This window comes from Entelurus aequoreus, linkage group LG07 (genome assembly GCF_033978785.1).
Source record: "Entelurus aequoreus isolate RoL-2023_Sb linkage group LG07, RoL_Eaeq_v1.1, whole genome shotgun sequence".
Lineage (NCBI taxonomy): Eukaryota > Metazoa > Chordata > Actinopteri > Syngnathiformes > Syngnathidae > Entelurus > Entelurus aequoreus.
In genome coordinates this window covers 17378103-17450191 of record NC_084737.1, presented here as the reverse complement: position 1 = coordinate 17450191, position 72089 = coordinate 17378103, and the positions used below count along the sequence as shown (strand labels likewise).

Sequence of the window (72089 nt, the reverse complement as noted above, 5' to 3'; positions counted from 1 at the left end):
TCAATCAACCAGTCCTCTACCAAGTCCACGTTATTCAACAAATCCTCTACCAAGTCCGCATGGGTCAACAAAACCCCTACCAACCACATTATTCAACAAGACCTCTACCAAGTCCACATTAATCAACAAATACTCTACCAAGTCCACATAAAACAACAAGTCATCTTCCAAGTTCACATTATTCAACAAGTCTCCTACCAATTCCGCATTATTCAACAAATCCTCTACCAAGTCCACATTATTCAACAAATCCTCTACCAAATACCCATTATACAACAAGTCCTTTACCAAGTTTCATAAAACAGCAAGTCCTCTACCAAGTCTACATAAAAAACTAACTCCTCTACCAAGTCCACATGAAACAACAAGTCCTCTACTAAGTCAACATAAAACAACAAGTCATCTACCAAGTTCACATTATTCAACAAGTCTTCTACCAATTCTGCATTATTCAACAAGTCTTCTACCAATTCTGCATTATTCAACAAATCCTCTACCAAGTCCACATTATTCAACAAATCCTCTACCAAATACCCATTATACAACAAGTCCTTTACCAAGTCTCATAAAACAGCAAGTCCTCTACCAAATCCACATAAAACAACAAATACGCTACCAAGTCCACATAAAACCACAAATACGCTACCAAGTCCACATAAAACAACAAGTCCTCTACCAAGTCTACATAAAACAACAAGTCTTCTACCAAGTCCACATAATAAACAAACTCCTCTACAAAGTCCACATAAAACAACAAGTCATCAACCAAGTCCACATTATTCAACAAGTCTTCTACCAATTCCGCATTATTCAACAAATCCTCTACCAAGTCCACATTATTCAACAAATCCTCTACCAAATACCCATTATACAACAAGTCATTTACCAAGTCTCATAAAACAGCAAGTCCTCTACCAAGTCCACATAAAAAACAAACTCCTCTACCGAGTCCACATAACACAAGTCCTCTACAAAGTCCACATAAAACAACAAGTCCTCTACCAATTCCGCATAAAACAACAAACTCCCCTACCAAGTCTACATAAAACAACAAGTCCTCTACTAAGTCAACATAAAACAACAAGTCCTCTACCAAGTCTACATAAAACAACAAGTCCTCTACCAAGTCTACATAAAACAACAAGTCCTCTACCAAGTCCACATAAAACAAGCCCTCTACAAAGTCCACATAAAACAACAAGTCCTCTACCAATTCCGCATAAAACAACAAATTCCCCTACCAAGTCTACATAAAACAACAATCCTCTACTAAGTCAACATAAAACAACAAGTCCTCTACCAAGTCTACATAAAACAACAAGTCCTCTACCAAGTCCACATAAAACAAGCCTTCTACAAAGTCCACATAAAACAACAAGTCCTCTACCAATTCCGCATAAAACAACAAACTCCCCTACCAAGTCCACATAAAACAACAAGTCCTCTACCAAGTCCACATAAAACAACAAGTCCTCTACCAATTCCCCATAAAACAACAAACTCCCCTACCAAGTCCACATAAAACAACAAGTCCTCTACCAAGTTCACATAAAACAACAAGTCCTCTACCAAGTCTACATAAAACAACAAGTCATCTACCAAGTCTACAGTCTTTGCTGCACTTTCTCCATTAGCAAGAGTTGTTGCATGTTGCATCATCACGAGTCATCGAAAGGACAGTCAGGGTCACCTGAAGGACACGACAGGAAGTTGAGTTTGTGCTTCCTGTCCAAACAGGTTCATATTCAAAGACATCAATGCAGGTAAACTCTCAGAAATGTTGCAAGGTCAGCTACTAACTTCTACTACTAACTACTACTACTAACTAATGGTAATAATATTACTATTGCTACTAACTATTACTACTACTACTTTTGATACGTGCTAAAAAAAAGTTCTGAGTGAGTTCTGAGTGAGTAATGGCTGGTGTTGGAATTTTTCAAATCAGTCGAGAAATGTTGAAGTAGTAACATTTTTATTTCAGAAATTCCTGAATTCCTGGAATTTCGGGGAAAAGCGGGAATTTTTCCAGTTTAATTTTTTTTAAATATTTTTGTGTGTCCTGTTTAAGAGGAATGATTTGATGGTAGAACGGTTGATGTAGGTTGAAAAAAAATTTTTAACTTGGAAAAATTATATTTTGAATATCCAGGATGAGTGGAATATGTTGAAGGTGGAATTATTTGAATTGGTCGGAAAATGTGGAAATGGTGAAAGTTTGAAAAATGGCCAATTCATTTTGAATGGGAAAAATGTCCCAGAAAACCTGGGATTCTGGGAAATCTGGGAATTTTGGGAATTTGTCAAGGGAAATCCCGCAATTCTCAAATAGGCTTAACAGTTTGAATTTGGAACGGTTTGAATCGGTTGAAAAAATGGGGAATTGTGGAAGTTTGGAAAATTAATAATTCATTTTGAATGGAGAAAATGTCCCTAAAACTGGGAATTCTAGGAAACCAGGATTTTTTTTAGAATTTTTGAAGTAGAGCACATAATTCCTGAGCAGGCTAAATATTTTGAAGTTAGAACGGTTTGAATCGGATATAAAATGTGGGAGTTGTGGAACTTTGACAAATGTCCCATTCTTTTCAATGGGAATTTTGTGGAATTTTGGGAATTTCAGGAAAATTGAGGATTTTTTTGAAAATGCTAAACATGTGAATGTTCTGGGTGAGTTCTGAGTGAGTAACGGTTGGTGTTGGAATTTTTCAAATCAGTCGAGAAATGTTGAAGTAGTTACATTTTTATTTCAGAAATTCCTGAATTCCTGGAATTTCGGGGAAAAGCGGGAATTTTTCCAGTTTAAAAAAAAAGCCTTTTTTTTGTGTGTCCTGTTTAAGAGGACTTATTTGACAGTAGAACGGTTGATGTAGGTTGAAAAATGCAGAAGGAATATTCGACAGAAAAAAGGGTGAATGGTTTGAATTGGTTGAAAAATGTGGAAATGGTGAAAGTTGGAAAAATGGCCAATTCATTTTGAATGGGAAAAATGTCACAGAAAACCTGGAATTCTGGAAAATCTGGGAATTTTGGGAATGTGTCAAGGGAAAGCCCGCGTTTTATCAAATAGGCTTAACAGTTTGAAGTTGGAACAGTTTGAATCGGATGAAAAAAAGGGGGAATTGTGGAAGTTTGGAAAATTAATAATTCATTTTGAATGGAGAAAATGTCCCTAAAACTGGGAATTCTAGGAAACCAGGATTTTTTTTAGAATTTTTGAAATAGAGCACATAATTCCTGAGCAGGCTAAATATTTTGAAGTTAGAACGGTTTGAATCGGATATAAAATGTGGGAGTTGTGGAACTTTGACAAATGTCCCATTCTTTTCAATGGGAATTTTGTGGAATTTTGGGAATTTCAGGAAAATTGTAGATTTTTTTGAAAATGCTAAACATGTGAATGTTCTGGGTAAGTTCTGAGTGAGTAACGGTTGGTGTTGGAATTTTTCAAATCAGTCGAGAAATGTTGAAGTAGTTACATTTTTATTTCAGAAATTCCTGAATTCCTGGAATTTCGGGGAAAAGCGGGAATTTTTCCATTAAAAAAAAAAAAAGCCTTTTTTTTGTGTCCTGTTTAAGAGGAATTATTTGACAGTAGAACGGTTGATGTAGGTTGAAAAATGCAGAAGGAGTAGTCGGCAGAAAAAAGGGTGAAAAAAGGGTTCTAAAAAACGGGAATTCCTGGAATTTTTTTTAAATAACCAGGATGAGTGGAATATGTTGAAGGTGGAATGGTTTGAATTGGTTGAAAAATGTGGAAATGGTAAAAGTTGGAAAAATGGCCAATTCATTTTGAATGGGAAAAATGTCACAGAAAACCTGGAATTCTGGGAAATCTGGGAATTTTGGGAATGTGTCAAGGGAAAGCCCGTGATTCTCAAATAGGCTTAACAGTTTGAAGTTGGAACGGTTTGAATCGGTTGAAAAAAGGGGGAATTGTGGAAGTTTGGAAAATGGATAATTAATTTTGAATGGAGAAAATGTCCCAAAAACTGGGAATTCTAGGAAACCAGGAATTTTCTTTGGGAATTATTGAAGTAGAGCACATAATTCCTGCACAGGTAAAATATTTTGAAGTTAGAACGGTTTGAATCGGATATAAAATGTGGGAGTTTTAGAACTTTGACAAATGTCCCATTCTGTTCAATAAGAATTTTGTGGAATTTCGGGAATTTAAGGAAAATTGGGGATTTTTTGGAAAATGCTAAACATGTAAATGTTCTGGGTGAGTTCTGAGTGAGTAACGGTTGGTGTTGGAATTTTTCAAATCAGTCGAGAAATGTTGAAGTAGTAACATTTTTATTTCAGAAATTCCAGAATTCCTGGAATTTCGGGGAAAAGCGGGAATTGTTCCAGTTTAAAAAAAACGTCTTTTTTTTGTCCTGTTTAAAAGGAATTATTTGACGGTAGAACGGTTGATGTAGGTTGAAAAATGCAGAAGGAGTAGTCGGCAGAAAAAAGGGTGAAAAAAGGGTTCTAAAAAACGGGAATTCCTGGAATTTTTTAAAAATATCCAGGATGAGTGGAATATTTTGAAGGTGGAATGGTTTGAATTGGTCGAAAAATGTGGAAATGGTGAAAGTTGGAAAAATGGCCAATTCATTTTGAATGGGAAAAATGTCACAGAAAACCTGGAATTCTGGGAAATCTGGGAATTTTGGGAATGTGTCAAGGGAAAGCCCGCGTTTTATCAAATAGGCTTAACAGTTTGAAGTTGGAACAGTTTGAATCGGATGAAAAAAAGGGGGAATTGTGGAAGTTTGGAAAATTAATAATTCATTTTGAATGGAGAAAATGTCCCTAAAACTGGGAATTCTAGGAAACCAGGATTTTTTTTTACAATTATTGAAGTAGAGCACATAATTCCTGCACAGGTAAAATATTTTGACGTTAGAACGGTTTGAATCGGATATAAAATGTGGGAGTTGTAGAACTTTGACAAATGTCCCATTCTGTTCAATAAGAATTTTGTGGAATTTCGGGAATTTCAGGAAGATTGGGGATTTTTTGGAAAATGCTAAACATGTAAATGTTCTGAGTGAGTTCTGAGTGAGTAACGGTTGGTGTTGGAATTTTTCAAATCAGTCGAGAAATGTTGAAGTAGTAACATTTTTATTTCAGAAATTACAGAATTCCTGGAATTTCGGGGAAAAGCAGGAATTTTTCCAGTTTAAAAAAAACGTCTTTTTTTTTTGTCCTGTTTAAAAGGAATTATTTGACGGTAGAACGGTTGATGTAGGTTGAAAAATGCAGAAGGAGTAGTCGGCAGAAAAAAGGGTGAAAAAAGGGTTCTAAAAAACGGGAATTCCTGGAATTTTTTTAAAATATCCAGGATGAGTGGAATATTTTGAAGGTGGAATGGTTTGAATTGGTCGAAAAATGTGGAAATGGTAAAAGTTGGAAAAATGGCCAATTCATTTTGAATGGGAAAAATGTCACAGAAAACCTGGAATTCTGGGAAATCTGGGAATTTTGGGAATGTGTCAAGGGAAAGCCCGCGTTTTATCAAATAGGCTTAACAGTTTGAAGTTGGAACAGTTTGAATCGGAGGAAAAAAAGGGGGAATTGTGGAAGTTTGGAAAATTAATAATTCATTTTGAATGGAGAAAATGTCCCTAAAACTGGGAATTCTAGGAAACCAGGATTTTTTTTAGAATTTTTGAAGTAGAGCACATAATTCCTGAGCAGGCTAAATATTTTGAAGTTAGAACGGTTTGAATCGGATATAAAATGTGGGAGTTGTGGAACTTTGACAAATGTCCCATTCTTTTCAATGGGAATTTTGTGGAATTTTGGGAATTTCAGGAAAATTGTAGATTTTTTTGAAAATGCTAAACATGTAAATGTTCTGGGTGAGTTCTGAGTGAGTAACGGTTGGTGTTGGAATTTTTCAAATCAGTCGAGAAATGTTGAAGTAGTTACATTTTTATTTCAGAAATTCCTGAATTCCTGGAATTTCGGGGAAAAGCGGGAATTTTTCCATTTAAAAAAAAAAGCCTTTTTTTTGGTGTCCTGTTTAAGAGGAATTATTTGACAGTAGAACGGTTGATGTAGGTTGAAAAATGCAGAAGGAGTATTCGACAGAAAAAAGGGTGAAAAAAGGGTTCTAAAAAACGGGAATTCCTGGAATTTTTTTTAAATAACCAGGATGAGTTGAATATGTTGAAGGTGGAATGGTTTGAATTGGTTGAAAAATGTGGAAATGGTAAAAGTTGGAAAAATGGCCAATTCATTTTGAATGGGAAAAATGTCACAGAAAACCTGGAATTCTGGGAAATCTGGGAATTTTGGGAATGTGTCAAGGGAAAGCCCGTGATTTTCAAATAGGCTTAACAGTTTGAAGTTGGAACGGTTTGAATCGGTTGAAAAAAGGGGGAATTGTGGAAGTTTGGAAAATGGATAATTCATTTTGAATGGAGAAAATGTCCCAAAAACTGGGAATTCTAGGATACCAGGAATTTTTTTTGGGAATTATTGAAGTAGAGCACATAATTCCTGCGCAGGTAAAATATTTTGAAGTTAGAACGGTTTGAATCGGATATAAAATGTGGGAGTTGTAGAACTTTGACAAATGTCCCATTCTGTTCAATAAGAATTTTGTGGAATTTCGGAAATTTCAGGAAAATTGGGGATTTTGTGGAAAATGCTAAACATGTGAATGTTCTGAGTGAGTTCTGAGTGAGTAACGGTTGGTGTTGGAATTTTTCAAATCAGTCGAGAAATGTTGAAGTAGTTACATTTTTATTTCAGAAATTCCTGAATTCCTGGAATTTCGGGGAAAAGCGGGAATTTTTCCAGTTTAAAAAAAACGTCTTTTTTTTTTGTCCTGTTTAAAAGGAATTATTTGACGGTAGAACGGTTGATGTAGGTTGAAAAATGCAGAAGGAGTAGTCGACAGAAAAAAGGGTGAAAAAAGGGTTCTAAAAAAACAGGAATTCCTGGAATTTTTTTTAAATATCCAGGATGAGTGGAATATGTTGAAGGTGGAATGGTTTGAACTGTTCGAAAAATGTGGAAATGGTGAAAGTTGGAAAAATGGCCAATTCATTTTGAATGGGAAAAATGTCACAGAAAACCTGGGATTCTGGAAAATCTGGGAATTTTGGGAATGTGTCAAGGGAAAGCCCGCGTTTTATCAAATAGGCTTAACAGTTTGAAGTTGGAACAGTTTGAATCGGATGAAAAAAAGGGGGAATTGTGGAAGTTTGGAAAATTAATAATTCATTTTGAATGGAGAAAATGTCCCTAAAACTGGGAATTCTAGGAAACCAGGATTTTTTTTAGAATTTTTGAAGTAGAGCACATAATTCCTGAGCAGGCTAAATATTTTGAAGTTAGAACGGTTTGAATCGGATATAAAATGTGGGAGTTGTGGAACTTTGACAAATGTCCCTTTCTTTTCAATGGGAATTTTGTGGAATTTGGGGAATTTAAGGAAAATTGTAGATTTTTTTGAAAATGCTAAACATGTGAATGTTCTGGGTAAGTTCTGAGTGAGTAACGGTTGGTGTTGGAATTTTTCAAATCAGTCGAGAAATGTTGAAGTAGTAACATTTTTATTTCAGAAATTCCAGAATTCCTGGAATTTCGGGGAAAAGCGGGAATTTTTCCAGTTTAAAAAAAACGTCTTTTTTTGTGTCCTGTTTAACAGGAATTATTTGACGGTAGAACGGTTGATGTAGGTTGAAAAATGCAGAAGGAGTAGTCGGCAGAAAAAAGGGTGAAAAAAGGGTTCTAAAAAACGGGAATTCCTGGAATTTTTTTTAAATATCCAGGATCAGTGGAATATTTTGAAGGTGGAATGGTTTGAATTGGTCGAAAAATGTGGAAATGGTGAAAGTTGGAAAAATGGCCAATTCATTTTGAATGGGAAAAATGTCACAGAAAACCTGGAATTCTGGAAAATCTGGGAATTTTGGGAATGTGTCAAGGGTAAGCCCGCGTTTTATCAAATAGGCTTAACAGTTTGAAGTTGGAACGGTTTGAATCAGTTGAAAAAAGGGGGAATTGTGGAAGTTTGGAAAATTAATCATTCATTTTGAATGGAGAAAATGTCCCTAAAACTGGGAATTCTAGGAAACCAGGAATTTTTTTTTGGAATTATTGAAGTAGAGCACATAATTCCTGAGCAGGCTAAATATTTTGAAGTTAGAACGGTTTGAATCGGATATAAAATGTGGGAGTTGTGGAACTTTGACAAATGTCCCATTCTTTTCAATAAGAATTTTGTGGAATTTCGGGAATTTCAGGAAAATTGGGGATTTTTTGGAAAATGCTAAACATGTAAATGTTCTGAGTGAGTTCTGAGTGAGTAACGGTTGGTGTTGGAATTTTTCAAATCAGTCGAGAAATGTTGAAGTAGTTACATTTTTATTTCAGAAATTCCTGAATTCCTGGAATTTCGGGGAAAAGCGGGAATTTTTCCAGTTGAAAAAAAAAGCCTTTTTTTTTGGTCCTGTTTAAGAGGAATTATTTGACAGTAGAACGGTTGATGTAGGTTGAAAAATGCAGAAGGAATATTCGACAGAAAAAAGGGTGAATGGTTTGAATTGGTTGAAAAATGTGGAAATGGTGAAAGTTGGAAAAATGGCCAATTCATTTTGAATGGGAAAAATGTCACAGAAAACCTGGAATTCTGGAAAATCTGGGAATTTTGGGAATGTGTCAAGGGGAAAGCCCGCGATTCTCAAATAGGCTTAACAGTTTGAATTTGGAACGGTTTGAATCGGGAGAAAATTGTGCACGGTAGAGTAGCTGTGTAGTAGTAAATAATGGTGTAAAAATACCATGAGTTGATGTAAATGTATGCTTTATTGAGTGTGGCCCTCACAGGGACCCCTCCCGGCCCTCAATGAGAAGCAGTGTGACACCTATGTGGTAACCGTAGCAACCCACGCGGACATGACGCGATCAATAAAATCAAGACATTTCATGTCTTCCATCAGAAATAACACGGCGCTCCAGAATCCAGAACGAGGAACAGGTGAAGTTCCACCATGGATCGGTCACATGACCCACTTGTCTCTGATCACTAAGCGTCTGCTGCTGGTCTCTGATGGACTATAAACGCACGGAGGGAAGAAGAAGGCGAGACTTCTTGATGAAAGGAATGCTCTGCCACTCTCAGCTGGCCTCAGGGGCCAAAAGGTGTTTTTGAGGCACAGGAAAGTGGTCTGGGCTTTTGTATCGTCAACTTTGATTGTGATTCGGGGTTTTGATCTTGTGATTGATGACTGGAGATGAGAGAAGTTGTGTTTTTATTCCTCTCTTTAAAGCGTTTATACGCGGTAAAATACTTAGTTTGTACCTGTTGCCACATGTTTCGCTGTATTTCCACATTCCTCCTGAGAATGTGGATTCAAAGCAGTGATATTATATTCTATTATTATAGATATTTACAAAACAATGTTTGCCTGCAGGACCTCAGCAGATACAGTATCTCCCTACTCAGTAGAACTTGACTTCTGCACTTGTATTCCCCCGCAGCACACAAACATGTCCACAGGTCAAGTGTTGTGTTATTGTTTGTATCAATCCACACAATCACTACACTAACTTCTAGAAATAATAAGTCCCTATTTAACTTGGTACGGTGGTAAATTCTACTATTACTACTACTAATACTAACTACGGTTAGTAATACTACTATTACTAACTACTATTACTACTACTACTAATATTAACTACTGTTAATACTACTCCTACTACTAACTACTACTACATTACTACTATTACTACTACTACTGCTACTACTACTACTACTACTACTACATTACTACTATTACTACTACTACCACTACTACTATTACTACTACTACTAATAATAATAATAATAATATTAACTACTGTTAATACTACTCCTATTACTAACTACTATTACTACTACTACTATTACTACTACTAATAGTAACTACTGTTAATACTACTACTACTACTAACTACTATTAATACTACTACTACTACTACTACTACTACTATTACTACTACTACTACCACTACTACTACTACTACTACTACTACTACTACCACTACTACTACTACTAGTACTAACTACTATTACTACTACTACATCCTATTACTACTACTACTACTACTACTACTACCACCTACTACTACTACTACTACTACTATTACTACTACAACTACTACTACCACTACTACTATAACCACTACTACTACTAACTACTATTACTACTACTAATAACTACTATTAATACTACTACTACCACTATTACTACTACTACTATTACTAACTACTATTATTATTATTACTACTACTACTACTACTACTAACTACTACTACTAACTACTATTAATACTACTACAACATCCTACTACTACTACTACTACTAACTACTATTATTACTACTACTAACTACCATTACTACTACTACTACTACTTCTACTAATTACCATTAGTAATACAACAACAACTACTACTACTACTACTAACTACTACTACTGCTACTACTACATCCTATTATTACTACTACTACTACTACTACTAACTACTATTACTAACTACTATTACTACCACTACAACATCCTACTACTACTACTACTACTAACTACTATTACTACTACTACTAACTACCATTACTACTACTACTTTGACCAATTACCATTAGTATTACAACAACTACTACTACTAACTACTACTACTGCTACTACTACATCCTATTATTACTACTACTACTACTACACTACTACTATTACTACTACTAACAACTATTACTACTACTACTAACTACTATTACTACTACTACTACTACTACTACTACTATTACTACTTCTACTACTAATTACCATTAGTATTATAACTACTACTACTACTTCCACTACTAATTACCATTAGTATTATAACTACTACTACTACTACTACTTCTAACTACAAAGCAGTGAAGTTGGCACATTGTATAAATGGTAAATAAAAAGAGAATACAATGATTTGCAAATCCTTTTTTAACGTATATTCAATTGAATAGACTGCAAAGACAAGATATTTAACGTTCCAACTGGAAAACTTTCTTGGCAAATATAAACTCATTTGGAATTTGATGTCTGCAACATGTTTAAAAAAAGATGGCACAAGTGGCAAAAAAGACTGAGAAAGTTGAGGAATGCAAATCTAACACTTATTTGGAACATCCCACAGGTGAACAGGCAAATTGGGAACAGGTGGGTGCCATGATTGGGTATAAAAGCAGATTCCATGAAATGGTCAGTCATTCACAAACAAGGATGGGGCGAGGGTCACCACTTTGTCAACAAATGTGTGAGCAAATTGTTGAACAGTTTAGGAAAAACCTTTCTCAACCAGCTATTGCAAGGAATTGAGGTATTTCACCATCTACGCTCAGTAATATCATCAAAGGGTTCATAGAATCTGGAGAAATCACTACACATAAGCAGCAATGCCTTTGACCTCGGATCCCTCAGGCGGTACTGCATCAAAAAGCGACATCAGTGTGTAAAGGATATCACCACATGGGCTCAGGAACACTTCAGAAAACCCCTGTCAGTAACTACAGGTTGTCGCTCCATCTGTAAGTGCAAGTTAAAACTCTCCTATGCAAGGCGAAAACCGTTTATCAACAACACCCGGAAACGCCGTCGGCTTCGTTGGGCCTGAGCTCATCTAAGATGGACTGATACAGAGTGGAAAAGTGTTCTGTGGTCTGGTGAGTCCACATTTCAAATTGTTTTTGGAAACTGTGGACGTCGTGTCCTCCGGACCAAAGAGGAAAAGAACCATCCGGATTGTTCTAGGAGGTTTGATCAGAAAAAGTGACTGATGCCACCGTTCTATTTCAACATCTTGTGTGATGGTGCTTATCACACATGTTTGCAGCCGATCCCTGTTTTAAAAGAGTGTTTGCAGCTGGTCCCTCGTTTAAAAGAGTGTTTGCAGCTGATCCCTGTTTTAAAAGAGTGTTTGCAGCTGATCCCTCATTTAAAAGAGTGTTTGCAGCTGATCCCTGGTTTAAAAGAGTGTTTGCAGCTGATCCCTATTTTGAAAGCGTGTTTGCAGCTGATCCCTGCTTTAAGAAAGTGTTTGCAGCGTATCCCTGCTTTAAAACAGTGTTTGCAGCTGATCCCTGTTTTAAAAGAGTGTTTGCCGCTGATCCCTGTTTTAAAAGAGTGTATGCAGCTGATCCCTGTTTAGAAATGTGTTTGCAGCTGATCTTTGCTTTAAAAGAGTATTTGCAGCTGATCCCTGTTTTTAAAAAAGTGTTTGCAGCTGATCCCTGTTTTAAAAGAAAGTTTGCAGCTGATCCTTGTTTCAAAAAAGTGTTTGCAGCTGGTCCCTGGTTTAAAAGAGTATGTTTGTAGCTGATCCTTCTTTTTTTAAAAGTGTTTGCAGCTGATCCCTGGTTTAAAAGAGTAGTTGCCGCTGATCCCTGGTTTAAAAGAGTGTGTGCAGCTGATCCCTGTTTTAAAAGAGTGTTTGCAGCTGATCCCTGTTTTAAAAGAGAGTTTGCAGCTGATCCTTGTTTCAAAAAAGTGTTTGCAGCTGATCCCTGGTTTAAAGGAGTGTTTTTGTAGCTGATCCCTGGTTTAAAAGAGTGTTTGCAGCTGATCCCTGTTTTAAAAGACTGTTTACAGCTTATCCCTGTTTTAAAAGAGTGTTTGCAGCTTATCCCTGGTTTAAAACAGTGTGTGCAGCTGATCCCTGTTTTGCAAGACTGTTTGCAGCTGATCCCTGGTTTTAAAAAGTGTTTACCGCTGATCCCTGGTTTAAAAGAGTGTTTGCAGCTGATCCCTGGTTTAAAGAAGTGTTTGCAGCTGATCCCTGGTTTAAAAGAGTGTTTGCAGCTGATCCCTGTTTTAAAAGAGAGTTTGCAGCTGATCCTTGTTTCAAAAAAGTGTTTGCAGCTGGTCCCTGGTTTAAAAAAGTATGTTTGTAGCTGATCCTTGTTTTTAAAAAAAGTGTTTGCAGCTGATCCCTGGTTTAAAAGAGTAGTTGCCGCTGATCCCTGGTTTAAAAGAATGTGTGCAGCTGATCCCTGTTTTAAAAGAGTGTTTGCAGCTGATCCCTGTTTTAAAAGAGAGTTTGCAGCTGATCCTTGTTTCAAAAAAGTGTTTGCAGCTGATCCCTGGTTTAAAAGAGTGTTTTTGTAGCTGATCCCTGGTTTAAAAGAGTGTTTGCAGCTGATCCCTGTTTTAAAAGAGTGTTTACAGCTTATCCCTGTTTTAAAAGAGTGTTTGCAGCTTATCCCTGGTTTAAAAGAGTGTGTGCAGCTGATCCCTGTTTTGAAAGACTGTTTGCAGCTGATCCCTGGTTTTAAAAAGTGTTTACCGCTGATCCCTGGTTTAAAAGAGTGTTTGCAGCTGATCCCTGTTTTAAAAAAGGGTTTGCAGCTGGTCCCTGGTTTAAAAGAGTGTTTTCAGCTGATCCCTGGTTTAAAAGAGTGTTTGCAGCTGATCCCTGTTTTAAAAGAGAGTTTTCAGCTGATCATTGTTTCAAAAAAGTGTTTGCAGCTGGTCCCTGGTTTAAAAGAGTATGTTTGTAGCTGATCCTTGTTTTTTAAAAAGTGTTTGCAGCTGATCCCTGGTTTAAAAGATTGTGTGCAGCTGATTCCTGTTTTAAAAGAGTGTTTGCAGCTGATCCCTGTTTTAAAAGAGTGTTTGCAGCTGATCCCTGTTTTAAAAGAGAGTTTGCAGCTGAACCTTGTTTCAAAAAAGTGTTTGCAACTGATCCCTGGTTTAAAAGAGTGTTTTTGTAGCTGATCCCTGGTTTAAAAGAGTGTTTGCAGCTGATCCCTGTTTTAAAAGAGTGTTTGCAGCTTATCCCTGGTTTAAAAGAGTGTGTGCAGCTGATCCCTGTTTTGAAAGACTGTTTGCAGCTGATCCCTGGTTTTAAAAAGTGTTTACCGCTGATCCCTGGTTTAAAAGAGTGTTTGCAGCTGATCCCTGGTTTAAAGAAGTGTTTGCAGCTGATCCCTGGTTCAAAAGAACATTTGCAGCTGAACCCTGGTTCAAAAGTTTGTTTGCAGCTGATCCCTGTTATAAAAAAGGGTTTGCAGCTGGTCCCTGGTTTGAAAGAGTGTTTTCAGCTGATCCCAGTTTGAAAAGAGTGTTTGCAGCTGATCCCTGTTTTAAAAGAGTGTTTGCAGCTGATCCCTGTTTTTAAAAAGTGTTTGAAGCTGATCCCTGGTTTAAAAGAGTGTTTGCCGCTGATCCCTGGTCTAAAAGGAAGGGAGATGTAAAATGTGACAATATTTAGCAAATGAAATTGCAAGATGCGACAGGTTTGCTTCCATGACTGTCTGCATTCCAGGTGTCTACCTGTTGGTCTCTTCATCTCAGCACCCTGCGGCAACACCCGCTCTCTCCTCCTTCCAACTGTGGAAAGTGTTGGAGTGTTTGTGTCTTCAGTCCTCCACAGATGTTCCATGGACACAAAGTCTGTAGGAAACACTCGTGTGTGTGTCCTGGACACAGGTGGGCGGAGTCTATACTCTCCTCAAGACCAGTATTGTTACTGCATGACTCAAGTCCAAGTAAAGTAGGCGTACAAAGAAGTACTTTTAGTATGGAAGTATTCAGTGGAAAAAACTACTCAAGTACTGAGTAACTGAGTACATTATGATGTATTTAGTAGATATTTGTAATGGTACTTACACTACAACTGTAGTGTGTGTGTGTGTGTGTGTGTGTGTGTGTGTGTGTGTGTGTGTGTGTGTGTGTGTGTGTGTGTGTGTGTGTGTGTGTGTGTGTGTGTGTGTGTGTGTGTGTGTGTGTGTGTGTGTGTGTGTGTGTGTGTGTGTGTGTGTGTGTGTGTGTGTGTGTGAGTGAGAGAGACACTACTACAGGATATAGTCAAAAATACTTTGTACAATTTTACAGTCACTTGAGGTTATAACATGCTAATGTTAGCATGTGTTAGCTACATGAAAAAAACATCTACAACTTAGTAAAACATGTTTTCTATAGTTGGAACTCTTGTCGGCTGGAAAGTGAACTTTTTATGATGTTAATACTGCAGCGTGTTTACTTGTGTGTGATATCAGGTGCGATACAAGCTGTCCTGCAGACTGTTTACTTGTGTGCGATACAAGCAGTCCTGCAGGGTGTTTACCTGTGTGTGATACCATGTGCAATATAAGCAGTCCTGCAGAGTGTTTACTTGTGTGCGATACAAGCAGTCCTGCACGGTGTTTACCTGAGTGTGATACCATGTGCAAAACAAGCAGCCCGGCAGTGTGTTTACTTTTGTGTGATATCATGTATGATACAAGCAGTCCTGCAGAGTGTTTACTTGTGTGTGATATCATGTGCGAAACAAGCAGTCCTTCAGAGTGTTTACTTGTGAGCGATACAAGCAGTCCTGCAGGGTGTTTACCCGTATGTGATACCATAAGCGATACAAGCAGTCCTGCAGGGTGTTTTTCTGTGTGTGACACCATGTGCGATAACAGCAGTCCAGCAGTGTGTTTACTTGTGTGTGATATCATGTGCAATATAAGCAGTCCTGCAGAGTGTTTACTTGTGTGTGATATCATGTGCGAAACAAGCAGTCCTTCAGAGTGTTTACTTGTGAGCGATACAAGCAGTCCTGCAGGGTGTTTACCCGTATGTGATACCATAAGCGATACAAGCAGTCCTGCAGGGTGTTTTTCTGTGTGTGACACCATGTGCGATAACAGCAGTCCAGCAGTGTGTTTACTTGTGTGTGATATCATGTGCAATATAAGCAGTCCTGCAGAGTGTTTATTTGTGTGTGATATCATATGCGACACAAGCAGTCCTGCAGAGTGTTTACTTGTGTGCGATACCATGTGCAATACAAGCAGTCCGGCAGTGTGTTTACTTGTGTGTGATATTATGTGTGATACAAGTAGTCCTGCAGAGTGTTTACTTGTGAGTGATATCATGTGCGATACAAGCAGTCCTGCAGAGTGTTTACTTGTGAGTGATATCATGTGCGACACAAGCAGTCCTGTAGTTTGTTTACTTGTGTGTGATGTCATGTGCGATACAAGCAGTCCTGCAGAGTGTTTACCTGTATGCGATATCATGTGAGATACAAGCAGTCCTGCAGGGTGTTTACCTGTGTGTGACACCATGTGCGATACAAGCAGTCCTGCAGAGTGTTTACTTGTGTGTGATATCAGGTGCGATACAAGCAGTCCTGCAAGTTGTTTACTCGTTTGTGATATCATGTGCGGTACAATCACTCCTGCAGAGTGTTTACTTTGTGTGTGATATCATGTGTGAAACAAACAGTCCTGCAGAGTGTTTACTTGTGAGTGAAATCATGTGCGACACAAGCAGTCCTGCGGCGTGTTTACTTGTGTGCAATACAATGTGCGATACAAGCAGTCCTGCAGGGTGTTTACCTGAGTGTGATGCCATGTGCAATACAAGCAGCCCGGCAGTGTGTTTACTTGTGTGTGATATCATATGCGATACAAGCAGTCCTGCAGAGTGTTTACTTGTGTGTGATATCATGTGCGATACAAGCAGTCCTGCAGAGTGTTTACTTGTGTGTGATATCAGGTGCGATACAAGCAGTCCTGCAAGTTGTTTACTTGTTTGTGATATCATGTGCGGTACAATCACTCCTGCAGAGTGTTTACTTTGTGTGTGATATCATGTGTGAAACAAGCAGTCCTGCAGAGTGTTTACTTGTGAGCATTACAAGCAGTCCTGCAGGGTGTTTACCCTTATGTGATACCATGTGCGATACAAGCAGTCCTGCAGGGTGTTTACCTGTGTGTGATACCATGTGCAATAACAGCAGTCCGTCAGTTTATTTACTTGTGTGTGATATAATGTGCAATACAAGCAGTCGTGCAGGGTGTTTACCTGTTTGTGATACCATGTGCGATAACAGCAGTCCGTCAGTGTGTTTACTTGTGTGTGATATCATGTGCAATATAAGCAGTTCTACAGAGTGTTTACTTGTGTGTGATATCATGTGCGACACAAGCAGTCCTGCAGTGTGTTTACTTGTGTGCGATACAAGCAGTCCTGCAGGGTGTTTACCTGTCTGTGATACCATGTGCGATACAAGCAATCCTGCAGGGTGTTTGCCTGTGTGTGATACCATGTGTGATAACAGCAGTCCAGCAGTGTGTTTACTTGTGTGTGATATCATGTGCAATATAAGCAGTCCTGCAGAGTGTTTACTTGTGTGTGATATCATATGCGACACAAGCAGTCCTGCAGAGTGTTTACTTGTGTGCGATACCATGTGCAATACAAGCAGTCCGGCAGTGTGTTTACTTGTGTGTGATATTATGTGTGATACAAGCAGTCCTGCAGAGTGTTTACTTGTGAGTGATATCATGTGCGACACAAGCAGTCCTGTAGTTTGTTTACTTGTGTGTGATGTCATGTGCGATACAAGCAGTCCAGCAGTGTGTTTACTTGTGTGTGATGGCATGTGCGATACAAGCAGTCCTGCAGAGTGTTTACCTGTATGTGATATCATGTGAGATACAAGCAGTCCTGCAGGGTGTTTACCTGTGTGTGACACCATGTGCGATACAAGCAGCCCGGCAGTGTGTTTACTTGTGTGTGATATAATGTGCGATATAAGCAGTCCTGCAGTGTGTTTACCTGTGTGTGATACCATGTGCGATAACAGCAGTCCGTTTGTGTGTTTACTTGTGTGTGATCTTATCTGCAATACAAGCAGTCCTGCAGAGTGTTTACTTGTGAGTAAAATCATGTGCGACACAAGCAGTCCTGCAGCGTGTTTACTTGTGTGCAATACAATGTGCGATACAAGCAGTCCTGCAGGGTGTTTACCTCAGTGTGATGCCATGTGCAAAACAACCAGCCCGGCAGTGTGTTTACTTGTGTGTGATATCATATAAGATACAAGCAGTCCTGTAGAGTGTTTACTTGTGTGTGATATCATGTGCGATACAAGCAGTCCTGCAGAGTGTTTACTTGTGTGTGATATCAGGTGCGATACAAGCAGTCCTGCAAGTTGTTTACTTGTTTGTGATATCACGTGCGGTACAATCACTCCTGCAGAGTGTTTACTTTGTGTGTGATATCATGAGCGAAACAAGCAGTCCTGCAGAGTGTTAACTTGTGAGCGGTACAAGCAGTCCTGCAGGGTGTTTACCCGTATGTGATACCATGTGCGATACAAGCAGTGCTGCAGAGTGTTTACTTTTGTGCGATACCATGTGCAATACAAGCAGTCCTGCAGAGTGTTTACTTGTGAGTGATATCATGTGCGACACAAGCAGTCCTGGAGAGTGTTTACTTGTGTGTTATATCATGTGCGATACAAGCAGTCCTGCAGAGTGTTTACTTGTGAGTAAAATCATGTGCGACGCAAGCAGTCCTGCAGCGTGTTTACTTGTGTGCAATACCATGTGCGATACAAGCAGTCCTGCAGAGTGTTTACTTGTGTGTGATATAATGTGCGATACAAGCAGTCCTGCAGAGTGTTTACTTGTGTGTGATATCATGTGCGACACAAGCAGTCCTGCAGAGTGTTTACTTGTGTGTGATATCATGTGCGACACAAACAGTCCTGGAGAGTGTTTACTTGTGTGTTATATCATGTGCGATACAAGCAGTCCTGCAGAGTGTTTACTTGTGAGTGATATCATGTGCGACACAATCAGTCCTGCAGTGTGTTTACTTGTGTGCGATACCATGTGCGATACAATCAGTCCTGCAGAGTGTTTACTTGTGTGTGATATCATGTGCGACACAAACAGTCCTGGAAAGTGTTTACTTGTGTGTGATATCATGTGCGATACATGCAGTCCTACAGAGTGTTTACTTGTGAGTAATATCATGTGCGACACAAGCAGTCCTGCAGAGTGTTTACTTGTGTGTGATATCATGTGCGACACAACAGTCCTGGAGAGTGTGTACTTGTGTGTGATATCATGTGCGATACAAGCAGTCCTGCAGAGTGTTTACTTGTGAGTGATATCATGTGCAACACAAACAGTCCTGGAAAGTGTTTACTTGTGTGTGATATCATGTGCGATACAAGCAGTCCTGCAGAGTGTTTACTTGTGAGTAATATCATTTGCGACACAAGCAGTCCTGCAGAGTGTTTACTTGTGTGTGATATCATGTGCGACACAAACAGTCCTGGAGAGTGTGTACTTGTGTGTGATATCATGTGCGATACAAGCAGTCCTGCAGAGTGTTTACTTGTGAGTGATATCATGTGCAACACAAACAGTCCTGGAAAGTGTTTACTTGTGTGTGATATCATGTGCGATACAAGCAGTCCTGCAGAGTGTTTACTTGTGAGTGATATCATGTGCGACACAAGCAGTCCTGCAGCGTGTTTACTTGTGTGCGATACCATGTGCGATACAATCAGTCCTGCAGGGTGTTTTACTTGTATGTGATATCATGTGCATTACAAGCAGTCTTGCAGTGTGTTCACTTGTGTGTGATGTCATGTGCGACACAAGCAGTCCTGCAGAGTGTTTACTTGTGTGTGATATCATGTGCGACACAAGCAGTCCTGCAGAGTGTTTACTTGTGTGCGATACCATGTGCGATACAATCAGTCCTGCAGGGTGTTTTACTTGTATGTGATATCATGTGCGATACAAGCAGTCATGCAGTGTATTTACTTGTGTGTGATGTCATGCGATACAATCAGTCCTGCAGAGTGTTTACCTGTATGCGATATCATGTGAGATACAAGCAGTCCTGCAGGGTGTTTACTTGTGTGTGACACCATGTGCAATACAAGCAGTCCGGCAGTGTGCTTACTTGTGTGTGATATCATGTGCGATAAAATCAGTTCTCCAAGTTGTTTACTTGTGTGTGATATCATGTGCGATACAATCAGTCCTGAAAGTTGTTTACTTGTGTGCATTATCATGTGCGATACAAGCAGTCCCGCAGAGTAGCCAGTTAGCGTCAAGTAGCCATATGACTTGTCAAAACGCTTCTTTCACTTTCACTTCCTGTACTCTCCACGTCGCGTCTCCATGGCGGTGCACAAGGTGCACGCGTCACGTTGTGGACGGAGGAGGACCACTCCACACATTCCACAGATAAAAAGCAGAAGAAAATGACGTCTTATGAAAGCCGTCATTGTTTCCTTCTCCTTTGCTGTTTCACACCATAAAGCTCTCGGAATGCGGCGGCATCGCAATCTCAGCTCCGACTCAGATCTCTTCCCGCTCTTTGTTGTGCAGCCATTCACATCATATACACACACACACACACACACACACACACACACACACACACACACACACACACACACACACACACACACACACACACACACACACACACACACACACACACACACACACACACACACACACACTCCCGGGTTATCAACCAAGTGTGTCTCGCTCCGCTTTCTCTTCTCCATCCCACAATGCACCTGGAAGGCAATCAGCTATCAGATGTTTCTTTTCACACCTCCTGCTTGGCCCAGGAGGACAACAGCAGCGTTTGTCGGAGGACACACACACGCTCCAGACTTGTGGGTTGAAGACTTCTTGTCCTCTTTGAGTCGAAAACAAGACTTTCCCGCCGAGCTGGGGACTCTTTTGTCATCAAACACTTCTAATATGAGGACTGTCTGCACCTGAGGGCACTCATCAACACACATTTTTGTATTTCTTACCTTCTTGAGACCTCTGAAAAATGCCTACCTCTTTAAGACCACCCTTTTCTAGATATATAAAGAATTGTATTTACAACATTAATAATATATACATACTATGCAAATATAAAAAAAAAGTTAAGCTTTTAGTTTGTTTGTTTTTCTTAATTTTTGGTTTGTAATTGGTTTTTAATCATTATTTACTTCAAGTTATTACAGTATGTTTCTATATATATATATATATATATATATATATATATACTTATTTATGTATTTTTTATTTTTTTTATAAATGTTGGCCAAAGGGGGCGCATTTCAATGTCTTACACACACTTGTTATTTCATATGTTGACAGGTGGGGGAGAACTTTTAAAAGCGACACACAGTCAATTTTGAAAGACCCCTCCTTCTTGGGACCACCCTCATTTTGATAGATTTCACCACCGGGGGCGCAAATGAGATATTCTCTATTAGGTCCAATTGTTTTTTCGTATTGGGGCCATGGTTTCGATCCTGACTTGTTCACCGGTCCTCATGTGGAAGCTACTTTTCCTTGCTGATGTCTCAAGAAAGGGAGAAATACAAGAACACACACACACACACACACACGTTCTTGTATTTCTTACCTTCTTGAGACCTCTGAAAAATATTTACAACATTAATAATATATACATACTATGCAAATATAAAAAAGGTAAGCTTTTAGTTATTTTATTTTATTTCATTTTTTTATTTATTGTTTTTTAATCATTATTTACTTCAAATTATTACAGTATGTGTCTTTATACATTTATATTTATTTTTTTAAATACATTTTGGCCAAATGGGGAGCATTTCAATTTCTTACACACACTTTTTATTTCATATGTTGATTGGAGGGGGAGCACTTCAAATTTTTACACACACTTGTTATTTCATATGTTGACAGGAGGGGGAGAACTTTTAAAAGCGACACACAGTCAATTTTGAAAGACCCCTCCTTTTTGGGATCACCCTCATTTTGATAGATTTCACCGCCGGGGGCGCAAATGAGACATTCTCTATTAGGTCCAATGGTTTTTTCGTATTGGGACAACGATTTCGGTCCTTACTTGTTCACCGGTCCTCATGTGGAAGCTACTTTTCCTTGCTGATGTCTCAAGAAAGCTAGAAATACAAGAACACACACACACACGTTCTTGTATTTCTTACCTTCTTGAGACCTCTAGAAAATATTTACAACATTAATAATATATACATACTATGCAAATATAAAAAAAAGTAAGATTTCAGTTATTTGATTTATTTATTTATTTATTTATTTTTATTTACATTTTTTTGTAATTGTTTTTTAATCATTATTTACTTCAAATCATTACAGTAAGTCTCTATAAATATTTTTTAATTTTTTTAAATAAATTTTGGCAAAACGGGACTCATTTAAATTTCTTACACACACGTGTTATTACATATGTTGGCCAGAGGGGGAGCACTTCAAATTTTTACACACACTTATTATGTCATATGTTGACAGGTGGAGGAGAACTTTTAAAAGCGACACACAGTCAATTTTGAAAGACCCCTCCTTCTTGGGACCACCCTCATTTTGATAGATTTCACCACCGGGGGCGCAAATGAGATATTCTCTAATAGGTCCAATTGTTTTTTCGTATTGGGGCCATGGTTTCGATCCTGACTTGTTCACCGGTCCTCATGTGGAAGCTACTTTTCCTTGCTGATGTCTCAAGAAAGGGAGAAATACAAGAACACACACACACACACACACACACACACGTTCTTGTATTTATTACCTTCTTGAGACCTCTGAAAAATATTTACAACATTAATGATATATACATACTATGCAAATATAAAAAAGGTAAGCTTTTAGTTATTTTATTTTATTTCATTTTTTTTATTTATTGTTTTTTAATCATTATTTACTTCAAATTATTACGGTATGTGTCTTTATACATTTATATTTATTTTTTTAAGTACATTTTGGCCAAATGGGGAGCATTTCAATTTCTTACACACACTTGTTATTTCATATGTTGATTGGAGGGGGAGCACTTCACATTTTTACACACACTTGTTATTTCATATGTTGACAGGAGGGGGAGAACTTTTAAAAGCGACACACAGTCAATTTTGAAAGACCCCTCCTTTTTGGGATCACCCTCATTTTGATAGATTTCACCACCGGGGGCGCAAATGAGACATTCTCTATTAGGTCCAATGGTTTTCCGTATTGGGACAATGATTTCGGTCCTGACTTGTTCACCGGTCCTCATGTGGAAGCTACTTTTCCTTGCTGATGTCTCAAGAAAGGGAGAAATACAAGAACACACACACACACACACACACACGTTCTTGTATTTCTTACCTTCTTGAGACCTCTGAAAAATATTTACAACATTAATAATATATACATACTATGCAAATATAAAAAAGGTAAGCTTTTAGTTATTTTATTTTATTTTATTTTATTTATTTATTGTTTTTAATCATTATTTACTTCAAATTATTACAGTATGTGTCTTTATACATTTATATTTATTTTTTTAAATACATTTTGGCCAAATGGGGAGCATTTCAATTTCTTACACACACTTGTTATTTCATATGTTGATTGGAGGGGGAGCACTTCAAATTTGTACACACACTTGTTATTTCATATGTTGACAGGAGGGGGAGAACTTTTAAAAGCGACACACGGTCAATTTTGAAAGACCCCTCCTTTTTGGGATCACCCTCATTTTGATAGATTTCACCACCGGGGGCGCAAATGAGACATTCTCTATTAGGTCCAATGGTTTTCCGTATTGGGACAATGATTTCGGTCCTGACTTGTTCACCGGTCCTCATGTGGAAGCTACTTTTCCTTGCTGATGTCTCAAGAAAGCTAGAAATACAAGAACACACACACACACATTCTTGTATTTCTTACCTTCTTGAGACCTCTAGAAAATATTTACAACATTAATAATATATACATACTATGCAAATATAAAAAAAAGTAAGCTTTCAGTTATTTGATTTATTTATTTATTTATTTATTTTTATTTACATTTTTTTGTAATTGTTTTTTAATCATTATTTACTTCAAATCATTACAGTAAGTCTCTATAAATATTTTTTTATTTTTTTAAATACATTTTGGCAAAAGGGGGCTCATTTAAATTTCTTACACACACTTGTTATTACATATGTTGGCCAGAGGGGGAGCACTTCAAATTTTTACACACACTTATTATGTCATATGTTGACCGGAGGGGGAGCACTTTTAAAAGCGACACACAGTCAATTTTGAAAGACCCCTCCTTTTTGGGACCACCCTCGTTTTGATAGATTTCACCACCGGGGGCGCAAATGAGACATTCTCTATTAGGTCCAATGGTTTTTTTCGTATTGGGGCCATGGTTTCGGTCCTGACTTGTTCACCGGTCCTCATGTGGAAGGTACTTTTCCTTGTTGATGTCTCAAGAAGTATAAAAATACAAGAACACACACACACACATTCTTGTATTTATTACCTTCTTGAGACGTCTGAAAAATATTTACAACATTAATAATATATACATACTATGCAAATATTTTAAAAAGTAAGCTTTTAGTTGTTTTATTTTTTTTTATTTTTTTTTTTGTAATTGTTTTTTAATCAATTTTTACTTCAAATTATTACAGTATGTCTCTATATACATTAATATATATATTTTTTTAAATACATTTTGGCCAAAGGGGGAGCATTTCAATTTCTTACACACACTTGTTATTACATATGTTGACCAAAGGGGGAGCACTTTTAAAAGCGACACACAGTCAATTTTTAAAATACCTCCTTTTTGGGACCACCCTCATTTTGATATATTTCCCCACCGGGGGCGCAAATGAGACATTCTCTATTAGGTCCAATGGTTCACCGGTCCTCATGTGGAAGGTACTTTTCCTTGCTGATGTCTCAAGAATGGTAGAAATACAAGAACACACACACACACACACACACACACACATTCTTGTATTTCTTACCTTCTTGAGACCTCTAGAAAATATTTACAACATTAATAATATATACATACTACGCAAATATTTAAAAAAGTAAGCTTTTAGTTATTTTATTTTATTTCTTTATTTTTTTTTATTGTTTTTTAATAATTTACTTCAAATTATTACAGTATGTCTCTATATACATATTTATTTATTTTTTTAAATACATTTTTGCCTAAGGGGTAGCATTTCAATTTCTTACACACATTTGTTATTACATATGTTGGCCAGAGGGGGAGCACTTCAAATTTTTACACACACTTATTATGTCATATGTTGACCGAAGGGGGAGCACTTTTAAAAGCGACACATAGTAAATTTTTATAATCCCTCCTTTTTGGGACCACCCTCATTTTGATAGATTTCACCACCAGGGGAGCAAATGAGATATTCTCTATTAGGTCCAATGGTTTTCCATATTGGGACCATGATTTCGGTCCTGACTTGTTCATCGGTCCTCATGTGGAAGCTACTTTTCCTTGTTGATGTCTCAAGAAGGGTAAAAATACAAGAACACATACACACACGTTCTTGTATTTCTTACCTTCTTGAGACCTCTAGAAAATATTTACAACATTAATAATATATACATACTATACAAATATTTAAAAAAGTAAGCTTTTAGTTGTTTTTTTATGTGTTTTTTATGTATTTTTTATTATTTTTTAATCATTATTTACTTCAAATTATTACAGTATGTCTCTATATAGGGACGGCGTGGCGAAGTTGGTAGAGTGGCTGTGCCAACAATCGGAGTGTTACTGGGGTTCAATTCCCACCTTCTACCTTCCTAGTCATGTCCGTTGTGTCCTTGGGCAAGACACTTCACCCTTTGCCTCTGCTGGTTAGCGCCTTGCATGGCAGCTCCCGCCATCATTGTGTGAATGTGTGTGTGAATGGGTGAATGTGGAAATACTGTCAAAGTGCTTTGAGTACCTTGAAGGTAGAAAAGCGCTATACAAGTATAACCCATTTATTTATGTATCTATATACATATTTATTTATTTTTTTAAATACATTTTTGCCAAAGGGGTAGCATTTCAATTTCTTACACACATTTGTTATTACATATGTTGGCCAGAGGGGGAGCACTTAAAATTTTTACATACACTTGTTATTTCATATGTTGACTGGAGGGGGAGCACTTTTAAAAGCAACAAACAGTAAAAAAAAATTTAAAAAACTCCTTTTTGGGACCACCCTAATTTTGATAGATTTCACCACCAGGGGTGCAAATGAGAAATTCTCTATTAGATGCAATGGTTTTCCATATTGGGACCATGATTTCGGTCCTTACTTGTTCACCGGTCCTCATATGGAAGGTACTTTTCCTTGTTGATGTCTCAAGAAGTGTAAAAATACAAGAACACACACACACACACACACACACACACACACACACACACACACACACATTCTTGTATTTCTTACCTTCTTGAGACCTCTAGAAAATATTTACAACATTAATAATATATACATACTATGCAAATATAAAAAAGGTAAGCTTTTAGTTTTTTTATTTTATTTTTTTTTGTAATTGTTTTTTAATGATTATTTACTTCAAATGATTACAGTATGTGTCTTTATACATTTATATTTATTTTTTTGAATACATTTCGGCCAAAGGGGGAGCATTTGAATTTCTTACACACACTTGTTATTACATATGTTGACCAGAGGGGTAGCACTTCAAATTTTTACACACACTTGTTATTTCATATGTTGACCGGAGGGGGAGTACTTGCGATACAAGCACTTGCGATACAATACACATAGTCAATTTAAAAAATCCCTCCTTTTTGGGACCACCCTAATTTTGATGGATTTCACCACCAGGGGGTGAAAATGAGATCTCTATTTTGTAATGTGCTTAAGGCCGATGACAAACGAATCACAGACCAACTATAAACATGTTATTTTCTTTTGTTGCTATTCTTTTTTATAACACATTTTAGTTGTAGTTTTGGTTCGTTTTAGGTTTCTTTTTTAGTCTGTTTTCAGTCAATATTTACAATACAATAGTTACAGTTAGCATGAGTAAAATACCACAATATACGACATTAAGGTGTACACCTGCTAAATTGGCTAAATAATCTAGCATGCTAATGTTAGCATGCTAATATACTAACAAAATATATTATGTGTTTAAAATGCTAGCCTGCTAATGTTAGCATGCATCAAGTGCCAAAATAAGACTGAAGTGTATAACTACACGATTAGCTAAAAAAAAAAAAAAAAATAGCCTTCTAACATTAGCATGCTAACTGGTAATAACATATTTTACCCCAGGTGTGGATTATCACTGATTTATGTTGGAATATCTTCTTGCAAGGCCTGGATTTTGTCTGACATGTTCATGAAGGTGTGCGGAGACACTCATGCCTCCACTTGTATTCTCAAACACACACACACACACACACACACACACACACACACACACACGCACGCACAAACACACACACACAAAGACAATTGTGTTGTGAAAAAAGGTGAGAGTTGGTCCATTATGGATCGAAAAAGTCAACTGTGTCACGAGAGGATCATCACTGTGCGAAGATTACATTAAAATAATAATCATATATAATTTATGGAAATGAAAACGTAGTATTGTCGAAATAAACCGTACTTCAAAGGAGACTTATGATGATGGAGGGCGTTGTTGACATGTGACAAAAACAACACAAAAGTCTCGCACCAGACGCGAGGACTTCAGAATTCTTCATATATATACTTCATATATGTACTTCTTACATGTACTTCATATTTGTACTTCAAATATATGTTTATATACAGTATATGTTTCATATGTACCTCATATAGGCGCTATTAAAGCTTTTAATAAAGTCAAACATTCCAAAATAATTGAATGTTTATCAGAAATTGGCATTATGGGGGAAACAAATCATTAAAAATTTGTGTTGAGGACAAACTGCAGTCCTAAGAACTGATTGAATAACAACAAAAACATGACCTATCAAAGTAGGTCAGACTGTGTATAAATGTTTTATTATATTTATTATATTATATATGTATATATGTTTTATTGTATTTACTATATTATATATGTATGTGTGTTGTATTATATTTATTATAATATATATTTGTATATGTTTTATTATATTTATTATATTATATGTTGTAAATTTATTATATACGTATATATGTTTTATTATATTTATTATATTATATATGTATGTATGTTTTATTGTATTTACTATATTATATATGTATGTGTGTTGTATTATAATTATTATATTATATATATGTATATGTTTTGTTATATTTATAATATTATATGTTGTAAATGTATTATATACGTATATATGTTTAATTATATTTATTATATTAAAAATATTTTATTATATTTATTTTATTATATATATATATGTTTTATTATATTTATTATATTATATATGTATGTATGTTTTGTTATATTTATTATATTATCTATTTATATATGTTTTATTATATGTAATATATTATATATTTATATATGTTTCATTATATTTATTATATTATATATGTTTTATTATATTTATTATATTATATATGTATATATGTTTTATTGTATTTATTATACTATATATGTATATATGTTTTATTGAATTTATTTTATTATATATGTATATATGTTTTATTTTATTTATTATATTATATATGTACTTATGTTTTATTTTATTTATTATATTATATATTTATATATGTTATACTATATTTATTATATTAAATATGTATATATGTTTTACTATATTTATTATATTATATATGTATGCATGTTTTATTATATTTATTATATGTTTATATATTTGTTATTATATTTATTATATTATATATTTGTATAGGTTGGATTATATTTATTATATTATACATGTGTATATATGTTTTCTTATATTATATATGTATACACTACCGTTCAAAAGTTTGGGGTCACCCAAACAATTTTGTGGAATAGCCTTCATTTCTAAGAACAAGAATAGACTGTCAAGTTTCAGATGAAAGTTCTCTTTTTCTGGCCATTTTGAGCGTTTAATTGACCCCACAAATGTGATGCTCCAGAAACTCAATCTGCTCAAAGGAAGGTCAGTTTTGTAGCTTCTGTAACGAGCTAAACTGTTTTCAGATGTGTGAACATGATTGCACAAGGGTTTTCTAATCATCAATTAGCCTTCTGAGCCAATGAGCAAACACATTGTACTATTAGAACACTGGAGTGATAGTTGCTGGAAATGGGCCTCTATACACCTATGTAGATATTGCACCAAAAACCAGACATTTGCAGCTAGAATAGTCATTAACCACATTAGCAATGTATAGAGTGTATTTCTTTAAAGTTAAGACTAGTTTAAAGTTATCTTCATTGAAAAGTACAGTGCTTTTCCTTCAAAAATAAGGACATTTCAATGTGACCCCAAACTTTTGAACGGTAGTGTATATGTTTTCTTATATTATATATTTATATATGTTTAATTATATTCATTATATTATACATTTATATATGTTTTATTATATGTATTATATTATATATGTATATATGTTTTATCATATGTATTATATTATATATTTATACATGTTTTATCATATGTATTATACTGTATGTGTTTTTTATATTTATTCCACTAAACAACATGATGTCAAAAAGAAAATATTTTTAGATAACACACAAAAAGACCCATTGCAAGAAACTTGGTTGCTGTGACCCGGATTCCTGCGGCCACAACGCAGAGTACTAACCACTATACGTTCACAGCCGTTGACCATTATTGCTACAACAAATTAACCTACAGAACTTTGACTTCGGGGTAGACTACAAAAAATTCCCCCCAAAAATGACAAATCCTCTTTGAACAGTGACAATGAAGGGATTCCAACCCACTAAAACAAATAACATATGCCTCGTGTGAGGATTGAACTCACAACCTTCAGATTATGAGTCTGACGCGCTACCTACTGCGCTAACAAGGAAATGACTACTGCTTTAGTGCTAGCAACTTAGAACCAACACCTATACAATCACAGGTGTCAACAATTTTTTCTACAGCAAGTTTACCTCCAACACCTCTGGTTTCAGGTTAAATTGCCAAAGCCTCCCGGGCTTGCCAGGAGTAGAGGCTAGAAATTTCTGATCCATAGTCAGATACTTTGTCCCATGCGCCACTTGCAATTTGAACAACAAATCGGGAGCACGAGGCTGTACTGTAGCTTTTCTTTGTTATTCCACTAAACAACATGATGTCAAAAAGGAGATATTTTTAGATAACACACAAAAAGACCCACTGCAAGAAACTTGGTTGCTGTGACCCGGATTCGAACCGGGGTTCCTGCGGCCACAACGCAGAGTACTAACCACTATACGATCACAGCTGTTGACCATTCTTGCTACAGCAAATTAACCTACAGAACTTTGACTTCGGGTTAGAGTACAAAAAGTTTGCCAAGCTAGCCAGGAGTCAAACCTAGAATCTTCTGATCCGTAGTCAGACGCATTATCCATTGCTCCACTAGACCTTGTGTGTGCCATTCTGGAGAATAACCCTGGACACGAGTTGACTCTGGCAAAAGGGGTTAAACAATGACAATCATCATCATCATCGGCGGTCACTCGTGGTCGAGTATGACTGTCCTCCTTCCTGGTCCTTGTGGGTCTTCAGGAGGGCGTAGAGGCCAATTCTGGACCCGATTATTCTGGGGAAATGTGGACAAGGGAATGTAGTGGTGGTGGGTTTGCGTTGGGCCTGTTTTGTGGATGCTCTCTCCTGTCTTAGTCTGCGCTTGTCTTGTGCAGCACGGCGGAGGTCGTCATTATATTGCGCAGCACCCTCACGGACAAGGTTTCTCCACATCGTCCTGTCTGTTGCCTTGACTTCCCAAGACTTAAGGTCTATGCGACACTTTGTCAGGTTTGCCTTGATGTTATCCTTAAATCTCTTCTTTTGACCCCCCGGGGCCCGTTTCCCTTCAACAAGGTGGGAATAAAGGACTTGTTTTGGGAGGTGAGAGTCAGGCATGCGGACTACATGACCCCTCCATCTGAGTTGGTTTTGGGCAATCGTGGCAGTGATGGTGGGCAAGCCAGCCTCCTCCAGGACGCTGGTGTTGGTGCGTCGGTCCTCCCAGCTGATCCTGAGGATTTTTCTGACACATCTATGATGGTAGGTCTCAATTGCCTTTAAGTGCCTGCTGTAGGTGGTCCAGGCTTCTGACCCATACAGAACGGTGGGGAGCATGACTGCTTTGTAGACCAGGATTTTGGTCTTTGCTTGGATGTCACGGTTCTCGAAGACTCGCTTCCTCAGCCTTGAGAAGGCCCCACAGGCACAGCTGAGGCGGTGGTGAATTTCATCGTCAATGACAGCTTTAGATGACAGGAGGCTCCCGAGATATGGGAAGTGGTCCACATTTTCCAGTCGGATTTTGTCAATTGAGAGGTTTGGGGGCAGGACAGGCGCACTACTGTTTGGTGGTGATTGGTGGAGGATTTGGGTTTTCTTTATGTTGATGGCAAGACCAAGCTGTTTGTATGCCTTTGCAAAGGCAGACAGAGTGCACTGTAGGTCCTCTTCTGAGAGGGCTACGAGGGCATTATCGTTTGCATACTGCAGCTCCATGATGGATATGGTGGTGGTTTGACCTTTAGCCCTGAAACGGTTGATGTTGAGGAGTTGACCGTCGGTTCTGTACATTATTTCGACTCCCTGGGGCAGATGTATGTTTGTGAGATGGAGGATAGTAGCAACAAAAATGGAAAATAGTGTTGGAGCGATGACACATCCCTGTTTTAAGCCTGTGTCTACCCTAAAGGGTTCCGTTTCATCTCCACTGCCACTGAGCACTGTGGCTGACATGTTATCATGCAGTAGTCTCAGTATCCGGATGTATTTATCTGGGCAGCCAATCTTGGACAGAACCAGCCAAAGGGCCTGACGGTTAACCGAGTCGAAGGCTTTGGTGAGGTCTATGAAGGCCATGTATAGTGATTGGTTTTGTTCCCGGCATTTTTCTTGCAGTTGTCGTGCGATGAAAATCATGTCTGTGGTGCCTCTGCTTGGGCGAAATCCACTCTGAGACTCAGGAAGCACGCTTTCTGACAGGGGGGTGAGTCTGTTGGCCAAAACCCGTGTAGTGGATTGTCCGAAGCTTAAGCAGGCAACAAAAGTAGTTTAGTACAACAAATTTATTTACCCATTATCAGAAGTGCAGGTTGAATTAAGTTGTCCGTGCAAGCAGACACAATGTACTCCAGAGCACACAAGACACACACAAGCCAAAATCACTCCCGAGTTCCGGTCTTCTGCCATTCATATGTCTGTTGTGCGTCATCGTTCCTTATCAAATGCGTCAATGTCTTGTTTTGCTTTTCCTATCTGTTCCATAACAACTCGAATCCTTGAGACAGTCAACACATTCTATAGACAGGTTGGCACGACTTAATATTCACTTTTGTCCCACAACTGGTCCATTCAATGGCACAAAAATACAAGAGTATTGAAAATGAGCGGACATTCTTAAAAGACAAGAAACATAGGTCAAAAGGTCAGAAATTCTACTACACCCGAGAGAGGGCTTTCCCTATGGTGGACAGGAGAGAGATGCCACGGTAATTCCCACAGTCTGCCTTGTCTCCTTTCTTAAATATGGAGACAATTAGGGCATCTCTGAGCTGTGCGGGGATTTCCTCTTCTTCCCATATTTTGAGAAGCAGGGCATGGATGTGCTTGGTAAGATCAGGTCCGCCTTTCTTCAGGACCTCTGCTGGAATGCCGTCGGGCCCAGCAGCCTTGGTGTTCCTCATCTTCCCAATGGCATCCTGCAGCTCATCCAAGGTAGGTGGTTCTCCCATGCTTTCATCTGTGGGTTGTTGTGGGAGTTGGTCAAGAGCCTCCATCTCAGGTATAGTGTCCCTGTTTAAGAGGTCCTCATAGTGTTCTTTCCACCTGTTTGAAATTGCGTCCTTATCCTTCAGCAGCAGCAGACCATCCTTTGAGCGAAGGGGGGTTAGGCAGTGGTGGCTGGGACCATACACCATTCTTGTGGCATCGAAGAAGCCTCTCGTGTCTCCAGAGTCAGCAAGCTGCTCGATCTCCAGAGCCTTCTTTGTCCACCACTGGTTCTTCAGTTTCCTAACCTGTGTTTGGACAGCTGCCTTCGCTTTGGCGTGTGCTACTCTTTTCACTTTGCAGTGGATGTTGTTTTGCCAAGTGATAAAAGCTTGCCGCTTGTTGTCAATTAGTTGCTGGATCTCAGTGTCGTTCTCATCAAACCAGTCTTGATGTCTCCGCTTTTTGAGACCAAGAATATTTTTGCAGGATTTCATTATGGCAGTCGAAAGTGTGCTCCAGTGTGTTTCCGTATCCTCTGGGTACTGTTTGGGCAACGCTGCGCTACAGGCCTCCTGCAGCTGTTGTTGGTAGGTGGTGTCACTCAACAGCTCGATGTTCATTCTTGGCCGGCACTGTCTTTTCTGCATCCGTCTTTTCCGCATTAAGCGAATGGACATGATGGAGCGAATGAGGCGGTGGTCGGTCCAGCAGTCGTCTGCACTGGTCATTGCTCTGCTGTTTAGGACGTCGCGACGGTCTTTAGAGCGGACAATGACGTAGTCAATGAGATGCCACAGTTTGGAGCGAGGGTGCATCCATGATGTTTTGAACTTGGTTTTCTGACGGAAGAGTGTGTTGGTGATGACCAGGTTGTGCTCCGAGCACTTAGTTAGCAGTAGTGTGCCATTACAGTTTGTATTTCCGACCCCTTCTCCCCCCAGCGTACCCCTCCATAGGTGGTGGTTTCGTCCCACTCTGGCGTTGAAGTCTCCGAGCAGGATTAACTTGTCCTCCTTGGGGACTTCAGATAGAACTTTGTCCAGGTCAGCATAAAAGGCCTCCTTAACTTCATCCTGTGCATCAAGGGTTGGTGCATAGGCACTAACGACCGTGGCCATATGACTGCTAGCAAGCATAAGGCGTACGGTCATTAGGCGCTCGTTGATGCCCACAGGGAGTTCATGGAGGTGGTTGATGAGGCAGTTCTTAATAGCAAAACCCACACCATGGATTTGTGGCTCATTTGCAGGCTTTCCTTTCCAAAAGATAGTATATCCGCCTTTTTCTTCCTTCAGCTGCCCTTCGTCGGCCAGTCGGGTCTCGGAGAGTGCTGCGATGTCGATCTGGAACTTCCTTAGCTCTCTGGAGATGATGGCAGTTCGCCTTTCAGGTCGATCGCTGGCTTGGTTGTCCGTGAGGGTTCGCACGTTCCAGGCTCCAATGTGTAGTTTGTGTTTTCTTTGTTCTCTTTGTTTCTGACCGCGTGGTGGTGATCCCTCTGGATGCGGTATTCCAGACAGGATGTTGCGAGGCAGGCTATTTTTAGGGTACCTTTTCTAACCCCCTCCCCTACTGGGGTGAGCAGAGTGGATCCTGAATAGGGCTGCTCAGTCATGGGTGAAGCTGCCGAGAAGCTCTTCTGCCTCTGTCCATGAGCTTAACGACTGAATCTAACACCCACCGCCTGTGTGCCAGGTTGTGGCTAGGGACTGCCAGACTTCACTGTCCTGCCCCCGTTACCGGGAAGTGGTAACGGGGGCAGGACTTTGAAGTATCCGGGATGTAAAATGGATGGGTTCCCATTCGGGAGGACGCCTGCGCGTGACATCTTTTAGCGTGGGGAGACTGATGCGCCTGCAGCCACCACACGGTCCTTGGCAGAGAGGGGCCTTGATCCAGTGGCATGGATCCATGACGACTGGAGACCACCCTCTTTTGCAGCCTTCATCCGCCTTCAGTGCCGTTGTGACATGCAGTGTCATCCTCCGCCACTTCCACCGTTGAGATCTTATATCTATTTAACCCATAAATGGGGCAGTGGTTGGCGGACGCCAGGGTGTGTCCACACACTGGTGGGCCTGCACGCCTCGCCTCTGGGGCCCACTGCTGCTCCGAGATCTCCTACAGTTTAGCCTGTGTCTGCAAAGACGCAGTTTACCGTGTGTGGCCACGAGGAGGCACCACAGGGGTCTTGGTGGTACCAGCAGGAGGAGGCTTACGCACTCGGCTCCTCTTTTCACCCACCCAGGGGCTAGCTGGCGGCGATAACTGTGAGCAGAGAGTAGCAAGCAGGGGCAGCATGCAGCAAGCACTAACTACAAGAACTTCTGCCACAAATCTAACGCACTGACGCATCACAAGCACCCTGTGCGCGAGCACACACACACCATGAAGGAACTCAAACTCACTGAAAATAAACATGACTGACCCGTGTGAGGATCTAGCTAATGGCACTAGAGATTTTGAATAGTAGGCAAAATTCCCCCCAAAAATGACAAATCCTCTTTGAACAGTGACAATGAAGGGATTCCAACCCGCTAAAACAAATAACATATGCCTCGTGTGAGGTTTGAACTCACGACCTTCAGATTATGAGACTGACACGCTACCTACTGCGCTAACGAGGCAACATCTAGCATCTTAGTACTAACAACTTAGTACCAACACCTATATGATCACAGGCGTCAACCGTTTTTTTCTACAGCAAGTTTACCTCCAACACTTCTGGTTTCAGGTTAAAATTGCCAAAGCCTCCCGGGCTTGCCGGGAGTAGATGCTAGAAATTTCTGATCCATAGTCAGATACTTTGTCTTATGCGCCACTTGCAAATTGAACAACAAATCGGGAGCAAGAGGCTATACGTAGCTTTTCTTTGTTATTCCACTAAACAACATGATGTCAAAAAGAAAATATTTTTAGATAACACACAAAAAGACCCACTGCAAAGAACTTGGTTGCTGTGACCCGGATTCGAACCGGGGTTCCTGCGGCCACAACGCAGAGTACTAACCACTATACGATCACAGCTGTTGACCATTGTTGCTACAGCAAATTAACCTACAGAACTTTGACTTCGGGTTAGAGTACGAAAGTTTACCGAGTTAGCCAGAAGTCGAACCTAGAATCTTCTGATCCGTAGTCAGATGCGTTATCCATTGCACCACTAACCCTTGTTTGTGCCATTCTGGAAAATAACACTGTGCACGAGTTGACTCTGGCAAAAGGGGTTAAACACTAACAATGCAGTGACCATGAAGGAACTCAAACTCACTGAAAAGAAAGATGACTGCCCCGTGTGAGCATCGAGCTAATGGCAATAGGGATTTTGAATAGTAGGCAAAATTCCCCCCAAAAATGACAAATCCTCTTTGAACAGTGACAATGAAGGGATTCTAACCCACTAAAACAAATAACATATGCCTCCTGTGAGGATTGAACTCACAATCTTCAGATTATGAGACTGACACTCTACCTACTGCGCTAACAAGGAAATGACTATAACATTAGTGCTAGCAACTTAGTACCAACACCTGTACAATCACAGGTGTCAACAATTTTTTCTACAACAAGTTTACTGTAGCTTTTCTTTGTTATGCCACTTAACAACATGATGTCAAAAAGGAATTATTTTTAGACAACAGACAGAAAAAACCACTGCAAGAACCTTGGTTAGTGTGGCCTGGATTTGAACCGGGGTTCCCGCGGCCACAACGCAGAGTACTAACCACTCTACGATCACAGCTGTTGACTGTTCTTGCTGCAGATAATTAACCTACGTAACTTTGACTTCGGATTTGAGTACAAAAGTTTGCCAAGCCGGCCAGGAGTTGAACCTAGAATGTTCTGATTCTAGTCAGACGCGTTATCCATTGCGCCACTAGCCCTTCGTTGTGCTATTCTGGAGAAAAACGCTGGACACGTAGATTGTTGACTCTGGCAAAAGGGGTTAAACACTGACAATGCAGTGACCATGAAGGAACTCAAACTCACTGAAAAGAAACATGACTGCCCCGTGTGAGCATCGAGCTAATGGCACTCGGGATTTTGAATAGTAGGCAAAATTCCCCCCAAAAATGACAAATCCTCTTTGAACAGTGACAATGAAGGGATTCCAACCCACTAAAACAAATAACATATGCCTCGTGTGAGGATTGAACTCACGACCTTCAGATTATGAGACTGACGCGCTACCTACTGCGCTAACAAGGCAATGACTGTTGCTTTAGTGCAAGCAATTTAGTACCAACACCTATACAATCACAGGTGTCAACAATTTTTTCTACAGCAAGTTTACCTTCAACACCTCTGGTTTCAGGTTAAATTGCCAAAGCCTCCCGGGCTTGCCAGGAGTAGAGGCTAGAAATTTCTGATCCATAGTCAGATACTTTGTCCCATACGCCACTTGCAATTTGAACAACAAATCGGGAGCACGAGGCTGTAATGTAGCTTTTCTTTCTTATTCCACTTAACAACATGATGTCAAAAAGGAAATATTTTTAGATAACACACAAAAAGACCCACTGCAAGAAACTTGGTTGCTGTGACCCGGATTCGAACCGGGGTTCCTGCGGCCACAACGCAGAGTACTAACCACTATACGATCACAGCTGTTGGCCATTGTTGCTACAGCAAATTAACCTACAGAACTTTGACTTCGGGTTAGAGTACAAAAGTTTACCGAGCTAGCCAGGAGTCGGACCTAGAATCTTCTGATCCGTAGTCAGACGCATTATCCATTGCACCACTAGCCCTTGTTTGTGCCATTCTGGAGAATAACACTGGACACGAGTTGACTCTGGCAAAAGGGGTTAAACACTGACAATGCAGTGACCATGAAGGAACTCTAACTCACTGAAAAGAAAAATGATTGCCCCGTGTGAGCATCGAGCTAATGGCACTAGGGATTTTGAATAGAAGGCAAAATTCCCCCCAAAAATGACAAATCCTCTTTGAACAGTGACAATGAAGGGATTCCAACCCACTAAAACAAATAACATATGCCTCGTGTGAGGATTGAACTCACGACCTTCAGATTATGAGACTGACGCGCTACCTACTGCGCTAACGAGGCAACGACTATTGCTTTAGTGCTAGCAACTTAGTACCAATACCTATACAATCACAGGTGTCAACAATTTTTTCTACAGCAAGTTTACCTCCAACACCTCTGGTTTCATGTTAAATTGCCAAAGCCTCCCGAGCTTGCCAGGAGTAGAGGCTAGAATTTTTTGATCCATAGTCAGATACTTTGTCCCATGCGCCACTTGCAGTTTGAACAACAAATCGGGAGCCAAGGCTGTACTGTAGCTTTTCTTTGTTATTCCACTTAACAACATGATGTCAAAAAGGAAATATTTTTAGATAACACACAAAAAGACCTACTGCAAGAAACTTGGTTGCTGTGACCCGGATTCCAACCGGGGTTCCTGCGGCCACAACGCAGAGTATTAACCACTATACAATCACGGCTGTTGATCGTTTTTGATACAGCAAATTAACCTACAGAACTTTGACTTCGGGTTAGAGTACAAAAGTTTGCCGAGCTAACCAGGAGTCCAACCTAGAATCTTCTGATCCGTAGTCAGACGCTTTATCCATTGCACCACTAGCCCTCATTTGTGACATTTTGGAGAATAACACTGGACACAAGTTGACTCTGGCAAAAGGGGTGAAACACTGACAATGCAGTGACCATGAAGGAACTCAAACTCACTGAAAAAAACATGGCAGCCCCGTGTGAGCATCGAGCTAATGGCACTAGGGATTTTGAATAGTAGGCAAAATTCCCCCCAAAAATGACAAATCCTCTTTGAACAGTGACAATGAAGGGATTCCAACCCACTAAAACAAATAACATATGCCTCGTGTGAGGATTGAACTCACGACCTTCAGATTATGAGACTGACGCGCTACCTACTGCGCTAACGAGGCAATGACTATTGCTTTAGTGCTAGCAACTTAGTACCAATACCTATACAATCACAGGTGTCAACAATTTTTTCTACAGCAAGTTTACCTCCAACACCTCTGGTTTCAGGTTAAATTGCCAAAGCCTCCCGAGCTTGCCAGGAGTAGAGGCTAGAATTTTCTGATCCATAGTCAGATACTTTGTCCCAAGAGCCACTTGCAATTTGAACAACAAATCGGGAACACGAGGCTGTACTGTAGCTCTTCTTTGTTATTCCACTTAACAACATGATGTCAAAAAGGAAACATTTTTAGACAACACACAAAAAGACCCACTACAAAAAACTTGACTGCTGTGATTCGGATTCGAACCTGAGTTCTTGAGGCCACAACGCAGAGTACTAACCACTATACTATCACAGACATGGATAACTCTTGCTACAGTAAATTAAACTATGGAACTTTGACTTTGGGGTAGAGTACAAAAGTTTACCGAGTTAGCCAGGAGTCGAACCTAGAATCTTCTGATCTGTAGTCAGACGCATTATCCGTTGCACCACTAGCCCTTGTTCGTGCCTTTCTGGAGAATAACGCTGGACACGAGTTGACTCTGGCAAAAGGGGTTAAACAATGACAATGCAGTGACCATGAAGGAACTCAAACTCACTGAAAAGAAACATGACTGCCCCATGTGAGGATCTAGCTAATGGCACTAGGGATTTTGAATAGTAGGCTAAATTCCCCCCAAAAATGAGAAATCCTCTTTGAACAGTGACAATGAAGGGATTCCAACCCACTAAAACAAATAACATATGCCTCGTGTGAGGATGGAACTCACGACCTTCAGATTATGAGACTGACGCGCTACCTACTGCGCTAACGAGGCAACAGCTAGCATCTTAGTACTAACAACTTAGTACCAACACCTATATGATCACAGGCGTCAACCATTTTTTCTACATCAAGTTTACCTCCAACACTTCTGGTTTCAGGTTAAATTGCCAAAGACTCCCGGGCTTGCCAGGAGTAGAGGCTAGAATTTTCTGATCCATAGTCAGATACTTTGTCCCAAGCGCCACTTGCAATTTCAACAACAAATCGGGAGCACGAGGCTGTACTGTAGCTTTTCTTTGTTATTCCACTTAACAACATGATGTCAAAAAGGAAACATTTTTAGATAACACACAAAAAGACCCACTGCAAAAAACTTGGTTGCTGTGACCCGGATCCGAACCGGGGTTCCTGCGGCCACAACGCAGAGTACTAACCACTATACGATCACAGCTGTTGACTCTTCTTGCTACAGAAAATTAACATGCGTAACTTTGACTTCGGATTTGAGTACAAAAGTTTGCCGAGCTGGCCAGGAGTCGAACCTAGAATATTCTGATCCGTAGTCACACGCGTTATCCATTGCGCCACCAGTCCTTGCTTGTGCTGTTTTGGAGAATAACACTGGACACGTAGATTGTTGACTCCGGCAAAAGGGGTTCACAATGACAATGCAGTGACCATGAAGGAACTCAAACTCACTGAAAAGAAACATGACTGCCCCGTGTGAGCATCGAGCTAATGGCACTAGGGATTTTGAATAGTAGGCAAAATTCCCCCCAAAAATGACAAATCCTCTTTGAACAGTGACAAAGAAGGGATTCCAACCCACTAAAACAAATAACATATGCCTCGTGTGAGGATTGAACTCACGACCTTCAGATTATGAGACTGACGCGCTACCTACTGCGCTAACGAGGCAATGACTCTTGCTTTAGTGCAAGCAATTTAGTACCAACACCTATACAATCACAGGTGTCAACAATTTTTTCTACAGCAAGTTTACCTCCAACACCTCTGGTTTCAGGTTAAATTGCCAAAGCCTCCCGGGCTTGCCAGGAGTAGAGGCTAGAAATTTCTGATCCATAGTCAGATACTTCGTCCCATGTGCCACTTGCAGTTTGAACAACAAATCGGGAGCCAAGGCTGTACTGTAGCTTTTCTTTGTTATTCCACTTAACAACATGATGTCAAAAAGGAAATATTTTTAGATAACACACAAAAAGACCCACTGCAAGAAACTTGGTTGCTGTGAGCCGGATTCCAACCGGGGTTCCTGCGGCCACAACGCAGAGTACACACCACTATACGATCAAGGCTTTTCATCGTTTTTGCTACGTTTTTCTCCTGAGGATTGAGGAAACCCCTCATGAAACAGGCCTGTAGAGATGAAATAGTCTTGTGATTTTTTCCCACACATACATATATATATATATCTATATATAGATATATATATATATATATCTATATATAGATATCTATATATATATATATATATATCTATATATAGATATATATATATATATATATACTTATTTTATTGTATATATAAATAAAAGAAATACTTGAATTTTAGTGTTCATTTATTTACACATATACACACACACACACACACACACAACACTCATCTACTCATTGTTGTACTTGAAAGTACAATGCTTTGTTAAGGGTTGAATTGTCCATCCTCTTTCTATTCTCTGTCACTATTTTTCTAACCATGCTGAACACCCTCTCTGATGATGCATTGCTGTGTGGCACGCACAAAAGTGCTTTCATCAAATGCACAAGAGTGTGGAATCTTCCATCTCTCCCTAGCATGGCCCAAAACCGGTCAATCCTTGCTTCCTGGGGAAGATCTTCCCTGGCAAGCAATTGATACTCCAGTACTTGTACCCGGAGGCTGGTCAGGTCCAATCGCAGCTGCGGCAGCCTTTTTTTGGGGGGGGCGTGGCCTCCAGCTCCGGCTGAATACCGGGAGTTTGTCGGGAGAAAATCTCTGTCGGGAGGTTGTCGGGAGAGGCGCTGAATATCGGGATTCTCCCGCTAAAAACGGGAGGGTTGGCAAGTATGCTGTACTGTAGCTCTTCTTTGTTATTCCACTTAACAACATGATGTCAAAAAGGAAATATTTTTAGATAACACACAAAAAGACCCACTGCAAAAAACTTGATTGCTGTGACCCGGATTCCAACCAGGGTTCGCGGCCACAACGCAGAGTACTAACCACTATACGATCACAGCTGTTGATTGTTTTTGCTACAGCAAATTAACCTACAGAACTTTGACTTCGGGTTAGAGTACAAAAGTTTGTCGAGCTAGCCAGGAGTCGAACCTAGAATCTTCTGATCCGTAGTCAGACGCGTTATCCATTGCGCCACTAGCCCTTGCTTGTGCCGTTTTGGAGAATAACGCTGGACACGTAGATTGTTGACTCTGGAAAAAGGGGTTAAACAATGACAATGCAGTGACCATGAAGGAACTCAAACTCACTGAAAAGAAACATGACTGCCCCATGTGAGCATCGAGCTAATGGCACTAGGGATTTTGAATAGTAGGCAAAATTCCCCCCAAAAATGACAAATCCTATTTGAACATTGACCATGAAGGAATTCCAACCCGCTAAAACAAATAACACATGCCTCGTGTGAGGATTAAACTCACGACCTTCAGATTATGAGACTGACGCGCTACCTACTGCGCAAACGAGGCAAGGACTACACCTTTAGTGCTAACAACTTAGTACCAACACCTATACGATCACAGGTGTCAACCTTTTTTTCTACAGCAAGTTTACCTCCAACACCTCTGGTCTCATGTTAAATTGCCAAAGCCTCCCGGGCTTGCCAGGAGTAGAGGCTAGAAATTTCTGATCCATAGTCAGATACTTTGTCCCATACGCCACTTGCAATTTGAACAACAAATCGGGATTACGAGGCTATACTGTAGCTTTTCTTTGTTATTCCACTAAAGAACATGATGTCAAAAAGAAAATACTTTTAGATAACACACAAAAAGACCCACTGCAAGAATCTTGGTTGCTGTGACCCGGATTCGAACCAGGGTTCCTGCGGCCACAACGCAGAGTACTAACCACTATGCGATCACAGCTGTTGACCATTCTTGCTACAGCAAGTTAACCTACAGAACTTTGACTTCGGGTTAGAGTACAAAAGTTAACAGAGTCAGCCAGGAGTCGAACCTAGAATCTTCTGATCCGTAGTCAGACTCGTTATCCATTGCGCCACTAGCCCTTGTTTATGCCATTCTGGAGAATAACACTGGACACGAGTTGACTCTGGCAAAAGGGGTTAAACACTGACAATGCAGTGACCATGTAGGAACTCAAACTCACTGAAAAGAAACATGACTGCCCCGTGTGAGCATTGAGCTAATGGCACTAGGGATTTTGAATAGTAGGCAAAATTCCCCCCAAAAATGACAAATCCTCTTTGAACAGTGACAATGAAGGGATTCCAACCCACAAAAACAAATAACATATGCCTCGTGTGAGGATTGAACTCACGACCTTCAGATTATGAGACTGACGCGCTACCTACTGCGCTAACGAAGCAATGACTATAGCTTTAGTGCTAAGAACTTAGTACCAACACCTATACGATCACAGGTGTCAACCATTTTTTCTACAGCAAGTTTACCTCCAACACCTCTGGTTTCAGGTTAAATTGCCAAAGCCCCCCGGGCTTGCCAGGAGTAGAGGCTAGAATTTTCTGATCCATGGTCAGATACTTTGTCCCATGCGCCACTTGCAATTTGAACAACAAATCGGGAGCACGAGGCTGTACTGCAGCTTTTTTCTTTGTTATTCCACTTAACAACATGATGTCAAAAAGGAAATATTTTTAGATAACACAAAAAGACCCACTGCGAGACACTCGATTGCTCTGACCCGGAGTCTAACCGGGGTTCCTGCGGCCACAACGCAGAGTACTAACCACTATACTATCACAGCCATTGACTGTTCTTGCTACAGCAAATTAAACTATGTAACTTTGACTTCGGGGTAGAGTACAAAAGTTTGCCGACACAGCCAGGAGTCTAACCTAGAATATTCTGATCCGTAGTCAGACGCGTAATCCATTGCGCCACTAGCCCTTGCTTGTGGCATTCTGGAGAATAACACTGGACAAGAGTTGACTCTGGCAAAAGGGGTTAAACACTGACAATGCAGTGACCATGAAGGAACTCAAACTCACTGAAAAGAAACATGACTGCCCCGTGTGAGGATCGAGCTAATGGCACTAGGGATTTTGAATAGCAGGCAAAATTCCCCCCAAAAATGACAAATCCTCTTTGAACAGTGACAATGAAGGGATTCCAACCCACTAAAACAAATAACATATGCCTCGTGTGAGGATTAAACACATGACCTTCAGATTATGAGACTGACTAACTACTACTGACTGACTACTGCGCTAACGAGGGAACGACTATAGCTTTAGTGCTAGCAACTTAGTACCAACACCTATATGATCACAGGTGTCAACAAATTTTTCTACAGCAAGTTTACCTCCAACACCTCTGGTTTCAGGTTAAATTGCCAAAGCCACCCGGGCTTGCCAGGAGTAGAGGCTAGAATTTTCTGATCCATAGTCAGATACTTTGTCCCATGCGCCACTTGCAGTTTGAACAACAAATCGGGAGTACGAGGCTGTACTGTAGCTCTTCTTTGTTATTCCACTTAACAACATGATGTCAAAAAGGAAACATTTTTAGATAACACACAAAAAGACCCACTGCAAGAAACTTGGTTGCTGTGACCCGGATTCCAACCGGGGTTCCTGCGGCCACAACGCAGAGTACTAACCACTATACGGTCACAGCTGTTGATCGTTTTTGCTACAGCAAATTAACCTACAGAACTTTGACTTCGGGTTAGAGTACAAAAGTTTGCCGAGCTAGCCAGGAGTCGAACCTAGAATCTTCTGATCCGTAGTCAGACGCGTTATCCATTGCACCACTAACCCTTGTTTGTGCCAATCCGGAGAATACCGCTGGACACGTAGATTGTTGACTCTGGCAAAAGGGGTTGATTGATTGATTGATTGAGACTTTTATTAGTAGGTTGCACAGTGAATTACATATTCCGTACAATTGACCACTAAATGGTAACACCCGAATAAGTTTTTCAACTTGTTTAAGTCGGGGTCCACTTAAATTGATTCATGATACAGATATATACTATCATATATACTATCATCATAATACAGTCATCACACAAGATAATCACAATGAATTATTTACATTATTTACAATCAGGGGTGTGGAGGGGGCGGGGGGGGGTAGGATATGGACATCAAGTAGTGGACATAGAGAGACAGAGAGAGAGAGAGAGAGAGGGGGGGAGAGAGAGAGAGATCAGAAGGCATAAGAAAAAGTATCTGCATTTGATTGTTTACATTTGATTGTTAGCAATCCGGGGAGGGTGTTAGTTTAGGGTTGTAGCTGCCTGGAGGTGAACTTTTATTGCGGTTTTGAAGGAGGATAGAGATGCCCTTTCTTTTATACCTGTTGGGAGCGCATTCCACTTTGATGTGGCATAGAAAGAGAATGAGTTAAGACCTTTGTTAGTTCGGAATCTGGGTTTAACATGGTTAGTGGAGCTCCCCCTGGTGTTGTGGTTATGGCGGTCATTTACGTTAAGGAAGTAGTTTGACATGTACTGCGGTATCAGGGAGGTGTAGCGGATTTTATAGACTAGGCTCAGTGCTAGTTGTTTAACTCTGTCCTCCACCTTGAGCCAGCCCACTTTAGAGAAGTGGGTAGGAGTGAGGTGGGATCTGGGGTGGAGGTCTAGCAGTAACCTGACTAGCTTGTTCTGAGATGTTTGGAGAGGTTAAACACTGACAATGCAGTGACCATGAAGGAACTCAAACTCACTGAAAAGAAACATGACTGCCCCGTGTGAGGATCTAGCTAATGGCACTAGGGATTTTGAATAGTAGGCAAAATTCTCCCCAAAAATGACAAATCCTCTTTGAACAGTGACAATGAAGGGATTCCAACCCACTAAAACAAATAACAAATGCCTCGTGTGAGGATTGAACTCACGACCTTCAGATTATGAGACTGACGCGCTACCTACTGCGCTAACGAGGCAATGACTTTAGCTTTAGTGCTAGCAACTTAGTACCAACACCTATACAATCACAGGCGTCAACAATTTTTTCTACAGCAAGTTTACCTCCAACACCTCTGGTTTCAGGTTAAATTGCCAAAGCCTCCCGGGCTTTCCAGGAGTAGAGGCTAGAATTTTCTGATCCATAGTCAGATACTTAGTCCCATGCGCCACTTGCAGTTTGAACAACAAATCGGGAGCACGAGGCTGTACTGTAGCTCTTCTTTGTTATTCCACTTAACAACATGATGTCAAAAAGGAAATATTTTTAGATAACACACAAAAAGACCCACTGCAAGAAACTTGGTTGCTGTGACCCGGATTCCAACCGGGGTTCCTGCGGCCACAACGCAGAGTACTAACCACTATACGATCACAGCTGTTGATCGTTTTTGCTACAGCAAATTAACCTACAGAACTTTGACTTCGGGTTAGAGTACAAAAGTTTGCCGAGCTAGCCAGGAGTCGAACCTAGAATCTTCTGATCCGTAGTCAGACGCGTTATCCATTGCGCCACCAGCCCTTGCTTGTGCCATCCTGGAGAATAACGCTGGACACGTAGATTGTTGACTCTGGCAAAAGGGGTTGAACAATGACAATGCAGTGACCACAATGCAGTGACCATGAAGGAACTCAAACTCACTGAAAAGAAACATGACTGCCCCATGTGAGCATCGAGCTAATGGCACTAGGGATTTTGAATAGTAGGCAAAATTCCCGTCAAAAATGACAAATCCTCTTTGAACAGTGACAATGAAGGGATTCCAACCCGCTAAAATATATAACATATGCCTCGTGTGAGGATTGAACTCATGACCGTCAGATTAAGACACTGACGCGCTACCTACTACGCTAACAACTTTCATCTTAGTACTAACAACTTAGTATCAACACCTATACGATCACAGGCGTCAACAATTTTTTCTACAGCAAGTTTACCTCCAACACCTCTGGTTTCAGGTTAGATTGCCAAAGCCTCCCGGGCTTGCCAGGAGTAGAGGCTAGAAATTTCTGATCCATAGTCAGATACTTTGTCCCATGTGCCACTTGCAATTTGAACAACAAATCGGGAGCACGAGGCTGTACTGTAGCTTTTTTCTTTGATATTCCACTTAACAACATGATGTCAAAAAGAAAATATTTTTAGATAACACACAAAAAGACCCATTGCAAGACAATCGGTTGCCGTGACCCGGAGTCGAACCAAGGTTCCTGCGGCCACAACGCAGAGTACTAACCACTAAACTATCACAGCCATTAACCATTCTTGCTACAGCAAATTAAACTATGTAACTTTGACTTTGGGGTAGAGTACAAAAGTTTGCCGAGATAGCCAGGAGTCGAACCTAGAATCTTCTGATCCGTAGTCAGAGGCGTTATCCATTGCACCACCAGCCCTTGGTTTTGCCATTCTGGAGAATAACGCTGGACACGTAGATTGTTGACTCTATTAATTGATTATATTATATATGTATATATGTTATATTTATCATATTATATATGTTTTATTATATTATTGTGTATATTTATATATGTTTTATTATATTTTTTATATTATATATGTATAAATGTTTTATATTATATTTTTACATATGTTTTATTTAATGTATTATATTATGTTTATATATGTTTTGTTATATTTATTATATCAAACATGTATACATGTTTTATTATATTATACATGTATATATGTTTTATTATTATAATTATTTTATATATTTATATATGTTTTTTTTATATATTTTCTGTTTATTCCCTGTTTTATGCTGTGTGTGTGTCACCTTCCAGTGACTTTATCACTGCTCCAGAGCGTCGTTCTCCTCACCTGTCGCTGTTTAATGATCAGTAGACTCACCTGCTTCTGATCACTAATCACAGGGCTTTACAAGCCAGCCTCGGTGTCAATTTTCTGAGTATGTCCACACAGCGTTCCCTTTAGATTGCAAATGAAACCCTGCCCCCACCCTCCCCAAAAGTATCACAATTTATATTTTGAAACAGTCTACTGACAAATATATGTCTGGAAGATTGGATCAAAAATAAACTTCATGGACTTTATTGTAGAGATTGTTGGGTCAAATCATTAAGTACACACATTCTCAGGAGGAATGTGGAAATACAGCGAAACATGTGGCAACAGGTACAAACTAAGTATTTTACCTATATGAGCGCTTTAAAGAGAGGAATAAAAACACAACTTCTGTGAAGCTGTAACAGTAGTAATAGTAGTAGTATTAGTAGTAGTAATTAGTAGTAGTTGATGTAGTAGTAGTAGTAGAAGTAGTAGTAGTTAAAGTAGTTAGTAGTAGTAGTAGTAGTAATTAATAGTAGGTGTTGTTGTTGTTGTTGTAGTAGTTAGTAGTAGTAGTTTATAGTAGTAGTTAGTAGTACTAGTAGTAATTAGTAGTAGTTGATGTTGTAGAAGTAGCTAGTAGTAGTAGTAGTAGTAGTCATTAATAGTAGTTGTTGTTGTGGTAGTAGTAGTGGTAGTAAAATAAGTAGTAGTAGTAGTAATTAATAGTAGGTGTTGTTGTTGTAGTAGTAGTTAGTAATAGTAGTTTATAGTAGTAGTTAGTAGTTAGTTGTAGTAGTAGTAGTAATTAGTAGCAGTTGATGTTTTAGAAGTAGTTAGTAGTAGTAGTTGTAGTAATTAATAGTAGTAGTAGTTGTTGTTGTATTAGTAGTAGTAGTTTGTAGTTAATAGTAGTAGTAGTTAGTAGCCATTATAGTTAGTAGTAGTAGTTGTAAGTAGTTAGTAATAGTGCTAGTAGTAGTGGTAGTAGTTGTAGTTGTAATTAGTAGTAGTAATAGTAGTTGGTAGTAGTAGTAGTAGTTAGTAGTAGTAGTTAGTAGTGGTAGTAGTAGTAGTAGTAATTAGTAGTAATAGTTGTTGTAGTAGAAGTAAGAGTAGTAGTGGTGGTAGTAGTAGAAGTAAGAGTAGTAGTGGTGGTAGTGGTAGTAGTAGTACAAATTGTAGTAGTAATATCACTAAGTTAGTTAGTTAGTTAGTTAGTTAGTTAGTTAGTTAGTTAGTTAGTTAGTTAGTTAGTTAGTTAGTTAGTTAGTTAGTAAGTTATTTGGTAGACATTATTAGTTTGACATGCTAATCAGTAATATTAGTAATATTATGAGTTAGTTAGTGGTAGTTAGCATTAGTTAGTTGTTGAAGTTGCAGTAGTACTAGTAATATTAGTTGTTAGAAGTAATATTAGTAATGATAGTAGAAGTAGTAGTTAGTAGCAATAGTAGTTTATAGTCGTAGTTAGTAGTAGTAATTAGTAGTAGTGGTGATGTTAGTAATATTAGTTAGTTAGTCATAGTAGTAGTAGTAATATTAGTTAGTAGTAGTGTATATAATACATAATCCATAGTCCATAAACCATAATTCAGTGGTTCTTAATTGTACAAGCGCCCCCTGGAGGGCCACTAACAAATAAGTGTTTCTCAGCAGTACTTAGTTGTAATACACTCTTCCACCATTTGTGGCAGTAATGACAATATCAAACAAGCAGAAGAAGTCTGGAACTAAAGTCATGGATGGAGAAGTTTCTTAAGCGCAAAAATGATGACTAAAGTGATGAAGATTTATTTTAATTTGCATATGTTCTATTTTTTCATTTCTAATAAATAAATATAGTATATATATATATATATATATATATATATATATATATATATATATATATATATATATATATATATATATATATATATATATATATATATATATATATATATATAAAAAAAGTTCTGTCAGCCAATAATCACATGTACCTTCAATCAAAACTATTTCAGAGGATCTGCACTTGAGCCTTCAAAATAAACATCCAAGTCTGAATTAGTTGATCAATAAAATATACCTAGAATCAAAAGTCATTTTTTAGATGGCATCTCTTTTAAATATGCTGTAAAAATGTTATGTCCTGTCCTCCATCTTGAGTCAGAACACATCCAATAAACCATAGGCAGCTTCTCCATATTTTCATTGATAAATGTCCGCTGTTTAAATGGCTCCTACTCGGTGTGATTTAGACTGACGGTGCTGCGCTTAATATTCATAATTCTACGGCTACACGGTCGCTGAGGTTTTTAATGGGTTAGGGTTCAAGTTAGAGCTCTAACTGGGGGATGTTGCAGGTGGGTGTGACGGATGTTGTGGGGGCGGAACTTCCAGGGTTCATTCTGACGACAAGCTGCATGGACGCTAACATTTATGCCTGCAACTTCCATTTACCTGGGAAGTCCAGGTTCCACAAGACTGTAGCAATTGTGTCAAAAGGACAAATTCTATGTTTTAGAAGACTCACCAGGCTCTGATTGCCAATCAGCAGGCCCAACTGTTCAGGACTGGCAATCAGAAGGCTCACCTGGCTCTAATAGCCAATCAGCAGGCCCACCTGTTCAGGACTAACAATCAGAAGGCTCACCTGTTCAGGACTGGAAATCAGAAGGCGCACCTGACTGTGATTGCCAGTCAGCAGGATAGCCTGTTCAAGACTGGCAATCAGAAGATTTACCTGGCTCTGATTGCCAATCAGCAACCCCACCTGCTCAGGACTAACAATCAGAAGGCTCAACTGTCTCTGAATGTCAATCATGCGGCTCACTTGGCTCATCTGCCTGCCTCTGATTGCCAATCAGTAGGCCCACCTGTTCAGGACTGGCAATCAGAAGGGTCACCTGGCTCTGATTGCCAATCAGTAGGCCCACCTGTTCATTACTGGCAATCAGAAGGGTCACCTGGCTCTGATTGCCAATCAACAGGCCCACCTGCTCAGGACTAACAATCAGAAGGCTCAACTGTCTCTGAATGTCAATCATGCGGCTCACTTGGCTCACCTGCCTGAGCTCTGATTTCCAATCAGTAGGCCCACCTGTTCATTACTGGCAATCAGAAGGGTCACCTGGCTCTGATTGCCAATCAGTAGGCCCACCTGTTCATTACTGGCAATCAGAAGGTTTACCTGACTCTGATTGCCAATCAACAGGCCCACCTGTTCAGGACTAACAATCAGAAGGCTCATCTGACTTTGAATGCCAAGCAGGCGGCTCACTTGGCTCAGAATGGCAATCAGGATGCTCGCCTGCCTGTCTCTGATTGCCAATCAGTAGGCACACCACGTCAGGACTGGCAATCAGAAGGGTCGCCTGGCTCTGATTGCCAATCAGTAGGCCCACCTGTTCAGGACTGGCAATCAGAAGGCTCACCTGTCTCTGAATGCCAATCAGGTGGCGCACTTGGCTCTGACTGGCAATCAGGAGGCTCACCTGCCTGGCTCTGATTGCCAGTCAGTAGGCACACCAGTTCAGGACTGGCAATCAGAAGGGTCACCTGGCTCTGATTGCCAATCAGTAGGCCCACTTGTTCAGGACTGGCAATCAGAAGGCTCACCTGTCTCTGAATGCCAATCAGGTGGCTCACTTGGCTCTGATTGGCAATCAGGAGGCTCACCTGAATGGCTCTGATTGCCATTCAGTAGGCCCACCTGTTCAGGACTGGCAATCAGAAGGCTCACCTGGCTCTGATTGCCAATCAGTAGGCCCACCTGTTCATTACTGGCAATCAGAAGGGTCACCTGGCTCTGATTGCCAATCATCAGACCCACCTATTCAGGACTAACAATCAGAAGGCTCACCTGACTTTGAATGCCAAACAGGTGGCTCACTTGGCTCAGAATGGCAATCAGGAGGCTCACCTGCCTTGTCTCTGATTGCCAATCATTAGGCACACCAGTTCAGGACTGGCAATCAGAAGGGTCACCTGGCTCTGATTGCCAATCAGTAGGCACACCTGTTCATTACTGGCAATCAGCAGGGTCACCTGGCTCTGATTGCCAATCAACAGGCCCACGTGTTCAGGACTAACAATCAGAAGGCTCACCTGACTTTGAATGCCAATCAGGCGGCTCACTTGCCTCTGACTGGCAATCGGGAGGTTCACCTGCCTGGCTCTGATTGCCAATCAGTAGGCCCACCTGTTCAGGACTGGCAATCAGAAGGCTCACCTGGCTCTGATTGCCAATCAGCCATCTTTGAAGCCAACTCAGGTGTGGCGGGAACGTTCCAACCGTCCGAGTTGGGGGGCGTTCCTGTTGAAACTTTCGACTAGGAGCGCGAGAATTCCGACTTTCTAGTACAAATGGAACGCACCGTTGAATGTGCGGGGGACAGCTAGCCTCTGAAAATACCCGGGAGTCAAGGTGAAACTTTCAAAGTGGTATCACTGGAGGCGTTCTTCAGAGTAGTGCCATCTTCTGGATGTAGAGGTGTACTGCACCACTTGTCCCCAGTGCAAAGTTTTTGAAGAACAGGTTTTAAGTGTCTTCTGGTGAGGACGCGTGACATGAAAGTGGAAGTTAACGAGCGACGCTGGATCTTCCATGGGTGGGCGGAACTACTGCCAAGGTGTGGAGCTGCTATTCCAACGGCAGTAAATCTTCCTCCAGGAGGAACTTCCCTGCAGGTCAGCGAGCCTCCCTTTCTTCCCCGTCTGCCCTCAGGAGGAAAACTCTGGACCAGGATCTCCTTCGCCTTCTTGCAGGTCACAAGTTGTCATTTTTCAACGATTCTCCGGGACCTCCGCTGTGATTTATGCGCACGACCAGGAATATGTTGCAATAGCTGCTGAGATGTGATCACATGATAGGCTGAGCTATCAAAGTGACAACTCACATTCTTTTTGCTTTCTCCTCTCGGGCAAATTCCTCACACGCTATCTCACTTTTCTCCTCACTTTTCCCCTTAAAGAGACAGTCTCATCTATGCAACACGATCTGTGGATCTCCCACTGGTGGTCACATGTGGACTTACACTGTGAGTCCAACACGTACAAATATTATTCTGCGGATCATTAAAGTGACCAAGTCGAGTTAACTCGTGATTCCTCTTTAAAAAAAGGGGCGGTGACAAAGTTGACGGTTGTCATGGTGACTATAATTGAGTTCATCTTATGATGGCTTTGCTATTTGAAATGTTTGCACAGGTTTAAAAACATGAAATATATATATATATATATATATATATATATATATATATATATATATATATATACACTACCGTTCAAAAGTTTGGTGTCACATTGAAATGTCCTTATTTTTGAAGGAAAAGCACTGTACTTTTCAATGAAGATAACTTTAAACTAGTCTTAACTTTAAAGAAATACACTCTATACATTGCTAATGTGGTAAATGACTATTCTGGCTGCAAATGTCTGGTTTTTGGTGCAATACCTACATAGGTGTATAGAGGCCCATTTCCAGCAACTATCACTCCAGTGTTCTAATGGTACAATGTGTTTGCTCATTGGCTCAGAAGGCTAATTGATGATTAGAAAACCCTTGTGCAATCATGTTCACACATCTGAAAACAGTTTAGCTCGTTACAGAAGCTACAAAACCGACCTTCCTTTGAGCAGATTGAGTTTCTGGAGCATCACATTTGTGGGGTCATTTAACACTCAAAATGGCCAGAAAAAGAGAACTTTCATCTGAAACTCGACAGTCTATTCTTGTTCTTAGAAATGAAGGCTATTCCACAAAATTGTTTGGGTGACCCCAAACTTTTGGACGGTAGTGTATATATATATATATATATATATATATATATATATATATATATATATATATATATATATATATATATATATATATTAGTGGTGTGGGAAAAAATAGATTCGAATTCGAATTGCGATTTTCACGTTGTGCGATTCAGAATCGATTCTAATTTTTTTTTTAAATCGATTTTTTTTTTTAAATGTATTTATTTATTTACTTTTTTTTTTTTTAATTAATCAATCCAACAAAACAATACACAGCAATACCATAACAATGCAATCCAATTCCAAAACCAAACCCGACCCAGCAACACTCAGAATTGCAATAAACAGAGCAATTGAGAGGAGACACAAACACGACACAGAACAAACCAAAAGTAGTGAAACAAAAATGAATATTATCAACAACAGTATCAATGTTAGTTACAATTTCAACATAGCAGTGATTAAAAATCCCTCATTGACATTATCATTAGACATTTATAAAAAATAAAAAGAACAATAGTGTCACAGTGGCTTACACTTGTATCACATCTCACAAGCTTGACAACACACTGTGTCCAATATTTTCACAAAGATAATCCATCCATCCATCTTCTTCCGCTTATCCGAGGTCGGGTCGCGGGGGCAGCAGCCTAAGCAGAGAAGCCCAGACTTTCCTCTCCCCAGCCACTTCGTCCAGCCCTTCCCGGGGGATCCCGAGGCGTTCCCAGGCCAGCCGGGAGACATAGTCTTCCCAACGTGTCCTGGGTCTTCCCCGTGCATTTTTTTATATACATATATATATACAATGGGTATTGTGGCAAAACAGCTCAATTTTTGTTTCATCTGACCACAGAACTTTCCTCCAGAAGGTTTTATCTTTGTCCATGTGATGTTAGATGAAACAAAAATGTAGCTGTTTGGCCACTATACCCAGCAATATGTTTGGAGGAGAAAAGGTGTGGCCTTTAATCCCAGGAACACCATGCCTACCGTCAAGCATGGTGGTGGTAGTATTATGCTCTGGGCCTGTTTTCCTGCCAATGGAACTGGGGCTTTACAGAGAGTAAATGGGACAATTCTTCAGGACAACCTAAACTCATCAGCCCGGAGGTTGGGTCTTGGGCGCAGTTGGGTGTTCCAACAGGACAATGACCCCAAACACACGTCAAAAGTGGTAAAGGAATGGCTAAATCAGGCTAGAATTTAAGGTTTTAGAATGGCCTTCCCAAAGTCCTGACTTAAACGTGTGGACAATGCTGAAGAAACAAGTCCATGTCAGAAAACCAGCAATTTTAGCTGAACTGCACCAATTTTGTCAGGCGGAGTGGTCAAAAACTCAACCAGAAGCTTGCCAAAAGCTTGTGGATGGCTACCAAAAGCGCCTTATTGCAGTGAAACTTGCCAAGGGACATGTAAGCAAATATTAACATTGCTGTATGTATACTTTTGACCCAGCAGATTTGCTCACATTTTCAGTAGACCCATAATAAATTCATAAAAGAACCAAACTTCATGAATGTTTTTTTGTGACCAACAAGTATGTGCTCCAATCACTCTATCACAAACAAATAAGAGTTGTAGAAATGATTGGAAATTCAAGATATTAGTTGATATTACACAATATACACAATAAGTGTATATTGCACATACTATTGCTTCATTACAGTCATGAAAAGTCTTCATTAGTTTAACGACTTCTTTCAAAACTACATGGAAATTGTATATTTTTTATTCAATAAATCAAAAATTATTAAATTAGTGCAAATCCCCTTTTATTTTTTAATCATTGAAATACACATTGTTGAGTAATATCTAACAAATACTCATCATTTATTCAAGTATAACTCATAGTGGAATTTAGTTTGACTTGTTTTGGTATTTATTAGTTCATTGTTTCCTTTCCACTTCCTGTTTTGTCATGTGACAAGTAACTTTACCTCTGCTCTGAGCGCTGCTTCCTCAGATGTTCCTGATTGCCGTTCAGTAGGCTCGCCTGTTCAGGACTGGCAATCAGAAGGCTCACCTGGTTCTGACGGCCAATCAGGAGGCTCACTTGGCTCTGATTGCCAATCAGGAGAATCACCTGGCTCTGGCGGCCAATCAGGAGGCTCACTTGGCTCTGATTGCCAATTAGTAGGCTCACCTGGCTCTGATTGGCAATCAGTAAGCTCACTTGTTCATTATTGTCAACCTACAAAGTCACCTATCTCTGATTGCCAATCAAGAAGGTTCTTCAGCCAACGTTACCTGTTTTGAATCCTGTTAGATTTTTGATAGTCTACTTTTAGATTGACCTTTTTTTCACTGCTGCGTCCAAGGTGGTGCGTCCTGACTTTCTTGTCAATAAACCTTTTTTTTCCTGCACGCCAACCCCCAGCTCTGCATGCTGGGGTCACGCTGCAAGCTCAAGCCTGCCATTTAAAACATTGTTTATAAATCATGATCACCTGCACCTTTCCTAGTTTAATACGTCCAAATGACAGTGACTGTCACGACTGTAGCAACCAATCAGATTCGTGAACAGTCGTGTATCATCAACATATTATCATATTTCATTATCATCAACATATTATCATATTCCATTATCATTAACATATCATATTTCACAATCATCAACATATTATCATATTTCATTATCATCTACAAATTATCATATTAAATTATCATCAACATATTATCATATTTCATTATCATCAACATATTATCATATATCATTATCATCAACATATCATATTTCATTATCGTCAACGTATTATCATATTTCATTGTCATCAACATTTCATATTTCATTATCAACATGTTATCATATTTCAATATCATCAACATATTATCATATTTCATTATCATCAACATATTATCATATATCATTATCATCAACATACATATTTCATTATCATCTACATATATTTCATTATCATCGACATATTATCATATTTCATTATCATTGACATATCATATTTCATTATCATCGACATATTGTCATATTTTGTCATCGTCAACATATAATATTTCATTATCATCTACATATTATCATATTTCATTATCATCAACACACCATAATATTTCATTATCATCAACATATGATCATATTTCATTGTCATCAACATATCATATGTCATTATCAATCAACATATGATCATGTTTCATTATCATCAACATATTATCATATTTTGTCATCGTCAACATATAATATTTCATTATCATCAACATATTATCATATTTCATTATCATCAACATATCATATTTCATTATCATCAACATATTATCATAGTTCATCATCATCAACATATTATCATATTTCATTATCAACATATTATCATCTTTCATTATCATTAACATGTTATCATAATTTGTTATCATCTACATTTTATCAAATGTCATTATCATCAACATATTGTCATATTTCAGTATCATCAACATATCATATGTAATTATCATCAACATAGCATATGTCATTATCATCAACATATTATCATAGTTAATCATCATCAACATATTATCATCTTTCATTATCATTAACATGTTATCATAATTCATTATCATCAACATATTATCATATTTCACTATCATCAACATATCATATGTCATTATCATCAACATAGCATATGTCATTATCATCAACATATTATCATAGTTCATCATCATCAACATATTATCATCTTTCATTATCATTAACATGTTATCATAATTCCTTATCATCTACATATCATCAAATTTCATTATAATCAACATATTATCATATTTCACTATCAACATATCATATGTCATTATCATCAACATAGTATATGTCATTATCATCAACATATTATCATATTTCATTATCATCAACATAGCATATGTCATTATCATCAACATATTATCATAGTTAATCATCATCAACATATTATCATCTTTCATTATCATTAACATGTTATCATAATTTGTTATCATCTACATTTTATCAAATTTCATTATCATCAACATATTATCATATTTCAGTATCATCAACATATCATATGTAATTATCATCAACATAGCATATGTCATTATCATCAACATATTATCATAGTTAATCATCATCAACATATTATCATCTTTCATTATCATTAACATGTTATCATAATTCATTATCATCAACATATTATCATATTTCAGTATCATCAACATATCATATGTAATTATCATCAACATAGCATATGTCATTATCATCAACATATTATCATAGTTCATCATCATCAACATATTATCATCTTTCATTATCATTAACATGTTATCATAATTCCTTATCATCTACATATCATCAAATTTCATTATAATCAACATATTATCATAGTTCACTATCAACATATCATATGTCATTATCATCAACATAGTATATGTCATTATCATCAACATATTATCATATTTCATTATCATCAACATAGCATATGTCATTATCATCAACATATTATCATAGTTAATCATCATCAACATATTATCATCTTTCATTATCATTAACATGTTATCATAATTTGTTATCATCTACATTTTATCAAATTTCATTATCATCAACATATTATCATATTTCAGTATCATCAACATATCATATGTAATTATCATCAACATAGCATATGTCATTATCATCAACATATTATCATAGTTAATCATCATCAACATATTATCATCTTTCATTATCATTAACATGTTATCATAATTCATTATCATCAACATATTATCATATTTCACTATCATCAACATATCATATGTCATTATCATCAACATAGCATATGTCATTATCATCAACATATTATCATAGTTCGTCATCATCAACATATTATCATCTTTCATTATCATTAACATGTTATCATAATTCCTTATCATCTACATATCATCAAATTTCATTATAATCAACATATTATCATATTTCACTATCAACATATCATATGTCATTATCATCAACATAGTATATGTCATTATCATCAACATATTATCATATTTCATTATCATCAACATAGCATATGTCATTATCATCAACATATTATCATAGTTAATCATCATCAACATATTATCATCTTTCATTATCATTAACATGTTATCATAATTTGTTATCATCTACATTTTATCAAATTTCATTATCATCAACATATTATCAAATTTCATTATCATCAACATATTATCATATTTCAGTATCATCAACATATCATATGTCATTATCATCAACATATTATCATAGTTAATCATCATCAACATATTATCATCTTTCATTATCATTAACATGTTATCATAATTCATTATCATCAACATATTATCATATTTCACTATCATCAACATATCATATGTCATTATCATCAACATAGCATATGTCATTATCATCAACATATTATCATAGTTCATCATCATCAACATGTTATCATCTTTCATTATCATTAACATGTTATCATAATTCCTTATCATCTACATATCATCAAATTTCATTATAATCAACATATTATCATATTTCACTATCATCAACATATCATATGTCATTATCATCAACATAGTATATATCATTATCATCAACATATTATCATATTTCATTATCATCAACATAGCATATGTCATTATCATCAACATATTATCATAGTTAATCATCATCAACATATTATCATCTTTCATTATCATTAACATGTTATCATAATTTGTTATCATCTACATTTTATCAAATTTCATTATCATCAACATATTATCATATTTCAGTATCATCAACATATCATATGTAATTATCATCAACATAGCATATGTCATTATCATCAACATATTATCATAGTTAATCATCATCAACATATTATCATCTTTCATTATCATTAACATGTTATCATAATTCATTATCATCAACATATTATCATATTTCACTATCATCAACATATCATATGTCATTATCATCAACATAGCATATGTCATTATCATCAACATATTATCATAGTTCATCATCATCAACATATTATCATCTTTCATTATCATTAACATCTTATCATAATTCCTTATCATCTACATATCATCAAATTTCATTATAATCAACATATTATCATATTTCACTATCATCAACATATCATATGTCATTATCATCAACATAGTATATGTCATTATCATCAACATATTATCATATTTCATTATCATCAACATAGCATATGTCATTATCATCAACATATTATCATAGTTCATCATCATCAACATATTATCATCTTTCATTATCATTAACATGTTATCATAATTCATTATCATCAACATATCATATTTCCTGCACGCATTCACGGCCTCACAGACGCTAGGAAATGTTAAATGATGTCATCAAAAAGACATTCTGTATATATTTCACCAACTGCTGGGTCAAATCTGAGCTTTGTGAAGGCGGCCACGACACAACAAGAAGGTTTGAGAGTCGCGAGTTGAAATCCTTCTGTTGTCGACGTCCATTTTGAATACTCGGTGTGCTGTTTGCACGTTGACATCAGCGTGTGTGAGAATCTTCAGGCCGCATGTACTCCTGCATACTTTCCTCTGCTAGCCCGTGCTTGCCTGCTGCTCAGAATGCCCATTAAGACTCGCTTGCCCTCAGGTGATGACCACCTGAGCCATCAAGGACACGCCCCCTCCTGCTCCCCCTCCTGGCTGCAGGGTCGTTGGTGAAGGATCCGCCTCTTTCAAGTAAACCCGCCCTTTTCCTGCGAGAGCCGCGTGTGACCGATCAGAATGTTGGACACACACCGAGAGAGTGGGAACGTTGCTGTATAATTAGAGACTACACGCTGGAAAAATGAGCAACAGGAAACAAATCTGAGCACTTTTTTAATTTCATTGTTAACATTTTTTTTTTTTTTTTCAAATCTGAGCACTTTACGTTTGTCCCTTTTAAAAACATAGACATCTGAAGATATTTTTACATAAAATGTTTGTGTTTTTTACTCCAAATTACTCCAACAGTGTTCTTTTTATGGTAAAATTGTGTTCAATGAGCTTCAGTTTTTTACTGTAAAATGTTGGGGGGGTTATATTCTGCAAGTGCATTACTGTAAATGAAAAAATGGTACAACTTTTTTTACAGTAAAACTCTGGCAAATGAGCGCCATTTTTTTTCTGTTTTTACAGTAAAATCTGTTTTTTTACAGTATGAATGCCAACCTTTACTGAAGACTTGTGTGTGATATCATCTGCGATACAAGCAATCCTGCAGTGTGTTTACTTGTCTGTGATATCATCTGCGATACAAGCAGTCCTGCAGCGTGTTTACTTGTGTGTGATATCATGTGCGATACAAGCAGTCCTGCAGTGTGTTTACTTGTGTGTGATATAATCTGCAATACAAGCAGTCCTGCAGCATGTTTACTTGTGTGTGATATCATGTGCGGTACAAGCAACCCTACAGCGTGTTTACTTGTGTGTGATATCATGTGCGGTACAAGCAGCCCTACAGCGTGTTTACTTGTGTGTGATATCATGTGCGATACAAGCAGTCATGCAGCGTGTTTACTTGTGTGGGATATCATGTGTAATACAAGAAGTCTTGCAGTGTGTTTACTTGTGTGGGATATCATGTGCAATACTATAAGTCCTGCAGTGTGTTTACTTGTGTGTGATATCATGTGCGATACAAGTAGTCTTGCAGCGTGTTTACTTGTGTGTGATATCATCTGCGATACAAGCAATCCTGCAGTGTGTTTACTTGTCTGTGATATCATCTGCGATACAAGCAGTCCTGCAGAGTGTTTACTTGTGTGTGATATAATCTGCGATACAAGCAGTCCTGCAGCGTGTTTACTTGTGTGTGATATCATGTGTTATACAAGCAGTCCTGCAGCGTGTTTACTTGTCTGTGATATCATCTGCGATACAAGCAGTCCTGCAGAGTGTTTACTTGTGTGTGATATCATGTGTGGTACAAGCAGCCCTGCAGCGTGTTTACTTGTGTGTGATATCATGTGCAATACAAGAAGTCCTGCAGTGTGTTTACTTGTGTGTGATATCATCTGCGATACAAGCAGTCCTCCAATGTGTTTACTTGTGTGTGATATCATCTGTGATACAAGCAGACCTGCAGTGTGTTTACTTGTGTGTTATTTATATCTTGGATGCTAAAAAGAGAAAGTAAATACATGCAATATGGAAACTGTATATATTTGATTTATGCAGCAAACTTCACAGTGGAACAAAACAATTGAAATATTTCTGTGTTTAAATATGGCATAAAGTTGTCAGTTATAAAATAGAAATATGTTTTTAAAAGTAATTCGTGTTTTATATTGTAATGTAGTAATGCATCATCAAACAAGTGTGTTGCTGTTGTTTAAATTTATTTGAGCATGCACACAGTTACAATATGATTTGTCACATATTTCACATAGTTCGAGTTTCTAATCACAACGTGTCCGAAAAAGAGTAGGAAGAAGCAGATGATTGTGTTATTTTCTATTGTATTTATTGTTATCATTACTACTACTATTCTTTCAATAGTATGCTTTTTATGATCTATTTAAAGTATAATCTATATAGTATTTTTATACATATGTATATTTTATAATATGTGTAAGTTTGTGTGTGTTTTCTCCTCTTTTTTTCATTTATTTTTCTCGTGTAAAGCACTTTGTGTTGCTTGTGTAAGAAAAGTGCAATATCAATAGTTTGATTTGATTTATTAAACCGTTGCAAAACCCCAAAGAGCCAGCAGGTGGCAGCAATGCATGCTCACAAACAGGACGGTGTATAAAGCGAGTCAACGTGGTTTCACGGTCGGGACCCAACATGGCGCTTGGTAGTCACGTGACTGGCTGTTGACCAATCATTTAGGAGATTCTCTGGTTATACTCTCTCTGATTGGTCCAAATCCCCTAATATTGCCGGGCGCCATGTTTGGTCCTAACACAGAAACCGGGTTGTCCAACTGTTATTTTCCTCATATTAAACCCAAAAGTTGGTATTGTAAAACTTCAACTAAATAATTGTTGTCTCTTTGATGACTTCAGAGTGTTGGCGCCATAGACATCTTAGGAGTAGAGGCAGCATTGGCTGCTGTGACGCGAGAAATTCGGCCGCCATCTTGAAGTGGTGATGAGGAGCCGGCGAGCAGCCTAAACTGACAGTTGACAGGTAGAAAACAAAGATGCCGGGCTGGTATTTAACGTTTTCCTGCTCAAATGAGCGGACTGTTGAAAATAGGAATCGGGGGGTTACTTTTCACCAGAGGTGGGACCAAGTCATTGCTTTGCAAGTCACAAGTAAGTCTCATGTCTTTGCCCTCAAGTCTCGAGTCAAGTCCCGAGTCAAGACAGGCAAGTCCAGAGTCAAGTTCAAAGTCAAGACTGTCAAGTCCCAAGTCCTGCATTTTGAGTTTCGAGTCCTTTCAAGTCCTTTTAACCACAGACTAATATATTTACACAGATTGTGTATGCTTTTAAAACGCTGTATTTATTTTTTAAAATAAGTGCATTTGAATTTGCAGGGAAAAATATAGTGCTGACATTGCACTTCATAATAGCACTATTAACCAGTCATTTTAAACATTTAACTCATTCCTTTACAGAATAAACACATTTGCAAAAACAAGTGCGACTGTACTTATTTGCACAAAAGTGTTAACATTGTATTTCCATGGCATATTGCATTGTAACTAGTTCCACAGCAGTTTCTATCCTGTTCTTACCTTATCTCATTGATCTCATCTCATACTGTATGTGTGTTGATGTGTGCGTACACATGAAAAACATAACAAATACATGAACATAACAATGAACAGAGTTGTGCTTTTTAGATGTCAGGGCCCTATGCAATATATACACATATTCTTAATATAGTCTACATTTTAACTGACCTTTTTTTGACTATGTTTGTCTTTTTTTAGGTGGCTAAAATATGCGGTGCTGCTGACCGCCGTCTAACGTTACGTTACTGTGTGTGATACATTGACTAACGTAACGTTATTTGTAGGTACCTCATGCAACCCTGCATGAAAAAAATCACTTGACAAAAAGTATGAATAAGGTAGCGAACTGCAGTGGACGCAACAGATTGCCGTGTTTGCAATGACGTTACAACCATAGACATCTTATAAGTAGACGCAGCATTGGCTGCTGTGACGCGAGAAATTGGGCCGCCATCTTGAAGTGGTGATGATGAGCCGGCGAGCAGCCTAAACTGACAGTTGGCAGGTAGAAAACAAAGATGCCGGGCTGGTGTTCAGCATTTTCCTGCTCAGATGTTGTTGAAAATAAGAATCGGAGGATTACTTTTCACAAGTCGGATTTAACATTAACATACTATTGGTTGTATTTTGTGAAAAGAATATTACCACAGAGTTGAGAAGAAGCAAAGATCTTCAATATTTGTATGTGAAAATCACAAAGAAATCTTCTGGGGGAGGATGAACCCCCTACAGGGGTTTGGTTTACAAACTTTCAGCCCCACCTAAAACAAAATTCACCAGCCGCCACTGATTATGATGCATTCTCATTTTAATAATAATAATAATAACTGGGATTTATATAGCGCTTTTCTAAGTACCCAAAGCCGCTTTACATGTTAAAAACCCATCATTCATTCACACCTGGTGGTGGTAAGCTACTTTCGTAGCCCCAGCTGCCCTGGGGTAGACTGACGGAAGCGTGGCTGCCCATTTGCGCCTACGGCCCCTCTGACCACCACCTATCATTCGTTAAACATTCATTCACCAGTGTGAGCGGCACCCAGGGCAAGGGTGAAGTGTCCTGCCCAAGGACACAACGGCATGGTAAGGGGCGGGGAGCGAACCTGCAACCCTCAGGTTTCTGGGCGCTCTACCCACTACGCCATGCCGCCCCTTTAGGCAATGTATAAGACAATACTTTCTTAACAGTATAATTGTAACCAGGAATAAGTCTTCAAGTAACAATATTCAAATACTAACATTGTTGGGTAAAACAGAATTTGGTTTTATTCTGAATCCAGTGAAACAGATTGGTGGTTTTAGCTGATATAAAGACTTTCAGGTGTTTATATATGTTTATGTTAAAGTATTTTTTTATCCAAAGCGACATACATAAAAAATACATATAAAACAATCACTGTAAACATTATCATTTAAGGGAATGTAATACAAAATATCAATAAAGTGTCAAGAGAGAATAAACTCTCTGCTGCTGCAGCAACAGAGATACAGTCTATATGTCCCTAAGTTATATATATATATATATATATATATATATATATATATATATATATATATATATATATATATATATATATATATATATATATATATATATATATATATATATATATAATGTATTCATACATTGTTTATGTAGGATATAATTAATAAGTACAGACCTAACTGCTTGGCATCTCTGCCTGTCGCACCTCCTCCAGTGCACTTCGAGGTCAGCTGCAGGGTCGTCAGCTGGTGCCACCGTTCACTGATGTTTCGCCCCCAAGCCAGGACACCTCGCGGTGGGGGGGCAGTGGCTAAGCGGGGACGTCTCCCCGCGCCACTCCCTGCAACTGACCTCAATGGGGTGTTGAGCCCCAAGTGTTGTCCCTCCTTCTTAGCCACATCCAGAAACTTGCCTTCTCTGCCTCCTCTGCCAACTCCTTAATGGCCCTCCTCAGGCTGTAACCGGTCATTCCCGCCGCACGCAGGAGCCGGGTCGCAGAACCTCCTACGAAGCCCCTGCATCCGATCTCCACGGGGTGAATGGACGCAGACCAGCCTCCCCCCTTGCAGTCCTCTGCCAGGTCGCTGTACTTTGACCGTTTGAACTCATGTGCTATTGGTATTCCCTCCTCCCATGGCACGGTTAGTTCAATGATGAGGACTTTCTTAGCAGCTGAGGACCACATCACAACGTCTGGTCTTAGCGTTGTCTGTATTACCTCAGTTGGGAAGACTAGCAGCTTGTCCAGGTCAACGCGCATCTCCCAGCCCTTACCAGGGGTAAGCAGAAGTGATGATCTTCCCGCCTCTGTCTTCTGTCCTACCTCTCCTGGTTTGATGAAATTGATGTTTGGCCGATGGCGATCTGTGGCGTTGTTTGCCCCGACTCTGCATCTCTCCAACAGCTCTGCCAACTTCCTCAGCACCTGATTGTGTCGCCACCGGAAGCGTCCCTGCGTCAGCGCGACGTTGCAACCTGAAAGGATATGTTTGAGTCCTGCATTGTCTTTGCTGCACAGGGAGCACTTGCCCTCGCTTCCGAACCATTGGGCGAGGTTTCGAGGGCATGGCAGGGTGTCATACGCTGCCCTCACGAGGAAGCTAAGCCGAGATTGAGGAGTTCGCCAGATGTCGGCCCAGGTTATGACTCTTTTGATGGTATCCTCCCAGCGAGTCCATGCCCCCTGTTTTCCCTGGGATACGGCCTTGATCCAATACTGGTCTTGCGCCACTTGTGTGACCTCTTCCACCACCATGGCCTTCCTCTGCTGTCTCGTGGCTTTGGACCAGAACTGGACTGGTTGCCCCCATCCCAGTCCTGCCCGGCTGTTTTGGACTCTTCCCAGAATCTCCTTGTACTTCAGCCTTGAGACAGCTTGGTCCACTTCCACCTGAGCCTTCCACTTTCGTCCAGTGCGGACAGTCACCGCTGCACTCTTCACAGCTTCGTCTCTTGATTCCCTCAATTCCAGTACAAGGCGAGTCTTCTCCTGCCTGTAACCCAGATTGATTGACTTCAGAGGAAGTTGCAGAATGTTCTTGCCGAAAAGACCTGTGTCCGAGAAACAGCGGGGGAGGCCCAGCCACTTCCTGATATAACCGTTGGCGATGCTGTCCATCTTGCTGGCCTGAGAAGATGGAATTTCGGCTACTTTCAGCGGCCACATTACGCGGTGGAAAAGTGTGAAGTGGTAACACCAAACCTTCAGCTTCCCAGGAAGTTGGCTGCCGTCGATCCTTACGAGCCCCTCTTTTAGTTGTTTCTGGACCACCCTCCCCATCTGCCTGTCCGAAAGCTCTGCTGTATACTCCCTCCCGAGGCTTCGGATGGGCTGCTCTGCCAGGAGTGGAATCTTCTCACCTCCTGCTGTGAAGACTGTCCTGTCATCTCTCACACCCTTCCTGATGGACAGGCTCCTGGACTTAGCAGGCTTTATCTTCATCCTCGCCCAGACGGTCAGTTCGTCGAAACGCTTGAGGAGTCGTGCTGTGCATGGGGCTGTCTGTAGGATGCTTGTCACATCATCCATGAAACCTCTCAGAGCGGGGAGTCTTCCTCCTGACGGTGTTTTCAGGCCTCTGACCATTTGCCTTGCTCCAATGAGTAACACTTCAAATGCAGCCACAAAGAGGATTGGGGATATGGAGCAGCCCATGGCAATTCCCACTTCCAACCGCTGCCATCCTGTCATGTAGTCATCTACTGAGAAGCACATGTGTAGGTTGTTGAAATACTTGGCTATGATGTTACTGACACACACAGGAACGTGGAAGAAATTCAGGGCAAACTCAACCAGCTTGTGTGGTACTGAGCCATAGGCATTTGCCAGGTCGAGCCATACCACGTGGAGGTTGCTCCTCTCTCTTTTGGCACGCTGTATCTGATCCCAAATCACGGATGCATGCTCTATGCACCCCGGAAAGCCTGGCAGTCCGGCTTTTTGACAGCTTGTATCGATGTAGCAGTTGTTGCTGAGGAAGCTGGATATCCTTTTTGCCAGGACAGAGAAAAATACTTTTCCCTCCACGTTCAGTAAAGCGATTGACCTGAACTGGCTGATGTTGGTTGAATTTTGCTCCTTGGGGATGAATATTCCAACTGCCTCTTGCCACTCCGCTGGAATGGATTGCTTCTTCCACACAACACTCATGAGCTTCCACAAGATTGTGGTCACTTGCGGACAGTTTTTATACACCTTGTAAGGAAGCCCGTTTGGTCCTGGTGCAGAGGCTGATCTGGCTTTCTTAAGGACTTCTTTAATCTCGCTCAGCCTAGGTGGGGAAGTGTCGAATGAGGTCTCTGGGGGCTCTGGACGTGGCACATGGCCTGGTGAACCAAGTGGTGTATCTTTGGCTGCATCCGTATACTGGTCCTTGATGTGTTGTTCCAGATCCTCTTTCGCGATGGACAGCTTGCCACTTCGCTTTTCGTCCAGGAGCTGACGGGCAAACCGAAAAGGATCCTTGAAGAAGTCTTTTCTTTCCTTCTCCTTTCGTTTCCGGCGCCTTCTGAGTCTCTCTGCCCGACGCAGCTTGGCAAGACGCTGCTTGAGATCATCCCATAGCACTTTGAGCCCTTCTTTTTCCTCCGCGGCTGCTTTCCTCCACCTCTTACGCAACTGGCGCCTGTTGGTTATAAGCCCCTTGATTTCCCTCTCCCTCCGTCCTTTGTGCCTCTGGGCTGTGGCTCGCTTGGTCGCGTTCTCTCCGAACTTCTCTCTGCACTCCTCATAAATGATGTTACTCAGCGAGGTTAGTTTACGCTCAACCGTCCCTCGCAGGGAATGCTCCAGTACCCCTCTCAGGTGATCGTCAAGCTTGCGCCATTCTGCTTGGTTGCTTGCCTTCGGCCACTTGATCTTCTTGCGCCTTTCTGGATGTTTGCGTTGGCTCTCTGACTGTGCAACTCTCTGGGGGACTGCATGAGCTTCGCTCTCGGGTGCTGCATTCATCTCCCCTCCTGCTTCCACTGCCGTTTCCCCCTCAGCATTGCTGGGACCCTCTGCACTGTGGTTTGTCACCTGGCATTGGGTCTCTTCCGTCTGACCTGCCGAAGCAGCGCGGTTATGCTGGTCGGGAGTACTCCCACACTTCATTCTCCCTTGATGAATCCGCAGTCCTTTAAAAGAAGTCACCTTCTTCCACCCGCATTTACACTTCCGGAGAACCTTCTCATTGTCGTTTTCCGTTCCGTTTGTCACCGTTTGATCCGTCAGAATAGGCCCATCTTCCATCCCGCCTCTCGGAGGGCCTTCGGGTTGTTTTTTCTTATGCCTTTTCGTAGTCAGTTTGTAGGTGCTTCCTCATGAGGAAGCAAGTGGGTAAGGTGACTAACCGCCCACTCCTGGTACGGTCTCTCCCGTCGTCCACCGGTCTTTCCCGGTTGCCCACCAGACTTTCCTGGCTGCCAACTGCTCTTTCACAGTAGTCGCTGGTTCCCCAGAAGTGTCAATTAATAAGTACAGACCTAACTGCTTGGCATCTCTGCCTGTCGCACCTCCTCCAGTGCACTTCGAGGTCAGCTGCAGGGTCGTCAGCTGGTGCCACCGTTCACTGATGTTTCGCCCCCAAGCCAGGACACCTCGCGGTGGGGGGGCAGTGGCTAAGCGGGGACGTCTCCCCGCGCCACTCCCTGCAACTGACCTCAATGGGGTGTTGAGCCCCAAGTGTTGTCCCTCCTTCTTAGCCACATCCAGAAACTTGCCTTCTCTGCCTCCTCTGCCAACTCCTTAATGGCCCTCCTCAGGCTGTAACCGGTCATTCCCGCCGCACGCAGGAGCCGGGTCGCAGAACCTCCTACGAAGCCCCTGCATCCGATCTCCACGGGGTGAATGGACGCAGACCAGCCTCCCCCCTTGCAGTCCTCTGCCAGGTCGCTGTACTTTGACCGTTTGAACTCATGTGCTATTGGTATTCCCTCCTCCCATGGCACGGTTAGTTCAATGATGAGGACTTTCTTAGCAGCTGAGGACCACATCACAACGTCTGGTCTTAGCGTTGTCTGTATTACCTCAGTTGGGAAGACTAGCAGCTTGTCCAGGTCAACGCGCATCTCCCAGCCCTTACCAGGGGTAAGCAGAAGTGATGATCTTCCCGCCTCTGTCTTCTGTCCTACCTCTCCTGGTTTGATCAAATTGATGTTTGGCCGATGGCGATCTGTGGCGTTGTTTGCCCCGACTCTGCATCTCTCCAACAGCTCTGCCAACTTCCTCAGCACCTGATTGTGTCGCCACCGGAAGCGTCCCTGCGTCAGCGCGACGTTGCAACCTGAAAGGATATGTTTGAGTCCTGCATTGTCTTTGCTGCACAGGGAGCACTTGCCCTCGCTTCCGAACCATTGGGCGAGGTTTCGAGGGCATGGCAGGGTGTCATACGCTGCCCTCACGAGGAAGCTAAGCCGAGATTGAGGAGTTCGCCAGATGTCGGCCCAGGTTATGACTCTTTTGATGGTATCCTCCCAGCGAGTCCATGCCCCCTGTTTTCCCTGGGATACGGCCTTGATCCAATACTGGTCTTGCGCCACTTTTGTGACCTCTTCCACCACCATGGCCTTCCTCTGCTGTCTCGTGGCTTTGGACCAGAACTGGACTGGTTGCCCCCATCCCAGTCCTGCCCGGCTGTTTTGGACTCTTCCCAGAATCTCCTTGTACTTCAGCCTTGAGACAGCTTGGTCCACTTCCACCTGAGCCTTCCACTTTCGTCCAGTGCGGACAGTCACCGCTGCACTCTTCACAGCTTCGTCTCTTGATTCCCTCAATTCCAGTACAAGGCGAGTCTTCTCCTGCCTGTAACCCAGATTGATTGACTTCAGAGGAAGTTGCAGAATGTTCTTGCCGAAAAGACCTGTGTCCGAGAAACAGCGGGGGAGGCCCAGCCACTTCCTGATATAACCGTTGGCGATGCTGTCCATCTTGCTGGCCTGAGAAGATGGAATTTCGGCTACTTTCAGCGGCCACATTACGCGGTGGAAAAGTGTGAAGTGGTAACACCAAACCTTCAGCTTCCCAGGAAGTTGGCTGCCGTCGATCCTTACGAGCCCCTCTTTTAGTTGTTTCTGGACCACCCTCCCCATCTGCCTGTCCGAAAGCTCTGCTGTATACTCCCTCCCGAGGCTTCGGATGGGCTGCTCTGCCAGGAGTGGAATCTTCTCACCTCCTGCTGTGAAGACTGTCCTGTCATCTCTCACACCCTTCCTGATGGACAGGCTCCTGGACTTAGCAGGCTTTATCTTCATCCTCGCCCAGACGGTCAGTTCGTCGAAACGCTTGAGGAGTCGTGCTGTGCATGGGGCTGTCTGTAGGATGCTTGTCACATCATCCATGAAACCTCTCAGAGCGGGGAGTCTTCCTCCTGACGGTGTTTTCAGGCCTCTGACCATTTGCCTTGCTCCAATGAGTAACACTTCAAATGCAGCCACAAAGAGGATTGGGGATATGGAGCAGCCCATGGCAATTCCCACTTCCAACCGCTGCCATCCTGTCATGTAGTCATCTACTGAGAAGCACATGTGTAGGTTGTTGAAATACTTGGCTATGATGTTACTGACACACACAGGAACGTGGAAGAAATTCAGGGCAAACTCAACCAGCTTGTGTGGTACTGAGCCATAGGCATTTGCCAGGTCGAGCCATACCACGTGGAGGTTGCTCCTCTCTCTTTTGGCACGCTGTATCTGATCCCAAATCACGGATGCATGCTCTATGCACCCCGGAAAGCCTGGCAGTCCGGCTTTTTGACAGCTTGTATCGATGTAGCAGTTGTTGCTGAGGAAGCTGGATATCCTTTTTGCCAGGACAGAGAAAAATACTTTTCCCTCCACGTTCAGTAAAGCGATTGACCTGAACTGGCTGATGTTGGTTGAATTTTGCTCCTTGGGGATGAATATTCCAACTGCCTCTTGCCACTCCGCTGGAATGGATTGCTTCTTCCACACAACACTCATGAGCTTCCACAAGATTGTGGTCACTTGCGGACAGTTTTTATACACCTTGTAAGGAAGCCCGTTTGGTCCTGGTGCAGAGGCTGATCTGGCTTTCTTAAGGACTTCTTTAATCTCGCTCAGCCTAGGTGGGGAAGTGTCGAATGAGGTCTCTGGGGGCTCTGGACGTGGCACATGGCCTGGTGAACCAAGTGGTGTATCTTTGGCTGCATCCGTATACTGGTCCTTGATGTGTTGTTCCAGATCCTCTTTCGCGATGGACAGCTTGCCACTTCGCTTTTCGTCCAGGAGCTGACGGGCAAACCGAAAAGGATCCTTGAAGAAGTCTTTTCTTTCCTTCTCCTTTCGTTTCCGGCGCCTTCTGAGTCTCTCTGCCCGACGCAGCTTGGCAAGACGCTGCTTGAGATCATCCCATAGCACTTTGAGCCCTTCTTTTTCCTCCGCGGCTGCTTTCCTCCACCTCTTACGCAACTGGCGCCTGTTGGTTATAAGCCCCTTGATTTCCCTCTCCCTCCGTCCTTTGTGCCTCTGGGCTGTGGCTCGCTTGGTCGCGTTCTCTCCGAACTTCTCTCTGCACTCCTCATAAATGATGTTACTCAGCGAGGTTAGTTTACGCTCAACCGTCCCTCGCAGGGAATGCTCCAGTACCCCTCTCAGGTGATCGTCAAGCTTGCGCCATTCTGCTTGGTTGCTTGCCTTCGGCCACTTGATCTTCTTGCGCCTTTCTGGATGTTTGCGTTGGCTCTCTGACTGTGCAACTCTCTGGGGGACTGCATGAGCTTCGCTCTCGGGTGCTGCATTCATCTCCCCTCCTGCTTCCACTGCCGTTTCCCCCTCAGCATTGCTGGGACCCTCTGCACTGTGGTTTGTCACCTGGCATTGGGTCTCTTCCGTCTGACCTGCCGAAGCAGCGCGGTTATGCTGGTCGGGAGTACTCCCACACTTCATTCTCCCTTGATGAATCCGCAGTCCTTTAAAAGAAGTCACCTTCTTCCACCCGCATTTACACTTCCGTAAACATATACACATGTATATATAACCTAATCATATTGTTTCTTGAACTTGAGCAGTAAAAACATTTCAATAATGAATAAAGCAAAATACGTCCTGGGCCAAAAATCACTTCATATTCTCTACTGCTCGCTAGTGTTACCATATCTAAGTTATTGTGTAGAAATATGGGGAAATAACTACAAAAGTGCGCTACATTTGCTAACCGTGTTACAAAAAAGATCAGTTAGAATAATACATAATGTTGGATATAGAGAACATACCCTTCATTTATTGAGTGAAAAATATTAAAGTTTGGTGATTTGGTAAAATTGCAAACAGCTATAATGATGTACAAAGCAAACTATAACCTGCTACCCAAGAATGTACAACAATTCTTCTCAACTAAAGAGGAGAAATGTAACCTTAGAGGGAAAAAAATAATTTAAAACATTTATATGCACGTACAACACTTAGAACCTTTAGCATATCAGTATGTGGAATTAAATTATGGAATGGATTAAGTAAAGAAGTTAAACAATGTACTGATATGATCCAGTTTAAGAGGTTGTTCAAAATAATAGTGCTTACAATGTACAAAGAAGAAGAATTATGAGAAATACTTTCAACCTTATTGAAAATAAGATATTCTTCATCTCAGTATGTTAATAATGACTGACTTAATTAATTACATATTACAAAACTGTTGTGTATACTACTT

The 72089-nt window shown here is 40.1% G+C and overlaps 16 non-coding genes across 16 annotated transcripts; all 16 read right to left on the bottom strand.

The window, feature by feature from the left end:
* Nucleotides 1-29484: 29484 nt before the first annotated feature.
* Nucleotides 29485-29557, bottom strand: trnam-cau (transfer RNA methionine (anticodon CAU)). The gene has a single exon. It is a non-coding gene; the product is annotated as a tRNA-Met (tRNA).
* A 327-nt stretch (nucleotides 29558-29884) lies between these two features.
* trnah-gug (transfer RNA histidin (anticodon GUG)) lies at nucleotides 29885-29956 on the bottom strand. The gene has a single exon. It is a non-coding gene; the product is annotated as a tRNA-His (tRNA).
* A 5010-nt stretch (nucleotides 29957-34966) lies between these two features.
* On the bottom strand, nucleotides 34967-35039 carry trnam-cau (transfer RNA methionine (anticodon CAU)). Its single transcript has one exon. It is a non-coding gene; the product is annotated as a tRNA-Met (tRNA).
* A 328-nt stretch (nucleotides 35040-35367) lies between these two features.
* Nucleotides 35368-35439, bottom strand: trnah-gug (transfer RNA histidin (anticodon GUG)). Its single transcript has one exon. It is a non-coding gene; the product is annotated as a tRNA-His (tRNA).
* Nucleotides 35440-36548: 1109 nt separating this feature from the next.
* trnam-cau (transfer RNA methionine (anticodon CAU)) lies at nucleotides 36549-36621 on the bottom strand. The gene has a single exon. It is a non-coding gene; the product is annotated as a tRNA-Met (tRNA).
* A 327-nt stretch (nucleotides 36622-36948) lies between these two features.
* On the bottom strand, nucleotides 36949-37020 carry trnah-gug (transfer RNA histidin (anticodon GUG)). The gene has a single exon. It is a non-coding gene; the product is annotated as a tRNA-His (tRNA).
* A 390-nt stretch (nucleotides 37021-37410) lies between these two features.
* trnam-cau (transfer RNA methionine (anticodon CAU)) lies at nucleotides 37411-37483 on the bottom strand. Its single transcript has one exon. It is a non-coding gene; the product is annotated as a tRNA-Met (tRNA).
* A 787-nt stretch (nucleotides 37484-38270) lies between these two features.
* On the bottom strand, nucleotides 38271-38343 carry trnam-cau (transfer RNA methionine (anticodon CAU)). Its single transcript has one exon. It is a non-coding gene; the product is annotated as a tRNA-Met (tRNA).
* A 789-nt stretch (nucleotides 38344-39132) lies between these two features.
* Nucleotides 39133-39205, bottom strand: trnam-cau (transfer RNA methionine (anticodon CAU)). The gene has a single exon. It is a non-coding gene; the product is annotated as a tRNA-Met (tRNA).
* A 793-nt stretch (nucleotides 39206-39998) lies between these two features.
* On the bottom strand, nucleotides 39999-40071 carry trnam-cau (transfer RNA methionine (anticodon CAU)). The gene has a single exon. It is a non-coding gene; the product is annotated as a tRNA-Met (tRNA).
* Nucleotides 40072-41461: 1390 nt separating this feature from the next.
* Nucleotides 41462-41534, bottom strand: trnar-acg (transfer RNA arginine (anticodon ACG)). Its single transcript has one exon. It is a non-coding gene; the product is annotated as a tRNA-Arg (tRNA).
* Nucleotides 41535-41786: 252 nt separating this feature from the next.
* Nucleotides 41787-41859, bottom strand: trnam-cau (transfer RNA methionine (anticodon CAU)). Its single transcript has one exon. It is a non-coding gene; the product is annotated as a tRNA-Met (tRNA).
* Nucleotides 41860-42648: 789 nt separating this feature from the next.
* Nucleotides 42649-42721, bottom strand: trnam-cau (transfer RNA methionine (anticodon CAU)). The gene has a single exon. It is a non-coding gene; the product is annotated as a tRNA-Met (tRNA).
* A 1341-nt stretch (nucleotides 42722-44062) lies between these two features.
* trnar-acg (transfer RNA arginine (anticodon ACG)) lies at nucleotides 44063-44135 on the bottom strand. Its single transcript has one exon. It is a non-coding gene; the product is annotated as a tRNA-Arg (tRNA).
* A 1059-nt stretch (nucleotides 44136-45194) lies between these two features.
* trnam-cau (transfer RNA methionine (anticodon CAU)) lies at nucleotides 45195-45267 on the bottom strand. Its single transcript has one exon. It is a non-coding gene; the product is annotated as a tRNA-Met (tRNA).
* A 469-nt stretch (nucleotides 45268-45736) lies between these two features.
* On the bottom strand, nucleotides 45737-45809 carry trnar-acg (transfer RNA arginine (anticodon ACG)). Its single transcript has one exon. It is a non-coding gene; the product is annotated as a tRNA-Arg (tRNA).
* Between the last annotated feature and the right edge of the window lie 26280 nt (nucleotides 45810-72089).